This window comes from Lytechinus variegatus, chromosome 9 (assembly GCF_018143015.1).
Source record: "Lytechinus variegatus isolate NC3 chromosome 9, Lvar_3.0, whole genome shotgun sequence".
In the NCBI taxonomy this organism is placed as follows: domain Eukaryota; kingdom Metazoa; phylum Echinodermata; class Echinoidea; order Temnopleuroida; family Toxopneustidae; genus Lytechinus; species Lytechinus variegatus.
The window spans coordinates 13,754,266-13,815,213 of record NC_054748.1 but is presented as its reverse complement, the minus strand read 5'-3'; the positions used below and the strand labels follow the sequence as shown (position 1 = coordinate 13,815,213).

At 35.7% G+C, this 60,948-nt stretch overlaps 2 protein-coding genes across 2 annotated transcripts; both read right to left on the bottom strand.

The window, feature by feature from the left end:
• Nucleotides 1-18,766: 18,766 nt before the first annotated feature.
• LOC121421124 lies at nt 18,767-20,798 on the bottom strand. The gene is made up of 2 exons (XM_041615768.1): nt 19,994-20,798; nt 18,767-19,097 (listed from the first exon to the last, which is right to left on the bottom strand). The coding sequence occupies exons 1-2, from the start codon at nt 20,640-20,642 to the stop codon at nt 18,883-18,885; spliced, it is 864 nt and encodes a 287-aa protein (XP_041471702.1). The 5' UTR covers nt 20,643-20,798; the 3' UTR covers nt 18,767-18,882.
• Nucleotides 20,799-21,903: 1,105 nt separating this feature from the next.
• On the bottom strand, nt 21,904-33,761 carry LOC121422146. The gene is made up of 8 exons (XM_041617043.1): nt 33,318-33,761; nt 30,655-30,823; nt 29,649-29,832; nt 28,113-28,245; nt 26,727-26,814; nt 25,982-26,209; nt 24,055-24,182; nt 21,904-23,303 (listed from the first exon to the last, which is right to left on the bottom strand). The coding sequence occupies exons 2-8, from the start codon at nt 30,794-30,796 to the stop codon at nt 23,133-23,135; spliced, it is 1,074 nt and encodes a 357-aa protein (XP_041472977.1). The 5' UTR covers nt 30,797-30,823; nt 33,318-33,761; the 3' UTR covers nt 21,904-23,132.
• Between the last annotated feature and the right edge of the window lie 27,187 nt (nt 33,762-60,948).

Here is a 60,948-nt window from a genome sequence, read left to right as displayed (position 1 = left end):
AAGATGATGGTGAAATGGTGAAGATGAAGGCGATGGAGAGGATGATGGTGATGATGCTTTAATGACACATCGACACAGAAATTTTACTTCAAATATTCTGATATCAACATAGATTTAACGTTTGCCTTAAATGAGTAAAGAGACGTGGATCTTTTTATAGATTCAGGTAGAGAGTTCCACAAATCAGGACCATGGTGTCTTATGGATCTCTGCGCAATAAGCAATTTGGGGTTGATTAAATGGAAATTAGAAGAGTTCCGCGTAGGGTATGAATGGATAGATGTGTTCATAGTATAAAAATTGTGAAATGAAGGTGGGGGCATGTTATTTACGTATTTGAACATAAGCAGTAAGCTTTGAAATGAGTTTATGTCAAAAATAGTTAGAGTCTTTAGTTTATGGAATAATGGATTTGTGTGTGATAAATATTGCGAATTAGTACAAATTCGAATTGCTTTTTTCTGTAATAAGTATATTATATTAATTTTAGTTTTTGCACACGTTGCCCAAACTATATTGCAGTACGATATATACGGCAATATTAATGAATTGTATAGTAGAACGAGTGTAGTATGAGGAATTATGTTTTTCATTTTGTAAAGTACACCTACGTTTCTGGAGATGTTAGTAGTTATACAACGTATATGTTCATTCCAATTTAAATGTTCATCTATTGTGACACCTAAAAACTTTGTTTCTTTTTTCCTTTTGAGTGGAATATTATCTATGCTTATGTCGTATGGAAACTCAGTAATATGTGAACTTGTATGCGTAAAATACATAAAGTTTGTTTTGTCTATATTAAGTGAGAGCCTATTACATTTAAACCATAAAGATAGTTTAGGTAATTCACGATTAAATGTATCTACTAAAGTTTCTAAACTAGTGTTTGAACAAAAAATGTTTGTGTCATCGGCAAATAATACAAATGATAATAAAGGCGTTACAGTAGTCAAATCATTAATATATATAAGGAAAAGTAAGGGGCCAAGGATCGATCCTTGTGGAACTCCGCATTTTATTGACTGAAAGTTAGAAGAAATATTGTTGTGAGTGACATATTGTTTCCTATCAGACAAATAACTCTCAAACCATGATAGTGCGATTCCCCGAATTCCATAATTTTCAAGTTTTTTAAGTAAAATCTGGTGGTCAAGAGTGTCGAATGCTTTGCTTAGGTCCATGAATACTCCTATTATGTGTTCTTTATTTGTCATTGCATTTGTAATTTATCGTATATTTGTATTAAAGCCTGATCAGTTGAATGCCCTTTCCTGAATCCATATTGGTTTGAATTTAGAAACTGAAAAGTATCTAGGAACTTATAAAGTCTTTTGTAAATAATCTTCTCTAATATTTTGGATATGCTGGGGAGAATAGAAATAGGCCTATAATTTGTTATTTCGTGTGGATTGTCTTTTTTTAAAACAGGATTTACCTTTGCAATTTTTAGGGAATCTGGACATTTACCGGTGCTGATCGACAGATTAAAAATATGACACAATGGAGAGACAATATAATGTATGATCTGCTTAAGAAGGAAAGTACTAATTCTATCATATCCCTGTGATTTGCTGGATTTGAGATTTTTAGTTATTTCAATTATTTCCTGAACATTTGTGGGGTTAAAGAATAGGGAAGAATTGATGGGTGTGGGAAGAAATTTTGCAAAACTTTGGTTTGGTCTGGCAAGGTTGTTAGCCAAAGAGGGTCCTATGTTAACGAAAAAGGAATTAAAGGTATCAGCTACATCATCTAAATTTATTGCAGCAGCATGAACTGTGAAATTGTCTTTAGGTAATACTTTGGGTTTCTTGCCAATCAAATCATTGATTATCTCCCATGTGGCTTTCATGTTTGATTTAACTTTGTTAAGTTTCTGGGAATAAAACAATTTGCGAGAAGCCCGAATTATATTGGTTAGTCTATTTCTATAAGTTTTATATTTATTTTTGTTTTGAATAGAAGGGTTCTTTAAAAATGTCTTGTATAGTTTATTTCGGGTGTGTATGGATCGTAGAATAGCTTTAGTGATCCATGGCATTTTTGCTTTTCTTTTTTTGATAGGTGATAGAGGAAAATTTTTATCGTAATATTTCTGCAATTTTTTGTTAAAATTTGTGTAAGCAATATCTGAATTTGACTCATTAAATACATCTAACCATTCCTCAATTGCAAGATCACTTTTAAACGATTCAATATTGATTGGTGTTTCTTTACTATACATTGTAGATTTAGGTGAATTTTCTTTTGAAATATCATTATCACATAATAAAAAAAACCGGTAAATGATCAGCTATATCAGATATTATTAATCCGCTGGAAGTATCTCTGTTTAGTATGTTTGAAAATATGTTGTCGATAAGTGTTGATGAATGGCTATCAATTCTGGTCGGTTGATCTATGTGGGGATAATAACCAAATGAATGCATAGTGTGTAGGAATAAATCGTTTTCATTATTTTGGGATAACAGGTCAATGTTAAAATCACCCATTAAATATAATGGCGACAATGCATTGTTCTTGTTCCATATTCCTATTCCGTAATCTTCTTCTTCTTCTTCTTCCACCAAAATCCCATTTGTTTAACACATGGTTTTGTTAGCTCTACCCTGACTCCGTCCCTGATCCAAATTCATCCAAATTTGGTAGACATGTTGTCCAGCATCCCTAGTTGTGCCTCTCGTCTTCCATTTTCCAAAATCACTCATGCATGACCATCCAGGCGCCATTTTGTCAATTTCAAGTCCATTTGCATACCATTCTTCATTCTTTCATATCTCAGTTATCCTGCATGCTACAGACTTCTAACAAATTGCTATAGATAGTCCAAGAGTTGCTCCATCATCTGCGACGTATAACTTGACCTTCAAAATGCCATCTTCATGCCTTAAATTCAAATCCGAAATAGCCTTCCTTCAAAAACTTCATATTTATTGAAATGTAATGTCTAAAAGTCGTAAAATGGCCGTAACTTTTTTGTGTTTTTATTCATTTTGCGCTCATTCTTTAAGAAATTGATCACGGTATCATAACATACATGCTACTAAGTTTTCACGCATCATTGATCTTCTGTCATTGAAATAGCGCCCTCTAAAGTTTCAAAAACGCTTACCTTTGAATGCCCCTCATTGCGTCATGCATGGCCAAACCCGTACCCTTTCTTGGATTTAGGGTCTTCAAGATATGCCCTTTCATGCCATTTAAAAAAATATATACCTTACAACTGACGAAATATCTCAAAAATGCTCCCGAAAATCAGCAAAATACCCAAAAATGCACTTTACTGCCAGCACAACTTCAACTTGCTCTTATTTCCTTATTATTGAAGCTTATTCTTTTTAACTTGGCAGATATGAGTATTGATATATACTTAAACAGTTCGTTAATGTTTTGTAACAGAAACTAACAAATTACTGACGGTAGCTTAAAATTATTGTGCAAAACCTTCATTTTTAATGTCTTTCTTTATATGGCATTTACTTCCGGTCTATTGCCTCCACACAAATAAAAGTGGTATCAATGTCACCGCATTGGAATACTCTTTCTAGTGATACCAAATACGACATAGGTTACAACAGAAAATTTCAAGATAAGTCAATCTGAACACAAGGTATCCTGCTCACAATGCACACATTTTCAACAACCACGTATGGGCCGCCAATATGGTCTAAAAAATTTTACTCGAGAATGTAACTTCCTATGGACAGCAAAAAGTGCTAATATCAAATTTGATTAACATGTAATATTTGTTAGTCCTCCCTGCCACCGTTCCTCATCAAAATTCATTCTAATTTGGTAGACATGTTATCCATAATTAGTGACCATAACTTTAGAAATAGCGCCCTCTATTGCAAAGTCTTAAAATAGTTGAATTGCCATAACTTCCTTTGAATTTATTTTTGTCTCATATTTTGAGGGTTTGCCAATTGTATCATTTCACATAATCTAACTGTGTTTTACGCATCAGTGACCATTCCTTTAAGAAATAGCGCCCTCTAATATTTTGAGAATGTATATCATCTACAGTTTTCTTTCTATCTCTTTCTGTTTCTTGCCCTCTATTAAATCAGAGGCGTCAATGCATGCACATCGTTCTGAAACGATTGCAGTTCTAGTTGTTTATCTTCTTTTGTTATGGTATGAAGGCATGTTTCAAGCTCTTCGCAAAATAAATTTGCATTGCCATGAGGGGGTCTGTAAACTAACCCAATAATTATATTTTTGCCTTTCGGCTTCATGATTTCTAAGAATAAAGTTTCACTTTGTTTTAATGATATTTCTTTTCTTATTTTAAACTGCAAATGTTCATTGATGTAAAATGCTACACCACCTCCTCTTTGATCTTCACGATCTCGCCTAATAAGATTATAGTTTTGCAAGTTGAATATGTTAGGTGAATTATTATGAAGCCATGTTTCCGTGACACCAATAATGGAGAATTTGAAATTATTTAGAGTAAAGAGTAATGATTCCAATGATTCAAAGTTTTTGTTCAAACTTCGGGCATTAACGTGAAGCAAACTGAATTTGTGTTCTGTGTCTCTAAATTTAGAAGTAAAATCTTCAGTTGAGTAATATTTATTACATGATGCATTGTTTGTATTGAAAATAGAAAAAATGTCTATGTCATTACTCGTGAAGAAAAAATGATATTACCAAGATTTTAAGATCGAAGATATGATAACTGGTTTGTATGTAAATTTTCTGTGCCGTAACAGTATGATGACGGTGATAATGGTGATGATGATGGTGGTGGTGATGATGATGATGATGATGATGGTGGTGGTGATGATGATGATGATGATGATGATGATGGTGGTGGTGATGATGATGACAATGATAGCAAATCATACGGGAGGTCAATGAAGTCATAACCTGCGAGCATCTGGCCACCTTTACGTTAACAGAAAGTAGAACCAGAATTGTTGTAATCACAAAAGTGAATAAAGAAATGAAACCTGTCTAAATAATTCTATAAAAATTTCTCGACAAACCTTGGTCAAAGAACCAAACATAAATTAAAAAGAATAGTAAAAATCGGAATACATGCAGTGTAAAATTGCGGGTAACAGATCGATTAAATTCAATACAGGTATTAAAGAGCATTTCTTGTTGGATTACAATTAACGAAATTAAGCAAACATGTGGTGAGAATCAAGGCTAGTACAATGCCTTTGAGAAAAATGGATACAGAGACAGTTATATACTAAAATGATTTAAAATAAATACCACTGAGCATGTACTTGCAAGATATTGACAGCAAAAAGTATTTAAAGGCTCCTTCGTATATTGAAAATAAATTAGACAAACTGTTTTTTCCTACATTACAATACCTGTAAACGGTTCGATTGACTTTACCTGTGTTGTAATGTTAAATTTTGTTATGTATTAATTTAATAGATTGCAATATCACCAAAGGTAAAAATAAAGCAGGCATCAAGCCGTCCAGAATGCAAAGAGTGTTAGTAATGGTGAACTTGGCAGCAATCGATTGCTGGTAATCAAATAGTAAGCCATTAATCTTTAAAGGTATTTTCTCAGGTGTGAATTCCAGCAATCGATTGTAAGTATTTCTTTAGCCATTACATATTTTGAATCATTATGTACTTTAATGAATGAAAAAATGTTGTCCATTCAATACAAAATGGTTGAGAAATTCACCATGAGTCGAAACCCATACATGGCAACATTACAAACATAAGTTGGTACTTTTTATCACTATATCGATGTAAATTTCGTTGGTAAATTTATAAGTGCTAGTAATCGATTGGAAGTATTCAACTCACTTCAGCATACAGGCTAAAACCAAAACAGTCCAAAACATGTACAGGCACCCAATTTTCCTTTACAGATATATATTTAATAAGGTATGTTTTCAACGGAATTGATGAGCATTATAACCAATACACTAAATGCTGAAATTTTAGTCAGTCTCGATTATACTTGTCTGATGGTGCTTCGCGATGGTAGTTTGGTAAGATATATATTTTTAGAACAATCCGTTCTGGATTAACATGATTATATAATAAAGCAGATGCATTGATATAACACAACTCACTAGAAAATGTCGTCACTTATATTTAGTATCCATTATTAGAAACAAAACAAAGTAACGACCTGTAATCGATTGTACAAGTTCAATTGAGTTTACCGGTTTACCTGTAATGTAATGTTAGATTTTGCTACGCATTAACGTCTAAGATTGCAATATCGCCAAAGGCGAAAATAAAGAAGGCATCAAGCCATCTAGAATGCAAAAAGTGTATGTAATGGTGAACTTGGCAGCAATCGATTGCCGGTAATCGAATAGCAAGACATTAATCTTGAAGTGTCCTGGCCTGATCTTGAAGATTTTTTTTTTTTTTAAGTGGAAGTTACAGCAATCGATTGTAAGTATTCGAATTTGTTTAGCCTTTACATATCTTGACAAACCAAAGTAACTACCTGTAATCGATTGTACAAGTTCAATTGACTTTACCTGCATTGTAATACTAAACTTTGCTAGGAATTGACTTCGAAAATTGCAATATCACCAAAGGCGAAAATAAAGCAGGCATCAAGCCATCTGGAATGCAAAAAGTATATGGAATGGTGAACTTGGCAGCAATCGATTGCCGGTAATCGAATAGCAAGTCATTAATCTTGAAGGTTATTTTTCAAGTAGAAGTTCCAGTAATCGATTGTAAGTATTCGATTTGTTTAGCTTTTACATATCTTGACAAAATAAAGTAACTACCTGTAATCGATTGTACAAGCTCAATTGACTTTACCAGCATTGTAATACTAAATTTTGCTACGCATTGACTTCAAAGGTTGCAATATCACCAAAGGAGAAAGTAAAGCAGGCACCAAGCCATCCAGAATGCAAAGAGTGTAGGGAATGGTGAACTTGGCAGCAATCGACTGCTGGTAATCGAATAGCAAGCCATTAATCTTGAAAGTTATTTTCTCAAGTAGGAGTTCCAGCAATCGATTGTAAATATTCGATTTGTTTAGCCTTTGCCTGTTTTGAATCATTAAGTAGTTTAATAAATGAAAAGAAAAAAAAATGTTGTCCATTCAATACAAAAGGGTTGAGAAATTCACCATAAGTCGAAACTCACACATGGCAACATTACAAAAAGTAAGTTGGTACTTTTTTATCACTATATTGATGTAAATTTAAAAGTGCTAGTAATCGATTGGAAGTATTCAACTTACTTCAGCATACAGGCTAAAACCAAAACAATCTAAAACATGTACAGGCACACATTCTGGATCATTTCTTTTTCTTTTGGTGTATGAAAACATATAGACCATTTCGTAAAAAAGATTGAGAAATTCACCATCATTCAAAAAGCACACATGGCAACATCACAACAGGTAAGTTGGTTCTTTTACCTCAACACATATTCAATATTGATATAAATTTATAATAGATTTGAATCACAATAAGTCGAATGGCATACAGAGAATGATCAATTTTCCTTTACATATATAAATCCATTGAGATAAGTTTTTAACGGAATTGATGAGCATTGTAACCAATACACTAATTGCTGAAATTTTAGTCAATCTTAATTATTCTTTTCTGATGGTGCTTCATGAGTGTAACTTGGTAAGATATATAACAAAAGGACCTGTAATCGATTGTAGAAGTCCAATTGACTTAACCTGCATTGTAATATTAAATTTTGCTAAGAATTGACTTCAAAGATTGCAATATCACCAAAGGCGAAAATAAAGAAAGCATCAAGCCATTCAGAATGCAAAGAGTGTATGAAATGGTGAACTTGGCAGCAATCGACTGCTGGTATTCGAATAGCAAGCCATTAATCATGAAAGTTACATTCTCAAGGGGGATTTCCAGCAATCGATTGTAAGTATTCGATTTGTTTAGCCTTTACATATTTTGAATTACTTTATAGTATAATAAATGAAACATGTTGTCCTTTCAATACATAAGGGTTGAGAAATTCACCATATGGCAACATTACAAAAAGTAAATTGGTACTTTTTTACATATCACTATAATGATGTAAATTGGGAGTAATCGATTGGAAGTATTCAACTTACTTTAGCCTACAGGCAAAAACAAAAATAATCCACATTATGTACAGGTACACATTTGGATTTTTCCTGTTATTTATTTTTTGGTGTATGAAAATACATAGACTATTCCATAAAAAAGAATAAGAACTTCACCATCAATCGAAAAGTACACATGGCAATATCACAAAAGGTAGGATACTTTTCCCTAAACACATATTTTATATCGATATAAATTTATATTTCTTTCTTCTGAGGCGGCAATTTTACCGGCTATTCAGCTTATGTTGAATGAACAGTCAACTAAATTTGAAAATCGTTTTTCGGTTTTGGAAAACAAAATTTTGAAAGAAATTAAGCTGATACGTGAACAATGCGCTGAGGTGGTTGCCACCGTTGAACATCATTCCATAGAGCTGAAGGAAATGAAACAGGAAATGGAAAAGCTAAAAGAAGAAATGGCTATCGCCGAAAAAGAAAATAAGGAGGAGCTCGACAAAATGGAAACCTATGTAGCAAGAGAGAACTTGGTATTCCTTAATGTACCGGTGCCTGAAAAGGTAACAAGAGAAGGAGGAAAGGAAAATGTGGAAGAAACAATGAAAGAGTTTATGATAAATAAACTACAGTTCACAGAGCAGGAGGTGGAAGGTATCGAGTACCAACGTATACACCGTGTCCAAGCCGGAACGTCACCAAGGCCAATCAAAGTAAGATATCTACGTTATGCGGATAAGGTGTCTATTCAGCAGAGGGCGAATCTCTTGAAAAATACGAGGATGTATATAACGGATGATCTATCTCGGAGGGTGAGAATGGAAAGGAGGAGCCAGGTCGAGGCGCTAAAGGCAGCGAGAGGAGCGGGGAAACTCGCCTATTTTTCGAGGGCTGAGCCGACGAAGTTGATAGTTGACCACGTTTGGATTCCGAAGAAAGACCAACCGAGATTCATCGAAAAGCTAGGAAGGAGGGTGGAGATAAGGAAGGATCAGGTAGTCCAACGGAGAGGAATACCCATGGTGGTTGATCAAGGAGCACGCGGAAATGTTGTGATTGAAGCAGCAAACCAGTAATTATTTTGTAGTTGGCCTTGCTGTAATAACGAGGGGAGCGTGAAAGGAAAATTAGATTATGCAGAAAAAAAAGCGATTAAAAATATTCAAATTCAAGAGGAAAATCCTGTGAAATTATCTTCAACTCCATCAGATTATTTGGTCTCCTGCAGCACTTGGGAAATACATCGTTGGAAATAAACTGTGAAGACGGAGATGCTGAAACATTGTAAGTGAAGTTTGTTTATTTCGACACACAGTATCAAAAGGAAACTTGCTTCAAGATGCGAGATATAAATTTTATTTGAGAGTATAATAGACATTTATTCATATCTGTTTGAGTATTGGTCAGGATGGTTAGTATGGAGTTAGATAACATGGATAATGAGACCAAATGTTTAAAACTTTTTGGGGGGTCAGTATGGTGGACACAGAAAAGAAACTTATTTAATAAGAAAGTTAAAAGAGTTTCTGGGAAATTGCCAGAGAAAGAAAGTGCTTGGAAACGTAGATAGAAAGAACGATTTATTTGCAGTCTATATAGGTAAATCTAGGAAAAAGGGAGATTTGATTTTAGATATGATATCCTTTATTAATGAAACTGATGTGTATAGGCAATGGAGGTCCTGGTAAACTGTAGCAACATCCCAAAAAAAAGAGTAAAAAGGATTGTACAGAAAGGGAAGTGCTGTTTGATAGTTGTACAATATTATTTTTTTTTCATTTGCTTGCTAAGTATACAGTACTTAAGTCATTTGTTTTTATTGTGAGATACATGTTTTTCATATCGTTGGGCAATTTGTTTTAAAATCCCAAAGAGAAATTTAGGGCGCCCCTTTGCGCCCCTCAGGCAAGGATTACTGAAATGGATAATTTTAGTGTTTTAGTAGAAATTATACTTTTCAGAGAAAAATTGCACATTTTGGAGAGTAACTAGTATCAGAAGATATTACTTTGTCTCTTTAGAAATGGATGTGTTCATTGCAATATTGGGTATCATTTTGAATATATATACATATAACCTCCGCTTGTATGTTGTTGTTCATCCTTGCTTGAACAAATAAAAACCAAAATGAAGAATAAAACTGTCAATAGGCCTATTTCGCTATCGGGTTAGAGGTCTGTTGTATGCAACGAAGTTTTGTTTAAAGGGCGAAATGGCGAATGTTCAGGTATTGAATGAACATCGCATGCATTATAGTGACTTGCGGTAGGGAGTGGCCCATGATTGCACATCCTTTTCATCCTTGTATTATCTGAGTAGACTATAGTGAATTGATACGAATGAGAAACTCTTATGACATTTTTATGCTTATTTTCAAAGCCAGTAGAATAGAAGGGCATATATTTTGAGAGTATTTGTAAAAAGAAATCACACAGTCCGGCCATTTTTTGTATCAGGCATATAGTGGCAGTTAAAAATAAGAGAGAGAAGTTTGAAAAATGTTGCAAATCCTCAAGAATAGCAAATTTTCTTGTTGTAAATGTAAACCTATTATGTTTGTTGAATAGTTGCAAGTGCCTATTTGGTTAGATTTCAAAATCAAAAGGAATAACAGTGTATCCTTTTCCCCAATTAATGCAATGATGAATTTGGAACATCTGAATGGGGGATATCCTGAAATATCTTTCTCAAGAAATGCAAAGTTTATTCTTTTGAAGAACGGATTATTTTGAACGTAAAGCATCGTATTGATTGTTAGAAGTATTTAATGTTAGATAAGCATTTCTTTCTTCATAAGGCCTATAGAATTGGAGTGCCTATTTATACAGGATCAACACTATTAATATTGTTTGTCCCGGGGAATGTTGCTCATATTCAAGGAGGGATAATACTAAGTTTTTGTTTATAAGTAGAACCATAAGATGGAATTTTGAGAGTTCGAGGCATTGATTGGGTACAAAACATTGCATTAACTTGACTAAAATTATTGTATGGTGAGTTGCGCATGATCGCTTCTCGTTTCATCCTCTATGAATTACCAAAGTGACACTATATAGAAACAAATAACACCTTGAATTTTCAATGAGTTATTACATCCAGTAGGTGAAAAGAAATAACTCTTGAGAGTATCTTACAAAAAATAAGCAGTCCAGTCATTCTTGTACTATGGTACAGCAGAATTTAAAAAAAGAGAATTTTGAAAAGGACTGCAAATTCTTAAGATGGAAAGCTTTCATGTTGTAATGTGTTTAATAGATACTTGAATAGCAGGAGTATGTATGCTTAAGTGTCTGTATGTTTGGTTATTAAAAAGGAACAACAAAGTGTTTCCTTTTCTTCTTCCCCAATTGATGCAAGGATGAATTTGAAATAAAAGAGTAGCCTGAAATGTATTAAGAAATGCACGTTTATTGTCTTGAAGCATTGATTAGGAACACAAAGTATTGTATTGCTTGCTATAAGCAAGCAATTTTTGTTCTTCATTACACAAATTAGGCCAATAGAATTAGAGAAATGGCGATCAGCATGCTCACATGCTTTAGGAATGTTGCACAAATACCAAAGGAGAGACACTGAAGTTTTTTTTTTTTTATTAGGAACATGAGGCATTGATTGAGGTATGGTGACTTGCGGAGTTGCGCTTGGTCGCATCTCTTGTTCATGCTTGCATCAGTTGGGTAAACCAAAGTGAATTCAAACAAATAAGTAACAGTTTGGATCTCTATTTTTTCAGCAATATGAAAAAAAATCACAATTCTTGAGAGTTTCTTAGAAACAACAACATTTGCAACATTACTGCAACTTTGCAATGATATATATATTGAGCATAATGGAAGTAGAAATGTTATTTCTGACCATGGTCCAACAACCATAGGTTTGAAATTTGTCTTGTGATAATGTTACTTGAATACTTTCTGTATATTACAAGGGCTTACTTGTTTAGATTTCAAAAGGGAACAATAAAGATTTTCTTATTAATGCAGGTTTGAATCTGAAACAATCAAAGGGCAATGCCATGATATATCCTCACCAACGAGAGGCTTGTTGTGTAATATTGAAAAGAGGGACACGATGATTGCTTTTGTGTTCATGATGGAAATGGAGTGATTGATTAGTAGGGGTATAAACAACAATATATGAAAGCATTATTGGTGAGTGGAGCAAGATTGTATCTCATTTTCACCCTTGCATTAAGTAAACTAAAATGAGTATACAACTTGGTGAAATTATATCAACGAGCAATACTGACTTTGTTTCTCACATTCACAAGAAGAAAGGGACGTAAGTCTTGAGTTTCTTACAAAAGAACAGCATGTTGAATACCGCAATTCAGACATTTTGTATAGAGCATTCATACATTTAAAAAGGAAAAGTTTAGAGAATGTATAACAATTTCAAGATGTGGAACGGGCCTATTATTGAAAAAGTTTGCTTTTTCATATTTGTTGGCTCGTGTATGCTCCAAGTGTTTGTTTGCTTAGTTTTTAAGAAAGAAAGGAATACCAGGTGTTCCTTTATGTAAGATGGAACTAAATAGTCAAAAGGAGGATATCCTCGATACAATGTCCAAAACTGCATGGTTTGTTGATTTTAACCAATGATTAGGTACATTACCAGCAGTGGAATTTATTGCCACATAAGTATTTTGTCCTTTATTCATGACATTAATATGGAAACCAGTGTGTTTTTTTTTCTTTTAAGTATAACATTACGAAAATGTCCCGTTTGATTCTCGACCTCACTTCGCACTGCAAACTGCGGTTTTATACCCCGATTCGTGTTTGGAATATCTCAAACAACTTTTCCAACCCCAATAAACTCGTCTTGGCCAGGTAATCCCCTTGTCTCGATTTCACCACCGGGCCAGCTAAATGAGCGTTGAGCCAAGGACGAAATGATAATCAACGCTGTGCTATTACGTAAGACTTGTCTGCCTGTAGAAGGATCTTCGGAATGAAATTATTGTATTCGATATTAAACACGTTTTCAAAGGCATATTAAATTCAGACATCCAATGCTAGTCCATTTTCAATTTCGAACGAAGAAAATCGACCTTGAAATAAGGAAAGTAAGCGAATAAAAATTTAGAGGTGTAGAAAGGGGTGGATGAAGAAAATAAGTCTAGAAAGAAAAGAATTAGACAGTCAGACAGAGAGAAAGAAGGAAAGAAAAAGAAGAAGAAGAAAGAAAGAAAGAAAGAAAGGAAGAGGAAGGAAGAGAGAGAGAGAGAGAAGAGAAAGAAAGAAAGAAAGAAAGGAGGAAGGAAGAGAGAGAGAGAGAGAGAGAGAGAGAGAGAAGAGAAAGAGAAGAAAGAAAGAAAGAAAGAAAGAAAGAAAGAAGAAAGAAAGAAAGAAAGAAAGAAAGGAAGAAAAAACTTTCTATCAACGCGTGTATACATCCATGCTCTCGCCGGAACTACACACATTGCAATCCATCGTGTGTGGCCCCCTGCTGTGACCGTAGACGCTGGGGTGAATTATCTTCGGACCGAGGTCAAGAAACAGGTGTTTCTATACTTAAATTTCATGCCTGAGGGCAATAGGATTTGTATTACTGGGAGAAGATATTTGATGATAAGGGAAAATCGGGGTATACAGTCCTCAAACGCGAGATTTTCGTCATGAACACCTTTAATGTGCTAATATGGAATCCAATATCAGGACTAGCTTTTGTACATTGTTATATAGGGATTGGGTATTTAGTTACAGCATGGACCCTACCACAAAGGGTCCATGGTTACAGAAAGGTGAATCTCAGGACTGTTTGATTTTTTTTTCTATAGAGACAGGGGGTTGGGAGTGCCTTGGGGCCTTGTTTGGCTATGTTTCAACGGAGCACGTGTCATTGTTTACTTGTGTTGTTTTTGTCGGGGATATAGCCTGTGTATCCCCGGCGGAGGCAATGCGGGTGGGGTAGTTGTGCGTACGTGTTTGAGTTGGTGCGGCCGGGCAGGGTCCCGGGGCGTTCCTAGTCCCCTTGTTTCTATCATATAAGTTCTTATTAACAGGAAAAAAAATCTGGCTTAGTAGATATAAGTTTAAAATTTAACTTATTAATGTGGTATATGCTGATTGAATGCCAGTTGTTTTTTTTTTCATTATTAATTTCATTTACAGCTATTTCTTTATATTTAATAAGACAAAGAAAAAAGTCAAGAAGGGGTAGATTTTTACTATTGGAAATACTACAGCAACCTGTAAAGTAGGGTGAGCTGTGAGGGAGTGCTGCTTTGGAGAGGGTCGTGTAGATGGGATTGCTTCCCTTCTTTTTTTACCTGCAGGAATTACGAGCAACTTATTTAGGATTTTTAGAGATAATGTTCTACATGGAAGGGATAGCAATACTCGAATTGATCGACATTCATTTTTGTTTTAAACAATGGCGCAATAAATTAGATTTTATTATTCAATTATGTACTGCAGTTACACTAGGAAATCCAATCCTCACTCTCCTATAAATAGCATAGTGAAAATCTTAGTTTTTATACAAAAAAATGGTGGAATGATCTTTTTAGATTCTTTTAATGAATAGAGGTTTAAATTGTAATTTTGTTTCCTTAAATGTTAGAGGAATAAGAGAATGCGCGAAAAGGGGACGAATATTTTCATGGTGCAAAGAAAAAGGGGATGTAATTTTTTTACAGGAGACGTATAGTACAAAAGAAGTAGAGGATAGATGGAGTTCTGGGTGGGATGGGTCATGTTATTATAGTCATGGAACAAATCACAGCAAAGGAGTACTCATTCTCATCATAATTTCGCTAGACTTTAAACTTATAAATATAAAACAAGATGACGAAGGGCGATACATACTCATTGATTGTGAAATCCAAGGACATAGAATGGTCCTTTGTAATGTATACTTACCGACGAGGGATAAAGAAAATCATCAAATAAAATTTTTAAAGGATATGATTATAGAGTTAAAAAAAATTAATAATTGTAACAAACCTGTTTTAATGGGAGGAGATTTTAATATTATAATGAATTCTGATTTAGATTATAATGGAACAGTAAAACAAAAATTACATGATAAGGTTAGTAAAGAAGTAGAAAATTTTATGGAGGAACTACAATTGATAGACATATGGAGGGAGAGAAATCCATTGAAAAGACAATTTACCTTCACTAAGAATAATCCATTTATGCAAAGTAGATTAGATCATTGGCTAATATCAGATGATTTAGTAAATGTTGTTATTAGGTGCAAAATTTTACCATCTATAGCTCCTGACCATTCAGCTATATTTATGTTTTTGTATGATAAAACTGAGAAGGAAATGCGTAAAAAGAATAGTTCTTATTGGAAATTTAATAATAGCCTTTGTGGTAATGTAGAATATGTGAAAAAAATGAAAATAGAAATACTTACATTAAAGGAGAAAATAAAAACAGAAGTTAAAGATAGAAGAGTTGTATGGGATTATTTGAAAATGAAAATAATGTCTTTCACAAGAACTTTTTCGAAAAAACTGGCCAAAGAAAAAAAGAATAAAAAAGAATCTCTCGAAAAGGAATTGGAATGTTTAGAAAGTAGTTGCGTAAATTCAGTAGATGAAGAATTAATTAAAAAGATAGAAAAGAAAAGGAAAGAACTTGCAGACAGTTACGATTACATTAATGAAGGTATTAAAATTCGGTCTCGTGCGACATGGTACGAAAGTGGAGAAAGGGATACAAGGTACTTTAGTCAACTATTACAATCTAACAAAAAGAAAAGTACTATAACAAAATTAGTTAAGGTTAACGGAGAAATTACTGAAAATGAGAAGGAAGTTTTGAATGAAATTAAATCATTCTATACCCACCTTTATGCAAGGGAATACACGGAAGATTTTAGGGATTTCTTTAAAAATGTACCAACGTTATCATCTGAAGATTCTGAAAGCTGTGAAGGGGATATACTAGAAGAGGAGTGTATTTCGGTACTGAAAGAAATGAAGCAAAATAAATCCCCTGGTAACGATGGGTTAACAGTTGAATTTTATTGTACATTTTGGGCTGAAATAAAGGATGTATTGATTGGGGCATTCAATGAAGCTTTTGTTCTTGGAGAACTTTCGGCATCACAAAAACAAGCAATTATTATTTTATTAGCTAAAGAAGGGAAAGACCCACATTACGTAAAGAATTATAGACCCATTTCGTTATTGAATACAGATTATAAGATCATATCCAAAGTTTTAGCAAAACGAATTAAAGAGGTTTTGGAGAGCGTGGTGTTAGCAGATCAAATAGGATTTATTAAAAACAGGAATATAGGAGAAGCTATTAGATTAATTGATGATATGCTTTTTCATACGTTATATAATAATATCCCTGGGTATATGATAGCAATTGATTTAGAAAAAGCCTTTGATTCGATATCCCACAAATTTTTACATCAAACATTAGGTTCATTCGGTCTTGGCCAGCAATTTCGCAAATGGGTCAAAATATTATATACAAATAGCCAAAGTTGTATTTTTAATGGGGGGGATTCTACAAGCTATTTTCATGTTGAAAGAGGGGTAAGGCAGGGAGATCCGCTTTCACCATATCTTTTCATTTTATGTATTGAAGTATTAGCGCATAATATAAGATTTAATAATGATGTTAAAGGAATTTCCTTTGGAAAGGAAGAAGTAAAACAGGTTATGTATGCAGATGATATGTCTATATTTGTCCGAGATCTAGATTCAGTAAGAAAAGTAATAGAAATTTTAGAAAAATTCAGAAAAGTGTCAGGACTCAAAGTTAATAACGATAAGACGAAGGTTCTATTATTAGGTTCCTCCCAAGGAAAATCATATGATTTATCTTTTGGCCAAAAGGTGGATTTTATAAAGATTCTCGGTGTATTTTTTTCTTTAGATGTAGAAGTAAAAGAAAGATTGAATTATAAAGAAATATTAAGTAAAATAAAGAAGTTGTTAAACTGGTGGAAGCAAAGAGATTTAACTTTGATGGGCAAAATACAACTATTAAAGCAGTTTATCTTTTCAAAATTCATATATGTGGCATCTCTTACACCAATTCCAGAATGGGTTTATGTCGAGCTTGATCAGTTGACTTTGACTTTTTTGTGGGGTGGCAGAAATAAGATTAACAAAAAAACGATGTACTTAGATTACCATCAAGGTGGCTTGAAAATGATGAATTTTCAATGGTTAATAAAGGCACAGAGAGTTATGTGGATAAAAAGACTAAAAGAAAATAATACAATGAAATGGAAACAATATTTCAATTATGCCACAAAACATCTGGGAGGAAATTTTATATTTTCATGTGATTACTTGCTTGGATTGTTGGAGATAGCATTGCCGCAGTTTTATATAGATTTGTTAGAAGTATGGATAGAGACGAAGGATTTCGTTTAAAATCTGAAACATTTAAAGGAAATGAGATATTTTTTAACAATAAATTTGTACGAATTGAAGGGAAATGCATATTTAACCAAAAAATATATGAAAAAAATATTTACAGATTGAAACATATTATGGATTATGATGGAAACTTAAGGCCATTTTCGTACTTCCAAAGACAGGGTTTAAACATAAATGATTTTCATCTGATAGAGTCAATTTATAAAACTTTTCCAGTCAGCTGGAAACGAAATATGAAAATAGATAGCAAAGAGGCTTCTCTTAGGGAAGAAATATCATTTATATCTGGAAAAAGAATTTTGTCAATGGAGGAGTTAGTATCTAAAAACGTTTATGCAAATTTTATGAAATGCAACTTCTCAATACCTGATGTTTTCGAAAGGTTAAAAAACAAATATAGTTTCTCTTATGAAAAGATTGAACACATTTTTACGAGACCAAGACAATGTACTCTGAACAGTAGATTAAGAGAATTTCAGTTTAAAATGTTACACGGCATTGCTTACACAAATCATCACTTGTTCCGTTTTAAAATCTCACAAAATAACCTTTGTTGTTATTGTAAAAAAGAGGAGGAAACATACCGCCATCTTTTTTTGGAATGTGAATATGCTTGTCTGGTTTGGGATAATTGTAAGGAGATGTTTGGTTTTATTTCTACGGGTAATTTAAGCTGGGAGGAAATTCTTGTAGGGGTAGAATTAAAGGACGAAGGAAAAGAACGCTTAATCAATCACTTTTTAATCTTTGTTAAATTTTTAATCTTCAAAGGGAGGGAAAAGGGTGCACATATAACCATGGATGAAATTAAAAGGAAATTTAAAGAAGAAGAATGGGAAGAAAGAAGGCTGGCGCTAGGTAGAGGCAAGATGTCTCTTCATTTAAGGAAATGGGAAAATCTTAATTAAAAGAATAAATAGGGAGAGTGAGGCAAAGGTATATATACGAGAGACAAAGCCACAAAACAAAATAAATAAAAACACAGAAAAAAACCAATACGGAGAATTGCATTCCCTTCCATGTAGAGTATAGGCATAAAGGGGAGAATGCTCCTAACCTGGGGACGGAGGGGAGGGAGGGGGGGGGGGGTGGGAGGTGGAACAACATTTTTTATCTTTTTTTCTCTCTGATCATGTCATATATTTTGTTAATATTTCATTTTGTAATTGCTGAAACGCATTAGTATATTAATTTCTAGTATTTTTTAAGTTTGATGTATAAGTTGTATAATTATATTGTAATGGATTTATTGTATAATTTATAATTATGTTTCAAATAGTTTGTACAAATTGTTTATAGAATCTGATTATGTACATGTATGTTGATTTGAGAGAATATAATAAAACATCCTTAAAAAAAAAAAAAAAAATAGCATTGATGAGCGATTATAAACAATATAATGGAGCTGATGTAAGAAGCCACGGAAGGCAAAATAGTGATGAGTCAATACGTCGAGATGGTTAGTTAATGATGATTTTAAACTCACCAAGTTATTCTTTGTAGGCCTTCCATTCAGCTGTGGAGTTTTTTTCTTTCGTGAAGAGTGTGACTTTGGTGCCAGTAACCACTATCTTAGTAGATAAGTTGTTCTCTTTCCGCAGGTTGTATGCTTTGGTCGCTAGGATGCTTCGTTGTGCTTTGAGTGCCGGTGGTAGGTCTGTGCGTACGGTGATCCGTGGATTAGGCCTGGCGACTTCCTGATCATTTCTAGTCTTGAGGACGCAATGATGATGATTTTTTTAGATATGTCTTACATTCTTTCATCATTGACGTCTTGACACTCTCTCCATAACGGCTTCAGCGAACGACCAAAACAAAGATGGATTTCCCCCCAAAATCCATCTTTTTAAACCGAACTAACTACAAATTTGTTAATTTTATTGATTCTTACACCTTCCTACGCCTAATGCGTAGGAAGGTTTTAAATACTACTTTAAAAAATGTAAAAAAATGAAGATTTCTTACCTAACTGATGCCGCGTAGACCTCTCGTTCCACATGTAAACAACGGAAATACAATAGCGTCGACCCTTGAACCGCTTATGCATGACGTACTTCCGGAAAGCAATGCCGTCTTAACGAACAATTTAGAGATAAAAAATCTTATTTAACAAATATTAAAATTTATTTTGTGATCATAAATATTTCATATCAATATATATAAATTATTTATGATCACAAAATAATTTTAATATTTGTTAAATAAGATTTTTTATCTCTTAATTGTTCGTTAAGACGGCATTGCTTTCCGGAAGTACGTCATGCATAAGCGGTTCAAGGGTCGACGCTATTGTATTTCCGTTGTTTACATATGGAACGAGAGGTCTACGCGGCATCAGTTAGGTAAGAAATCTTCATTTTTTTACATTTTTTAAAGTAGTATTTAAAACCTTCCTACGCATTAGGCGTAGGAAGGTGTAAGAATTAATAAAATTAACAAATTTGTAGTTAGTTCGGTTTAAAAAGATGGATTTTTGGGGAAATCCATCTTTGTTTTGGTCGTTCGCTGAAGCCGTTATGGAGAGTGTCAAGACGTCAATGATGAAAGAATGTAAGACATATCTAAAAAAATCATCATCATTGCGTCCTCAAGACTAATCATTTCCTCGGCGGTTGACGGTTCTTCCCTCGAAAGCAGACAACAATCGATTTCTCTGAGCCATGTAGATGAATTTAGCAATTATTGGCTGGGGAGCATTATTGGTTACATTCCCGTTGGGTAGGCGATGAGCATTGATGAGAGCAATTGATTCAGCTTCTTCTTCACTCAAGCCAATGGCTTTAAAAGCTTCACGTAGAACCCTTTCTACATTTTCATTAGGCTTTTTTTCTATGCCATAAAAAAGAAGGTTTGCTTTCCTGTGGTAGATTTCCGAAAGCAATAACTTCTCGTTCAGTAGATCGATCTCTTTCTGCAGCTTTGATCCCATTTCAGGAAGCTTACCCTTTTCGATGTCTAAGACTCGAGCCGCGTTGTCAGCCACTGTTGCCTCCAAATCTGCCATCTTCTTTTTCATGCACGTAATATCTGTATGAATCTCATCCAATTTGGTGCAAACCTTGCCAGAAAAATCACTCAGTGATTTTTGCACGTCTGCAAGTGTAGGTTGAACCGATGACGGGTCTTCAGACTGCATACGTGGCACTGTAACACTCGTAACTGGCGATTTAGGGCGTTGGCTTTGTGTAGCGTTCGCATTTCGTTGAGCTGGTCCTGGCATTTTTCTTCTCAAATCATAGGTTTTCTTCATGAGGTAGAAAATGTTTTCTCAGGTCAATGATTCCCAAGCACAGTCAGTTTCAAGTAGAAGAAGTTTATTCACGGCATTTACTGGTTCCAAGTAGAAAATAATGATGAAACATAACAAGGTGGCGAGAGCTCAAAAATGGCGCGTTCACTCCATTCCGCTGCGCATGCGTAAATACTACCATGACATACATATTTACATGCTCTGTCAACCCAATGTTATACCCTAATGCACATGCTCTGTATATACTTTATTCTGTCTCAAAAAATTGTGTTCTTCATACTAATCAGTCGCTGATTGGCGTTAAGGGTAAAAATGAACAAAATTTCTTGATTTTGTTTTATATCTTTAAATTCGGAAGATGATTACAATTAAAGGGGAAGTTCACCCTGAAGAAAACTTTGTTGCAAAAATAGCAGAAAAAATAGTAAAAAATATTGGTGAAGGTTTGAGGAAAATCCGTTAAAGAGTAAGAAAGTTATTAGAGCTCAAAGTTTTGGATTTGTGACGTCATAAACGAGCAGCTGCCCCATGTGTTATGTAATATAAAATGCATGAATTTCACATTTTGCATGGTTCCTGATGACTTAATTTTGTTTTCTATTCATGATTGGATGTGAAATGATTTGTCTATTGATATACAAAAGGTACAGTGAAAACCATTTTCAATTTTCTTAGAAAATGGCATTTCATTGATTTTTTACCATTCGCTATGTAGGAATGCTGCTCGCATATGACGTCACAAATCAAATAATTGAAATTCTAATAACTTTTTAATTGCTTGATGAATTTTTCTCAAACCTTCGGCAATATTTTTTATTATTTTTTCTGCTATTTTTACAATAAAGTTTTTGTCAGGGTGAACTTCCCCTTTAAAATCTAGTCATTCTTGAAATAATCATTATGTATATAGGCATATATACAAGAGTGTCGATCACGAGGAGAGGGGTGGGGGGATATACCCCCCCAATATTTCAAGTGGGGGGTTGCCTGTATTATCACCCCCCCCCAAATAATTTAGGGTAGAAAATTATAATAATGATGATGTAAAATGAAAAGTAAAATGAAAACTGATGATTACAGCGATATTTATAGTGTGCCCATGTTTTCCGATGTATGTCATGGTAGTATTGTTATATAATAAGTTCGGCATTCAGTAAACCTTTGAACAAGAACATATACCAAAAGAAAGATGTGCACAATACGAAAGTCACCCCTACTTGTATATCCAAATACCTTGACTTGAACGATAAGTAATAATAATATTTTGCAGGATAGCATTGATGTCCTCATTACCTATGTGGAAATGAGGTGCCTATAGTCATGATAGAGTGAACCCGTATTAAATGCAAAAAAAACAATTATTTTTCAAAAGTCATAATGGTCGTTTGGTGATCTGTAGCTCATATGTATGGTGCTTTTGTTGTATGCGGTTGGATGTAATTAATATTTAACATTTTATCACGTGATCCCATCAGATACCTCTCATGAAAATATTGAGGTTCAGTGAGCCCAATATAATGTGATCATAAACTCCTCAAAAAAGTTTGGAAATCTGACTTTGACCGATAATCCCTCCTTTGTGTTAGTACAAATAAATTTGTAATTAATCGCACTGAATAGAACATTTAATTTTCTTTAAAATGATACCCTACAGGATATGAGTATGGTTTACATGGAGGTGCAGTGCCTTGAAATAAGGGGCAAGGTCAAAATTCAAAAGCTGCAAAATGACACGATATTGAAAAGTCACTGTTATTTTTTTCGTGGTGATGAGTGAATTCCTCAGCGTTTTTCTTTTAATTTGATCGATAATTCCTCATCGGTTTTAGTAAATATCAATGTGTAACTAATATCAATAAATATATCATCTAATTCTCTTTACAATGATACCTTACATGATATGATTATGGTTTACACGGAGGTGCAGTTCCTTGAAATGTGGGCCAATGTCAAAATTCAAAAGTTGCAAAATGACACAATATTGAAAGTTACTGTTCTTTTTTCAGTGCTGATGAGGGGGTTTCTCAGCGGTTTCTGTTAAATGTTTTCATGCACCTTAACATCATCATTAACATGGAATCAAACACACTTCTGCACAAGCATAGTTTAGCTTTGTTGACGCCACAGACGAGCTGCTCCTCGATGTGTCGTTTGTCTTAAATTGTAAAAAATTGATTTTATGAAAGAAAAAAAAAGATACACGCAATTTCATTATAGGACGGTTATATGCAGACACATTTTCGTACCCCTCCAGGAACTTCGTAGGCCTACTCCGTGACACAAATAACACTATATGGGACCATACCACCACGTAAGAAAAAAAAACCGGGCAAACGCAAGAGAAAAATGAGTGGAATTTTGTGCGCGTTTTAGAGTAGTTTTAAGTGAGTATATTTTAGTGTATCTGTGGCCTCAAAAAAGCGCGTTGTTGCTCTATATCCAGTTTTTCATTTCGATGATACAATGCCATAGGCTCAGCTGATCCCATTCCTATCGTAGAGGGCGCTGGAACACGATGAGTAAGGTCTGCTTTGATCCCAGACGACCTTCCCTTGTTGCTTCGGCAGTGTCCAGGATACAGGCGAGCTCCCAGCCATGGTGACCCATCTCAACGACCAAAGGCTGCCAGGTGGTGGTTGCCTTCATCCGGTTGCATGCAAACTTATGAGAGAGTGGTAAATAAAAGTATGAATGATTGGCATTTGCTATTAAACATCGTCATCTCTATCTCTCTTTGAGACATCGTTATTTTGAATTGAGTAACAAGAGATAGACTTGTTTTTTCCCATATAGGACATACTGGCCAGGTTTAAGAAAAGCCATTTTAAAGATAGATCATAAAGATATCTGTCCATGGCGTTTGAACTTTTTTTGTCACTATACATTACATAAGCCTATGATGAACATTACCCATTCTACCAGAAAGTGACGGGTCTGCCTCAATATTGATATGATATGGCTCGAAAATTTAAACCCGTAGTTTAAAACCACGGTTCAATACAAAAACAACTCCATGCACTGATGATGTTTGAATCAGTGTGCACGTAAACATGGTAATGTAATCTAAGTAGAAATCGGCTTCCCTAATTGATTATTCTGGTGCTACGTATGTTAAAGTCCTACGCCATACAGGCGACACCCGCTTGAAATCAGGTTGGTATGCTAAAAATGTATAAATCTTATCAAAATCACCATTTTGCACAGAACCCCCATCCCCCATTTTTTTTTGGCTTGCTTGCTTGTCGAATTTCTGATCAAAATCACATTCAATTTTGAGCGAAAACTTGCCCCTTCCCCGAAATTCCCGAATAATACTCACTAAAACCCACGTGACTGTATCACACCTAGGAGGAATGTTTCGTGTTCTTGCAAAGTAAATGATAATAGTAAAAGGGATACAAACTGTTCGAACCTTCACCACATGTTTATACTTGATAACGGTACATTCCCAGCGAGGGTGAAGATCATTCACTGCTGTAGAGGGCTTTTCAAAGACCCACATCGTGTTGAAGATCAAGGTCCGGGCAGTCGGCCGAAATTCTGAAAATATAATTTACGCAGGGTGATACATTAATCATGTTAAAGGTATTGTTTAACTTTGTGAGCAGCCGATTAAAAAAATTCTCAAACCAAGATGAAACATGTGTACCAGTGCATGTATTAGAACTAATAAACCCTGAAAACAACCATTATTGAGAATGAAAAGCTAAAACTACAAGGCAAACCCCGATTTTGTAAATAGGCGTCTTATAGACGCCTAAATAGTACACATAAGTGTATGGGATGAAATTAAGATGGTGTTTCCGGTCACTTTATATTTCAATTTTTGAAGCACTAAATAATTATTTTCGAACGCAATTTTTTCTGGGCTTCATTTTTGTAACATATCCTAGACACAGGTGACAAGTGTGACCTTCTAGCTCAGATTTTTTAAAAGTCAAACCAATGTTAAACAATCACTTTAATAGACCAAAAGTTGCGTGCGCGTTCAACGCAAATCACTGAACTAGAACAATAATTAATTTCAATGGAGCGAATTATGTATTCATGAGGTCATAACCTGGTGGGTGTTTCATTAAGCTGTTCATAAGTTAAGAGCGACTTTAAGAACCACTGCAGGGGCCCGTTGCAGAAAGAGCTGCGTTTAAACGCAACCAAGAAAAATCAATCGCAAGTCCCAAATGCGCGCTTTTGATTGGTTGAAAAACAAGTTACGCCTGATTTTTAGAGTTGCGATTGATTGCAACTCTTTCTGCAACTAATCACCAATTTTTAGAGTAAAGGCCACCGCAACACCTTACGACCCGACTGGTCGGCGACTGGCTTGCGACTGAGTGAGGGGAGATGAATCGCAAGGCAGTCATAAGCCTCGACACCGCACACCTTGCGGTCCGATCTGCGACTCACGCATGCGCTTTTTGGCATAGCATCTCAGAAATTGCGCTTACTACGTACTGCGTATGCGCGTTGTTTATCATAATACGTATTATGCAACTCTGCTGTCTGATTGGCTGGAGGTTGGATTGAGCTTGCGATCCAGCCATAAGGATTCGATATGTCAAATCCTTCCGATTTTCCTTGCGACTTGTCTCTGACTGGTCTGCGACTCTCAAGCTGACAAGAGCTGTGACGTCACATCTCCCCTCACCCAGTCGCAAGCCAGTCGGCGACCGGTCGGGTCGTAAGGTGTGCGGTGGCCTTTACGTTTGATTGTAACTCTTTCTGCAACGGGCCCCCAGGTCATATTTATCTTACAGTAACATTCTGAGACTTTTCAACAGTAGATTTGTTTCCTCCCGTACAATTTCGCCTTGAAAACTGTCCATTTTGATGAAAATGTGTTTCGTGAAATTTGAAAACAAAGCTCTGAAGCACATTCGAAACAAACACTTTTAAAACTAAATGCATTCGACAAGGTCTGGTAAATGGGCGATTATTAACTACGTACACAATGTGCATGCACATGATGGGTTCACATCAAAGTTAGATCGAAACCATCATACAATGTGCATGCATATTGCAACATGCATAACACCTTAGAAGCGTGCTTTATCTTTGTTTGACCAACGTAAATTAGACCAATAGAACATAACATTTTCGGACATTTCTGTGAAATATACTATATTTTCCCCCTATTTTATTTCTTCCTCTGGAGCTTATCGCGGCCCACCGGCTGAGAAGCGCTATCATAGAGTGATATCGCAGTCATACCAACGAACCGGACTACAAATCGACCGATGCTATGTATTAGATGATAATAACCTAATAACCTGGGTCGATCCAGAGTCAGTTTCGCTAGTGTGACTGTGACGTAGTGTGTGTATCCTACATCTACTTACGTCCTTGGAGATGCGAACTCAGGTAGTTAGTATCTACGATCTTCCATCCCTGCTGGAGAATATCAACTAGTCGTGACGTCACATCGGTGGATAGTTCGTAGATCTGACGGCGAGACACCGGCGATGAGCCGACAGCAGTGTATGAGACAGGTATGATGACCGATTGATATATGAATGAACCGGAAGTTGATTGATTTGACCGATGAAATAGCAAATCCATTTGCAAAACTGTATTTTATACGAGAAAAATAACAAAAATCAATGATTTCACGCAAGTATCAGATTAAGGATTACACGTGGCAGTAAATTTCGATTTAGCACAGTTATATGGGAAACGCCTACTTTTACAGAGCGACACTGAAAAAATTATAATTTAAAGAAATAGGGTATACTGGTAGAACTGTGATAATAGGTAAAGACTTAGTGTGGCTTTATTATTTTGATACCCGAGCAAAATTGCATTGTATAATAATTAATATGTGGATCATTGTTATTACATAGGCCTAATTATCTTAATGTCAGTACCTTGACCATGTTGTATATGATCTGTAGAACTTGACATTATCAGCAGTCATTAGCAAATTTAACTGTTAGTTAGCTAGTTATTAGTAAGTTAGTTTAGTTAGTTAGTTAGTTAGTTATAGATAGTTGGTTACGTGGTGGATTTCAGCCATCGTGATCCGTACCCAAACTTTATGAAAATCAAATAACAGAATTGATCGCAATATCGGATTGGTGGCCTTACCTGTTTCTTTAACATTGGTTGTTTTCTTGGTATAACCACTGGGTTCAAATGAGACGAGTTGATAACCCTCGCGGCCGTTCTCTTCAATCTAGAATAACGATAAAACGTTTTAGGCTAAACTATAAACCTTATAAATATGGGATCAAGGCTGATTATAGGGACGTTGCGTTTTACCCTCATTATTAAACATACATTACAAATCATTCAAAAATGTTAACGTGAAATGCCTCAATTACAGTGTTATAGTGCTCCGTTTCATGGTTAATGATGATTCAGGGATATCATATCCTGCTAATCGTATGATCTCCATATGGTGGAGTACGACGACCTTACGTATGTCCCGGGAGGGGGGCACTTCCATTCGCGAGTGGATACCATGCGCGACCACCATGGGGTCTCGAAAAGCACCCTAAACACGTAATTTCCATACTCTGATATGCACCTCTTAACAAGTATTGGCGTGTGAAACCCTACCACTACCAAGTATTGGAAACTAGACGATACCCTTGGCAAGTATTCCCTGAATCGAACCCCTAAACAAGTACAGCAATATTTTAATTGTTATATGTCACGGAAATCGGTTTTACCTTTACCTACAACCTTTAATTGGGTTTAGTACGGCCCCACTTCCCACACCTCGCGCACATGACTGTTGGGGCAAAAAGTACATCCTTTATAAAACAATTTAGTCTTATTTTATACCCTTCCAAATTTGAACCTAGACACGTAGCTTTCCTAACGAAATATATACCTTTTTTTATTATTTTAGTGTTTTTTACATCCTTATCACGTTAGGTAAACCATGGACCTACTAGTAGGTCCATGCGTACACGTAACGTGCCCTATCTTGAAAAAGACATCCTTTTTACGTTTTTTGGTCGCGCATGACATCCACTCGTCAATGTAAGTGCCCCCCCCCCCCCGGGACGTATGTGTGTATTTCCAAAAACGTAGAATTAGCACAGGGGAACTTTAAGATCTCCTTAGTGCATTTGTGTAGTTTTGTCTTTTCCTCTCTACGATGTATAATTTAAGAAATCGTAGGATGGTCGTAAGAAAAGGTAAACGCAAAAATCTTAATCCGTATCCACCTACCAGGCCACCCCAAACTCGGAGAAATAATCCCATCCATGACGTAATTTCCTTCGGCAAGAAATTTATCCACATTGTGCTACACTCGACCCAGGTGAGGTAAATGGGTACCCGGTAGGATCTACTCCTAGAAGGCTTTAGCGCCTATTAATATTGCGGCTTAAATACAGCCAGGGTAATAATATGATACAAAGTATCAAGGCGCAGTAGTATATGTACATAGTCACTGCGCTCTATAAATGGACATATAATTATTTATCATTAATAATGAAAAAATGTATATTTATATTATACCACAGTGTCGAATTCCCTGAGACGAGCCACCTCACTGGCAGCTTGGACATTTTCCTGGTCTGTTGGCAGCACCGACTCGTTGAACTCAATGGCCGTTTGAACAATCTTCACCTGACCAATCGGGGTTGCAGGGCTGGATTAGCAAAAGATTAAAGTTTGAAAGGAATGAAAAGAATCAGAAAAACAAGAACATGAGGATGTGTGATTGGTTCCAGACCCCATCCATCCCGCCCACTACCTACTAGTTCCGAGCGCGTGATATATTGAAAATAAATCTAACTTAGTTGTACAAAATTAAAATTTATTTTGAACCAATGATATTATAGCATCCTTACAGCAGCGAGTTTCCTGCTAAGGAACGCAGTATACAGACTTTCGATAAGTTGCCTTAAACAATGCTTTGATTGATTGGTGGTGATTTTTTTACCTGGCTGTTAAGAAAGCATGAATGCTTGTAAACAAGTAACCAGAGGACCGACGGCTTAAGGTCCTCTCCGAACGACCTGATACTGAGGATTAATGCCTTGCCAAAGGGCACAAGCGCATCAAGTGGGAATCGAACCCGGGTCACCAGAATACGAATCCCCCGCTCTACCGACTGAGCTATAGCCGTTCGGGTCTGGCTCTCATCTAACACATGGAGTAAACATTTAATGTTGGCCAGGCGGTCATAATAACTGCAATGAATGATTATTGGGTGGCTGATCAATGAGATTGGGTGTTGATCAATGAGGTTGGGTGTTGATCAATGAGAATGGGTGTTGATCAATGAGATTGGGTGCTGATCAATGAGATTGGGTGTTGATCAATGAGGTTGGGTGCTGATCAATGAGATTGGGTGTTGATCAATGAGATTGGGTGTTTATCAATGAGATTTGGTACTGATCAATGAGGTTCGGTGTTGATCAATGAGATTGGGTGTTGATCAATGAGATTGGGTGTTGATCAATGAGATTGGGTGTTGATCAATGAGATTGGGTGCTGATCAATGAGGTTGGGTGTTGATCAATGAGATTGCGTGCTGACCAATGAGATTGAGTACTGATTAATGAGGTTGGGTGTTGATCAATGAGATTGGGAGTTGATCAATGAGATTGGGTGCTGATCAATGAGGTTGGGTGTGAATTGCCCCCATGAAATTTGATTTTTAAAGGAGATTATAGTCCCCACTCCTAATGTAGCGAGATGATGTTTGCCGAGCTTCGGGCGTTTCTCAAAGTTCACTGCGATGACTTCTTCAAGTTAGCCATGTCTTTGGGGGCACGACCCTTTATGGCCTTAGAACGACTTTTTTTTTTATTTTACTAGGGGTGCTTGTGTGAATTTGAGAAGCAAAAAGAAGCAGATTTTTCACTGCAGAATGAAAGTGATTTTGGTTACATTTCTCCATTATGTCACACCTGCAGAATTCTATGGGGTGCTGCCAATGGAGAAAAATACACGCAGCACCCCCCCCCCCGGAAATTCTTGGGGGTGCCGAAGAGGGCCATGAGAACCCCCCCCCCCCCGGCTCGAATGCTTCACGACCATACATACCTGCCCACTGGTCGTACAAACGATGCTTGTAGAGGGATGTAATAGCGTCTTTCCATGCCGTACTGGACCCGTAGCTTCTCAAAGACACCGGGTACGGTCTTCAGCAAGACGAGCCGGAACCCCTGAGTATAGGGCTCCTGGAAGGCTGTGTAATGAGGTACTAGGTCTGTTTTCAAGTTGCGTCCTACCACAGTGAATTCAGACAACCAATAATGTTTGTCATTAAACCGGGGATATATATGGATCCAAACGATTTGCTTAAACTTATCACGTGATCAAGTCACTGATTTTTTTTTACGCAACAACAAAAAAAATGACAAAATTGGATAAAGAAACGAAACATACAAAATAAATTCAAATGTATAAATGTGGTGTATTCAATATTGACCGGTCAGGGTTTTGAGATAAAAATGGTAAATAACAAGGAAACACATATCACTATATCGTGATGTTATAAATCTTATAATACACATCATTTTTAGAATAATTGCTTTCGGAAAATTCCAATGCCCTCGGCTATACCTCGGACGTGTTAGAACTGTTCTAAAGGGTCCTTGTGGGGTGATTTTTTTTCTTCTCTATTTTTCCAAATTTCGGGGAAGGGGGCATTGTGCTCTATCCCGATGTGTTGTAATAGTAGCTCGGATTGATTTATTGTACAGTAAGGTAGGTGGGGTGTCATTGTATCTTGAAGTGGGTAAATAATTTGGGGGGTTGAAAGATTGGGGTTGGGTCTGGAGGGGGTGTTTAATATATTTAAGTAGCTAACTGTGCACTGCAAAAACTCCGGTGTTGATTTACCACCAGCCCGGAATCTTTATATATTATGTCCACACCAGAGAAGTATTGAAACAACAGTTTGGAATCAAACCGATGCTGTTGTAACATCTATCTGACTAATAACACAGCTAATGTTGTGTAACACTTCTCTGGTGTGGACATATATAGATTCCAGAGTTTTTGCATGCAGTGTAAAGGTTCTATCGGAATGGGGCGTGGTGCTTACCCATATAAGTCGTCCCTATCACTCTCATATCAACAAAAGCATACTGTATGATGGGTCCTTTATACGGGATGACATCGATAGGTAGAGTCGAATGTTCTCCCAAAACAGGCTCTTCGTCGTTTGCCGAACAGCAACAACCCATGATTTTTTTTAATTTCAACTTTAGATTCTGTGAAGAGGGAAAAATTTTCGAAAACAAAATGAAGTTACACGTTTGGATCTACCATAATAGTGAAGTATGTTCAAAACCCGGGGGGGGGGGCACTTACATTGACGAGTGGATACCATGCGCGACCAAAAAACACGTAAAAAGGATGTCTTTTTCAATCCCAGGACCAAAAGCCAATTGAAACCAGTTGGATTTCCAACTGATTTCAATTGGTTTTAACTGGAATTTAACAATTTCCATTTGAAACCAATTGGAACCAGTTGGGTAACTGGAAATCCTAACTTGAACCATGCAGTGGGGTAACTGGATATCCTTACTGGAACCAATTGGGTAACTCTTCTAACTGGAAAGATGGGTAACTGGATCGAAATGAATTCTAATTGGAACCAGTTGGGTAACTGGAAATAAAACTGGAACCAGTTGGGTAACTGGAAATCCCAATTGGATCCAGTTGGGTAACTGGAAATGATTTCCAATTTTTTTCCAATTGGAAATTTTCCAGTTACCCAACTGGATCCAATTGAAACCAGGTAACTTGCATATTCTCTGCGCGTGTGCACAGATTAATGTTTTATGAGATTCATCACAATTTACAATGGATCTATTTATTTTCTTTTCAATTTAAAGGGCCACACTTTTTTCAGATAAGTGTTTAGAATACTTCGCAGTGAAAACCATGTTCATAAATGCTATAGATTATAATTAGAACGGATTCAAATAAAATTAGTACACCGCTTACTATTACCAATTACATCAAATAAGAATACATATATTTGAAGATCTTCCATATAAATATATACATGTGATAACATTGCTTCTGTGTTGGCACGAGCAATAGTTAGTGCATATGCTAATTAATTAGTAACTAATTAAGTTCATTCCAACTGGAAGTTCCAATTGGATCCAGTTGGAAACCGGTTCCAGTGGAAACCAGTTGCCTCCAATTGGTTTCAACTGGAACCAATTGAAACCAGTTGCCTCCAATTGGGTTCAACTGGTTTTAATAGGGAAATTGGAACAATTGGAACCAGTTGAATCCAGTTGCCAACTGGTTCCAGTTGCCCAATTGGTTTCAACTGGAACGGCTTGGCAACGGGTTTTCAAATGGAACCAGTTGTTCCAACTTCCCTATTGAAACCAGTTGGCCAACTGGTTTCAATATTATTTCAATATTATGGCACGTTGTGTACGTAAGGTAGTAAGAGTGTCAAAAACACTAAAATAATGAAAAAAGGGTAATACCCTAAACACGTAGCTTTCCTTGCGATATAGATACTATCTATAGATACTATCTATATCGCTAAGAAAGTTACGTGCTTAGTGTAAAATTTGCGAGGGTATAAAAAATCAAGACTAAATGTTTTATAAAGGATGTACTTTTTGCCCCAGGCGTCAACTCTACGTGTTTAGAGTGCGATTTGCGCGAGGTGTGGGAGGTGGGGCTGTACGTAAACCAAACCGACTTTCGCGACACAACGTTGAAATATCGCTGTACTTATTCAGGGGTTCAATTCTTGGAATACTTGCCAATAGTATCGTTTTGTTTCCAGTACTTGTTAAGGGTAGGGTTTCACACGCAAATACTTGTTAAGGGGTGCATTTTTTAGAATATGGAAAATACGTGTTTAGGGTGCTTTTTGAGATGTCATGGTCGCGCATGGTATCCACTCGTGAATGGGTGTGCCCCCCCCAAGGGGTTCAAAATTACTTACTGAACTAGCATATTATATTGTTATCGAGGAAGTACTATAGGGTACATGTTAATTGATGTGGAAGATGTTCATCGTGGTGAAGGATTGAGTAGAAGAAAAAAAAAATTAATTTTGTCTCACGATGTATCAAAATGTAATACATCTTTGTTATTTCTAATTGATATATTTCAACCTTTCATCAAACAAATTGAAGTAAGAAATGAAAGTCACCACGATACTGGTGTATAGAGCCTGTACAGTGATTGTAATAATTATTGGTGTTTTATTGCTAAGACGTTGAAATAATATTTGATAAGGAAATAAGCCGAATCAAAATCATGCGTTGGGCAGTTGGGAGGGAATGACATTTACATTTTAATTTTATTTGTTCAAGCATTATAGTCTTTACATTAATTGGCCCTGAATGGACCAAGGAAGTGTTAACCATGTCCAATATCGTTATCATTACTGACTGCACGGATTTCCTGTCGAAAATTACAAAACAACATTGGTGTCAATAGTACGACATCACTCGATCAAATCCTTAGTGTTAATTTACCACATAATATGTTACGCTATTAATACGGACAATTTGTAAGGTTAAATCGTGGGTATGATATGCCTATACGGAGATGGCGCCCGGGGATGGCGTAGAACGGCTAGCCATTGGGTAGTTCATTAGTGTACACAACAGTGGTTTTCTTTTATCTTATGCATATGCATTATTGTATCTATGAAATTTCACACGCATATCACGTTCCTTGCATTGAGTTGAATGCAAATATGAGTTGCACTATACTTACAATATGTCTGTTTCACGAGTGGGTGTCCATATTCCTGGTTTACTGTATAGCCTATACATCACAAGTTGGCGGGAAAGACCGGGTATACACACTCAACTGAAAATACTAGATTCTTTACTGCGGCGCCGTTTTGTGTTCCATGGAATACAGAGAGTGACCCGGTGATAGCAGTAAAGCTGAACATGCAGCTCGATCGTCTTAATTATAACATTGATAATTCCCGATCAAAACGTGGCTCCCCACGATAAAGAATAAGATAGAATCAAAATTCTTTGATCCTATATCTTGTGGCATTCGTCTGCATGTACACACATCTCTATCCACACAGAAATGGACAGGTGGTATATTGGTAGGAACAATATTGTGCATATAAATCTACCTCCACCGTTCGCTTTTGTAAACATTGGTAGAAGTAGGCCTAATGCAATCATGGCAAACACAGTATATATTGAAATATGACGGTTTTGGAGTCCCCTTTGTTCATCTTTACACGCCCTATTGGTTTTGGGTGAGTTTCGTCTGAATATGACCTCGTTTATAGTATAGAGCGTAGTAGAGAGAAATAGAAATAGAAGATATGAGAGAGGGGGGGGGGGGGCGAGGACACTATAAAATGTCATGAACGCAAACAATGGAGGGAAAGAGAAGAACAAAGATTTGTTGATGGATTGCTCTTTTCGTTAAGTTACATTTTGAATGACTGAGTTTCAGAGCAGTTTCAAATTCAGCTAATGTATCAATCTCTTTTAAGTGAGTTGTGAATGTATACGATAACTTGGGTGGCATATGCATACATCCCAGTTTTCCTCAGCCAAGATAAATGTTTCTGTCATGCTTAGGTGAAAGCTCATTGATCATAAAATAGCATGTTTATTGTGTTAGGTCTTCGCGTGATTGAACTTGATTTTTTTTTCAACCATGGTTGAATTACGAAATGATACCATCGACACATGCAGTCAAGCAGTATCAAAAGACTTTATAAACGGGCAACAGGCACCGACTCTTGCCCCAATATTGGTGGGTGAATCGTGTAAATCTTAATAGATATTTATGACGGACTCTCATGTCGCGTAGGCAATAGCCTATTTTTAAGAACGAAAGGAAAGAAATTCAGGGTCCCTGCAGCGTATGTTCATGTTTATCAAATTTATAATTAATAATTCACTGTTAAAATTCCTAATTTTACAGAAAAAGGGAAATTTTGCAGAAAGCAATAACAGAATCATTCTGTGAATTCATAAAGCAGGATTTTTTCTGCAATTTAAAAGAACGGGTCTTTTTAAAAAGGGGGAAAAGGGTGATTTATTAATGGAAATTTGTAAAATTCCATACACCACATACCAATTTCCTGTAATTTTACATGATCCTGTAAGATTACAGGTGTTCTCGAGAGGCGAGACTCTGCTGCAGGAACTTATGTTAAAGATCCCAATGGTTCTCTACATATTTTTCTTATCATCAAATTGATTTTTTTTTTCTAAATTCTTTTACAAGCATTTTTTTTTCCATTTTACACCACATGCATTTATTAATCATTTGTTAAGCATTGCTGATATCTGTAAATATTTACATTCTTTAATATGTGACTGAAATCAATAAAATATAATTCTTTAAAGAAATCGATTTTTATTTGAAGAAGCGTGAGTTTAGAAAGTTTTCCGTTTGTGCCATGTCGGGATGCCAGGCTCTGCTCCTTGAATTTTTTTTTAATTCATGACGCCGCTGACAGCAAACAAAATTCGATATTGTTTTGAAGAACATATGTACAGGTGAGATGAGTGCAAATGCGTGGAATATTTACCTTGGATCGTAGGAGGTAATGGACCGTAGTGTAGTGCAAACCCCGAGTGGATATTCTTGTCTGAAACGCCGTACCTATGGCTACATGGGTATGGACGGTCTCAAAAATTTGAGGAGTGTGTTTGCTCTTGAGTTCCCATTCGAATGATTCGATCGAGCAGCAACGAAAATCCTGCGAAAAATCTACCAATTTTTCCACTTCTACACGTTCTTATCTATGTGGTTTTGATAAGATTAAACGAAAAAAAAATGAAAGGGGACCTTGAAGTGAATTAAAATTAAATTTTTTACGAAACATGATATTTTTCCATTCTGGCTGCTACTAAGCATTTATTTTGCTTATATAAGTCTGCCACTGAATTTGTTTTCACTACTTTGTCTTATCCTTAAATTTTTATGACACTAAAAATTTGCACATTGCAATGTACTTTAATGTCGTACTACGATTATTTTTGTGTATTGTAAATTTATTTTGACTTTACATTAAATGAAGAAACTCCTGCAATAAAAAAAACGAACTAAAAGGAAAATACAGAAAAAGAAACATATATGAATCAGATGGAATGATGAGACAACAATGGATAAAAGGAACAAATAGGTGGAAATTGAAAATATAATAAGTAAAAGAAGAAGACGATGAAGAAGAAGAAGAAATAGTGGTAGTAGTAGTAGTAGTAGTAGTATTAATAGTAGTAGTATAGTAGTAGTAGTAGTAGTAGTAGTAGTAGTAGTAGAAGAGTATTAGTAGTAGAGTAGTAGTAGTAGTAGTAGTAGTAGTAGTAGTAGTAGTAGTAGTAGTAGTAGTGGCAGTTGTAGTATAGTAGTAGTAGTAGTAGTAGTAGTAGTAGTAGTAGTAGTAGTAGTAGTAGTAGTAGTAGTAGTAGTAGTAGTAGTAGTAGATGTAGTACAAGTAGTACAAGAAGGTTAAGGAGAAAAGGGGAAAAAAAGAGGAGGAGGAGGGATAACAAGTAAAAGAAAGGGGAAAAAGGTTGACAAATACAATAATAACATCAAGCATGTTTTAAAGATTTTAGTTAAAGGACAAGTCCACCCCAGTGAAAAGTTTATGTGAATAAAAAGAGAAAAATCCAACAAGCACACCACTGAAAATTTCATCAAAATCGGATATAAAATAAGAAAGTTATTACATTTTAAAATTTTGCATAATTTCGCAAAACAGGTATAAATTATGCACATCCTGGTCTTTATGCAAATATGGAGACTGATGACGTCATCCACTCATTATTTCTTTTGTATTTTATTATATGAAATCTGAAAAATTATAATTTTCTCCTCATTGTGAAATGAATCAATGATTAATTCATCCTTGAACAGAGGAATTAGCATTGTTTTGATATTATATGGTTTAGTCAAGTTGGTCATTAATCAAATCTGTAACTGAAACATTGTATAATTCAGACAATAAAGATCAAAAGAAATAGTGAGGAACATCATCGACTGTCTCATTTGCATTTCACTGAGATGTGCATCACTGTTTTGTGAAAAATAAGCGAAACATTAAAGATGTCATAACTTTCTTATCTTACATCCGATTTTGATGAAATTTTCAGCGTCATTCTAGTTTGATTTTCCCTATTTATTCAAATCAACATTTTTTTTCAGGGGTGGACTTGACCTTTAAGTGATTAAAGTGAAAACGTTTTAAAATACATATTTATCTTACTACAGCAAGCCTTATTTAAGGCGAAACTATTTCGCTCCGCATGAATTATTGAATAGTCTACAAAATGCTGCTTGGTACGATAGAACCTCAAAATGGCGCTAGATAAAGATATAAATATATATATAAAGTATTGTTATATATAACTTCTCAAGAGCAAACGTTATAATGATCGGTGGACGAAATAATACAAATGACATGAGATACATGATATTAAATTTTTACTTCACGTTTTGCCAAGTCCACATTTAAGCCTATGACATACTTCAAATGAATTAAGAGTTGAATGCAAGATCCACAAAGGTTTCTATAAGATATAGTTATTCCCACTTGGAAAATAATTTACACAACGATACAGTATTGGCAAATATAAAAGTGGAAATCCGAGTCCAGTGTAAATAAACGATTTCGTGATTTCTCGACGAAATTTTTCCTTTTTGTATGTTTTGGTCGATGGGTAAACTTTTCACCTTGCCGACTTCAACCAAATACAAAATGACTTTTGAATGGGTGACATTTCTCACAGCATATCATTATCAGCCGATAAGTCTTGTGTGTATTTTGAAATGATCACCTCAGCAAATACATACAGAATCGCTAGCTTTTTGCGAGCTATCACGGGAACTTCAACTGTTCAAGAGTAACGAGCAATAACTCGTACAGCGCGCCATTATTGGTCGTACTAACCAAAGGTACTAACTTTCCTTTCATCTTAATGGTACAAAGCTACACCCCCCCCCCCCTCACACACCCCACACACCCTCACACACACACACACACACACACACACATATATATATATATATATAGCGGAAGAAATTTTCCAAAAGCCTCGTAACACTGGCGGTCATTCATAGTGGTGAGGGTCAATATAGAGGAAAAAATGACTACGAAGTGGTCGTTGCTCCTTGCTTCTCCATTTAATCAAGCTTTCGATCAATGCATGATCTTCCTCAGGACTATAAATATATAAACAAAGTACAAATACAATACAATAATATAATATACAATATGATGGCCTCTAAAATAAGTAACCGTGAAGCATGTTTAGATTATTTTAGAGGCCATCATATTGTATATTATATTATTGTATTGTATTTGTACTTTGTTTATATATTTATAGTCCTGAGGAAGATCATGCATTGATCGAAAGCTTGATTAAATGGAGAAGGAGCAACGACCACTTCGTAGTCATTTTTTCCTCTCTCTCTCTCTCTCCCTCTCTCTCTCTCTCTCTCTTTATATATATATATATATATATAAACGGATTTTGAATTCTTTTTTGTCACATCATGGGCACTGACGAAGAGTGTGACTTTACCTTTCAATTTTGAGAGCTATGCTCCTTTTAAATCTATGATTTTATTTTTACGGCATTTACTATACCTTTTATGATTATTTTATTCCATATGCCGAAGCAGACTATTTCTATTTTACTCAGGTACTTTTTACTGCTAAACTTCGACTGTTGGCGGTGAGGCCCTTTTCAGATTTTCCTGTTTTGGAGCCGGAGATTCGCCATTGTCATCTTGCAGTCATGGCAACGCGTCTTTAGATGCGTCTTTTACAGTGCGCTTCCTCCATCTCCAGCGCATTGATTTCTTTGAAAGGTGAGTTTCACAATCCGTATGCCCATGAACAGACGTGTTTTCACGACTGTTTCAGAAACGGATTTTGAATTCTCTTTTTTGTCACATCATGGGCACTGACGAAGAGTGTGACTTTACCTTTCATTTTTTAGAGCTATGCTCCTTTTAAAATCTATGATTTTATTTCTACGGCATTTACTATACCTTTTATGATTATTTTATTCCATATGCCGAAGCAGACTATTTCTCTTATATATATATATATATATATATATATATATATATATATATATATATATATATATATATATATATATATATATATATTGTAGATACATTTACAAAAAGTTTGTTAGTCCACGCAGGATAAATGCTTAAAAATACATCATTTTGTGATTGGGCAAATCCACGTGACTTTTCAGATAGTTTTAAAACATCGGTCTTTAGAATTCACATTTTTCAAACAACTCATGTTGAGTTAAATCAGACGCAATTACGTACACACAATGCCTTAAAATATTATCTAAACTTGAGCAGCTCTTGAGAAATTTTTGTCTTGTTGTTGTTTTGAGCGTATAAACTTACATGTTTATTCCATATTGTGTGTTATCCTTTTCTTTTTTTTCCAACTTTTTAAGAATGTATCAAAATCACTATTTTTAAATCTAAGTTACAGGGGACTGCAATCAATAACCTATTAAGAACTTAATGTTTAATTAATTTGAACGCTTTACATGATTTGACAATGCATACTGTGTGACTTGAATTATATTTCTTTGTTGGATTTTAAATGAAATGAATGAAAACTGACATTCATGTCATGTCATACAAAATGTCATGTTTGAATACTGTCAACCATGCAAACGTAAGTGTGGCGATTTAAACAAAAATGAGAATGTCTATGTAATGCCGGTTTCATGTTCTTTCATTTTGTCGTATTAATCTTTTAAATGGTTATTTCAAAGCAGTTAATTTGTGTTCATTATCAGCAGAGAACTTTAAATTAAAATATAAACAAAAAGTAAGTTAATCAGCAATAAATGCAACATTGTGGCGTTCGAGGACGAAGTGAATTTTGTAATAATCGGCGGTTCTTTTTAACCATCAAATTCATGACATTCAAGTGCTCATGGAAATCAATCTATTTTAGATTATCACGCGGCCTTCAGTTTCCATCAACGAGGCTCTAAGTCTGATTATCAAAGAAAAATGATGCGCTAGCTGGTGGATGCATATATCCACTGACGTTAAATCCGGTCCGAGCAGAGTGGGGGGGGGGGGGTGATATCAATATAATACTGACATGAACGTCACAAAATTTTGGGACACCAAAAGGGGCTATGTATACGGGGGTATATAAGCATTCGTTTACATAATACCGCCATCTTTCAGTTAAAGACATACGATTTTTTATGACTATGAAGTAATGATTGGCAGTTCATATCAATATGCGAGCGAGCGAAGCGAGTCGGCAAATCGTCAGTAGTGGTGTCCAAAACCTCATTAAAGTAGTGTGTAATTAGCATAGGCGGCGGAAGCGGGGGTGGACGTGTCCCCCCCCCCCCTAAATTTGAGGAAGGGGGGACGGTCCCCCCCCCCTTTTTTTTTTTTTTGCTTGTCAATTTATTTTCCTACGTCCCCCCTAAAATTTTTGGGTTGAGAACCTTTACTTTCTTTTTTTTTGCTTGTCAAAAAATTGTTGGTTGTTCCCTCCTAAAATTTTTGGCTTCCGCCGCCAATGGTAATTACTACATCACGGACATTGTATACGTAGGCATATACTGCAAATGTGTATCTGCCGAGCAAAGGCCTTTAACACCTTTTTTTAATGACTACTTTGTAATGGATCTGTCGATATATAAAGTAATGACATGCAGTTAATGTGCGAGGGAGCATATTTTCAGTGGTTGGAAGACAAAATGACTGAGGTCCACCTCTTTCAGGTGGTGTGCAATTATCGCACCATGGGCATATATTACAGTAAATGTGGATATTACACTACCATCTATCAGTTAAAGGCCTATCAATCGTGATTTTTTTTTCGATGGCTTTATTGTAATGGATTTGTTGGGATACAAAGAAAATTTAATGAATTACAGTATAAATAAATTATCAATATGCGAGTGAGCGAGCAAATTTTTAGTAATTTCAAGGCAGAATTCGTCTTTCATGCATGAAACATTGCTCATTCCATAACAATCTATAATAAATATTTCAAATATGAATTTTGTTCCAACTTTTGAATTTTGCCTCATCGCCCAATTTGATATTATTTAAATCTTTCCTTTCTTTCCCTTTTGTTAAAAATTTGCATCACTGTGCTATTTTCATCTTTTTGGAAGTTTATATCATGGCCTGCGATGCCTATAATCATTTCATAAAACACCCTTATTCCCAATTCATGATCCGTTCTTTTCATTCTCATCTCATTTTTAACCTGTGAGCAAATGAGTTTTCATTGAACAAAATATTGACTGCTAAGTACTTATTCGCTCTTTATATTTCTTTCTCCTTTTCTTCTAAAGTTTAATTTATTGATAATGTTATGATATGCGTATAATTGTTTTACTGTAGCGGACCGTGACCCGGAGGAGACAAAGCATTGGGGGGCACTGCATTGTCTGTGAACAATGCTGTGCCCCCCCCCATGTTTTGTCTCCTCCGGGTCACGGTCCGCCACTGAGGATGCCTATTTTTTGGTAGAAATTTCCCCCACTTCAAAAGAGATGCTAGGATAGTATAACCCCCCCCCCCCCGTTGATTCACGCCAGTGTATTCAATGGATGTTTCAATTGATTTTTGATCAAAATTATAACCATATTTAAAAGTCATTTATATCACACAATTCATAAAGGGACGTATTATAACCAAACTCTCATACAGTGGATATAATATTTGCAATATGTTTGTCATGGCCAAAATCTTGTAAGACTAGATTGAACGCGTGAGAAATTTTAAGAATGTAAATTTTGGCAAATTCAAGCACTTGATCGCATTTAAAGATGAATCCACGCATTAACAGTAGTATTGAGAATTTGATGATTAAAAGAAAATATATATCGTTTCTGTCTTGATAAGTGAGGGGATGCTTGTACATGCCATCGCCCCTCTCCAAATAATGATAATAATGATAGTAATAATAGCCAATTTTTATAAAGTGCTTTTCCCAGAATGGCCCAAAGCGCGTTACAGCATATTATTACCCCGGTCATTGGATTCATTTCAATCAAGCACGAAAAGTGCACAATTTCCACTCCCTGGGGAGTATTCCTTGCATTCGTCGCAGTCAAATTACTGGCGCTGGTAAATTCAAACATACAATATCTTTCGCATCCTACCGGGTACCCATTTAGCACCTGGGTCGAGAGTGGCAAAGTGTGGATTAACGCCTTGCCAAAGGACGCCATACCGCGGTAGGATTCGAACACACGACCCTCTGTTTACAAGGCGAGAGTCAGATCCACTACACCACGGCTCTTCCACTAAAAAAAGTGGGAGGATATATTCCCCTCCCCCTCCGGATTTACGCCCCAGCATTTATATAATATTATTTATAACATTATTATTGTCTCCTTATTTTTATAGTTTCCCTTTAGTTCATTTTTCACTGATCTGAAAATGGCGCATGCCTGTATTTAGATCAAAAGCAATGTCACGAATGGTAATGGTTTCCCGTATCATTTAGCCCCCTTACTTGAAAAGACTGCGAAAAATTAACCCATATCAATTTCATCGTCCTTGCTTTCCTTCTTGACCATCACTGCTAAATGTAGAAATAGGGTTTTCGCGGAGACTGCCATGATAGTAGAATGCTATGAAAGTACAAATTATAGAGGACATCATATATTGGACATTTTGGATTTTATTGCAATAAAAAAAATCAAAATATAATAACAAGCAGTCAAAGACTAAAATGTATGAATGTTTAAATGTACAAATAGAAACATAACAAAATATAAAGTAAACATTATGAATGAATTTTAACCCTATCTAGGCCGGGGTATTTTGGGAGTTCCTATGGCCGGGGGGGGGGGCCTGGGAGGCCCCCCCTAAGATCTCGGCCGTCGACCGCGCCGAAAATTGGCACGCGGGTTGTCTGGGACTTAATCTTCCAGATTGTATAGTAATTTATTTCATGCGAATCGCTATTAAGTGATTATGCTAATTTATGCGTAATTAGTATGCGAAATCATACTTTTTCCTCTAACTCCCTAAATAAAGCTCCAAATGTACTAATTTTTGGTATAGAAACTCTTTGTGGTGTCCTTAGCAAGAGTACATGAAAAAATGTTTGATATCAAATCATTTTCTTATGTATTATATTGTTTTTTGCAATTTCTTATGAATTTCTTTGTTTTTTTTACCTTTTTTTCAATGTTTTTTCAATGAAATTTGTTGAGGACTCTTCTGTGATCATAAAATCATAAAATGAATACATTTAGACTAGCAAAACTAAAAACAATCATACATTTATGAATTTTGGTTGAAAACACAATTTGCATTGACTTTGTACACGAAATCACGTTTTTGAGCAATTTCGGTCTGACATGCACTTACATAATGTTGCGTAATTACGGAACCACGTACCCGGGTGACGCAAAATTGGTCTAAAAAGTTGCGCAAGACTTAAAAGTAAAAACTCAGAGAGCGGCGTGGTCAAAAAATTTCGCATGGCGAATATATCGTGCGATTTGTTGAGGGGGGGGGGCCTCCGAGGCCCCCGGGCCTAGATAGGGTTAAATACAGTACAGATTCATACAGATGGAAAAGAAATGTATCATAAGTAAATACCAAAGGCCCATAACATAATTACTACAAAGTGTCACCAATGAAGAATAGGAGGAGTGAAAGATTAGGAAGAAAGAGGAGAGAGGAGAGGAAAAGGATGACAAAAGAGAAAGAAATGTGGATAAGACAAAAAAAGGGAAAACAAGTGGTGGAAATTGGAAAGAGAATAAGAGGCAATCTTATACAATGGTCGCTAAAATGAAAGCAAAGTAGTAATTGAATCTAGCACAAAAAAAGAAAAGTAGAGCTGAGGATATAGACTCCCAGGAAGAAGTTCAAGTACTATGTCATATTGCACATGAGGAGATTAATTGCAAATATTAAACGTGTGCAAACCATATAAATTCAAAACCTGAAACGGTACAACAACAGATAATTCCTAAAGAAAAATAGGAAAGTGACTGATATCTGTGTTTGTGTCCCGAACAAAACAAATGGTACACACATGGACAAGATAGTTTTGCTGGTTGTCATTTATATAACACAATTAAGACTATCCATTGCTTCTGTGTTGGTTCTGTGGAGCGTTGTGGCCCAGTGGATTAGTCTTCGGACTTTCAAACAGAGGGTCGTGGGTTCGAATCCCAGCCATGGCGTAATTTCCTTCAGCAAGAAATTTATCCACATTGTGCTTCACTCGACCCAGGTGTGGTGAATGGGTACCGGTAGGAAGTAATTCCTTAAAAAGCTGTGTGCGCTAGCTAGCTTAGCCGGGTAATATAGGAGCGCCTTGAGCACCTAACAAGGTGGATATGTTCGCAATATAAATATCCTATATTATTATTATCTTATTCTCACAAAAGAAAAGTGAAGTTCCTCGCTTTTATTTGGACAGCAGGTTGAAAGAAGTAATGAAAATGGCTGATTTCCTAGCACGGGATCGCCCTCAAAGGTATTCGCTGATACATACCATCAATGATTATGCATGGTTGGTTTTAACTTTCACGCATGCGTATAAGTATCATCACGACTTGCCTATTTGATTTAGCGATTCGAGCAATTGATCTCCTGGGGACAGACAGTACATCTCGTCATGCTCGTCGTGCATTCAAACGTGATTCACTTTCTCGCATCGTCGCACTTCCGATTCGAGATAAATTTGCTCTTCACTCGACGTTCCGACCTGTATTTTCAATTTCTTAAACAGAATACATAAATATAGAAACTTTCTCAAAGAGAATCGAATCCGGTGCTTAAACTTAATTGGATTTACCTTGCATCTGCTTTTTCTGTGATAAAGAATCTGGAACTGTATGATAATCGATATGAGGATGGTGACAGCATTTGTCCACTAAAGTCTCATCGATGAGGTATATCTGCACCTCGTTATATTTGATGTCATAAGACTGTTCCTTCCTATTCCAGAATTTATTTTCGTTTATTTGTCGTTTGCAAATTTTTCATCATGGAAAATACATCATTACTCTTCACTCTACAAACGGATCTGTCGCCAGTGAACTCACAAAGTGGATATGATGTCGCATTAGTATCTGCATTCATTCTCAATATTGTTTTATCATTATTGTTCAACCCGATTGTTTTGGCGATTCTTAAAAGTCAGCGAGATATCAACGATACTTCTCGATTGCTTCATTCTGTTTTAACTTGGCTTGATATTGCGATGGGACTGTGCTGGAATAGTTGGTCGATCATGTGGTTTATGTTCAATGACCCACAGACTTGTAACATCATTAACAAATTCTTACCGTACCTCCACCGCGTCATCGCGCTTTGCATTCTCGCTAACGTGGCATTCATCAGCGGTGACCGCTACGTGTTGATCACGCGACCGCTTCGTTACCCGACGGTGGTCACGCGTTACCGCGTTATTACCGCTCTCGTGGTTTCCTCCTGCGTTTTCTCAACCGCGTGTATCTTCTACATCCCTTTTCCGGGATTGGAGCGTTTTGCCAACATCCTCATCTCGAACTGCGTGCACCACACCTGGCCCTTCACAACGCGGTCATGGGAAGACATATTCCTGTCTCTCTTCCTGGTCATACCAATATGTATCACACTGGTTATTATAACGTTTACGAACCTTGCTCTACTCCGTGTTGCTTACCGCCAGTCACGCGCGATCGCTGCGGTTGCGAAGTCGTCAAACCCAGGAAACAATGACCAGTTGCCAACCGCTCGTCGGTCATACAATAAAGGCGTATCAACCGTCGTTCTTTTGACGCTACCGTTCTACGTCTGCTGGTTACCGTGGATTCTATTCCTTACATTTCAAGACGTTTTTGGTTCGCTCGATTTTCTTGACGCTTTTGGTCCCGCAGCAAGTTGGATTCGTCCGGTCATTTACATTGTCACAACGAAGGAGGCTAGAATGATAATTCACAGGAAGTTAAATAAGCGTGCAAATTCTCGCGAGCAGTTTACCTTATAATAATGCACTTGAATTTATAAACAAATGAACGAACAACAATCGAGATGCAATATGCCTATATTTTGCAAATTGTTTTAGTTCGCATGAATTGCCTGCGCAATATTAGAGCGTATTTCACGCCCAAATCCTATGAGTTTCCTATTGGCATATGTAGAAAATCGATGTCGATTATAAAGTAATGCACGGTCTAATAAATAATGAGCATTAAAGATATAGGTGATTATATTGGATAGATTTCAAAAATTTATTCCAGGAATATTCAACTCAAAAGGACCGAAATTTCACTCATATTCGATTTGTGACTAAATAATGCTCCAAACTCATATGGAATATTTATTTTACTAGTATCGCATTCCGAACCATGCAGTATATATATATATATATATACATATATATATATATATATATATATTTATGATGTAAAATATGTTTCAGAAAGTGCAATGTGTAATGTTTACCATGTTAACTGTAAGATCTGAATGTAATCCGAGGTGTTTTCCGCATGTAGGAATATATCAGAACTTCAAGGCCTATACGTGTATTATGATATTTCTGTTCATAAACCATAAACTTTCGAAACGAATATTCAAGTTTATATCGCTCGCATTTATCTTAGTTTCGAAATCGGGGAATGTCTGCAAGTAAGTTGGAAAAATACAATATTACATTTTGTACAGTTTGAGAAAACCCGTTATAGCAACGTAAAATCGGACATCATGATTTTATTAATCTACCCGGTGCATGAAATTAACCAAAAGGTTGATAAAAAAGCTTAGACAAGTCCACACCTTAAAAGGCACCCCAACATAATGTTGATTCGAATTAAGACAGGAACTTCCAACAAGCATAACACTGAAAATTTCATCTAAATTGGTTGTAAAATAAGAAAGTCAGGACATTTTTAAATTTCACTTCATTAAAAAAAGTTAATATGCATACTTTGGTCGGTATGCAAATTAGGGGACTGATGATGTCACCCACTCACTATTTCTTTTGTATTTTATTGTATTAAAAAACTAGAATATGATAATTGTCTCTTCATTGTTCCCCCTGAATATGTGTTATTACCTTTCTTTTGACTTTATGGTTAAGTAATGTTAAATCTGTAAGAATTGAAATGTTATATAATTCAAACGACAAAACCGAAAGAAATAGTGAGTGGGGGCATAAATTTCATTTGAATGTCACTGGGTTGTGCATATAACTGTTTTTTGCCATAAGCGAAATTTTGAAATGTCACAACTTTGTTATTTTAAATCCGATTTAAATGAAATTTTCAGCTAAATGCTTGATTGATTTTTCTCTATTGATTCTAAATGAACATTTTTCTGGTGCGGACTTGACTTTTAATGTCTGCCCTGCATAATTTAACAAATTATTATCATTGTTTCAGTTTGACGAAATTTTTGCGTTACGATACCAGCATTTGAGTTGGATCAGGTTCACAAATACTGTTTAAAACAAGTTGAGTCTCGGAAAAGTTATGATCCAATTAATGTAACTTTGTTGAATTCTATACACTCTAAAAACACTAAGTAAAATTTCACACAATGTTGGGTAAAAAGGGAACATTCATGTTTGCTGTGTATTCATTAACCCCATATTGGGATATTTCAACGAAACATTGCGTAATTTTTTAAAAATATTTTACCCAAACCAAGGTAAACTTTTTTAGAGTATATAGCAACTGGTATGTCGTGAAATTTGCAGTGTGTGTAAAATATGCATCACGTCACGAAAAGAAAATTGAACACAAGCTGATTCGAAGAAATAAAGAATTCACAAGACAGTAATGTCGAAGAAGGTTCAATTATTCCACTATTATGACGAGGTTTACTCTTCCGATTGTGAATAAAATGATGCACAAGAAAATCATATAATACTTGCAGCCTGGCGTGATGCCACATGTGCTGCTCACTGGATTCAATTTTTATTTGATTGTTATCAATATATTTACACTTCCTTAAGAAGAAAAGAATGATTTTCAATTCACTTTGTAATGACATAGAGAAATCATGTTAAGGTCTAATTCAAATGTGGCAGAAATATGTCAAAGTAATTTTTTTCTATTCTAAGTTTCATTTTCTGATTTTTTTTTAATTTACAGGAAATTCTTGACATTCCTTTCATACCCATTTATATTTCGCACGTTTTTTTAAATATAGGACTACATCCTTACGTACACATCAGAGTTCTAACCGTGTAAATGGTTACTTTTACCATAAACATGAGTTAGCTGCCTTTTCATCGAATCAAAAGAATCGGTATATACATATAAGCCCGTACACTATAATATGACGAAATGCATGCGTGTAAAATACACTCTAAAAACACTGAGTAGAATTTTACCCAAAAATTAGATAACATGCATGTTTGCTGGTTATTTTTTTTAACCCCATATTGGCCTATTCCAGGGCAACAATGCGTAAAATTTACACTATTCTTTTTACCCAACCAACTTGCATGTTCCCATTTTACCCAATATTGGGTAAACTTTGTTTAGAGTGTACGGATGAAACCTGAGCGAAAAAAATTCAGAGTGTTTACCTCAGTTTGTCATGCAGGGTCCTGGAACGATTTATTTCAGTGGGATGCTGAAATCTCTGCTCAAAGGTGGGGGACATAATTGAGTTTTCCAATGTTTATGTGTATATATACATATATATATACGACGGTCACTTTATTCTTCAAAGAACATAGATATATTATTATATAATGCGAGCGCGAAGCGCGATGAAATTTCGTGCATTTTGCCCTGAAAATTGAGCATTTTGAGCAATGTTTGTGGTTCTGAACAATATGCGTATGGAGAAAATAATTACTGCGTCGCATTATTTCGCTGAAACAGTTTTAGGCATGTATTTAATGAGCAAACTTATGATGTCATATTCCCACTTTTTTTGTATTTTAATATATCAAATAAGGTTCATTCAATATTTTCCCTTCAAGAAACAAAAGCATTAAATCGACGACGTATTTAGTGCATTAGGTATTCTTTGCTGCAACTTATTTCATTACAAGGGAGACATATTCACACTTGTATGAAAAAAATTAAACTATTTTGATTGCATGTAATAACACAATTAAAGGGAGAGTGAGGATGTGACATCATTAACCCACCTATCAATATTCATGACGACGGGCATATCACTGTTTTCACAAAATATTGCTAAACTTTAAAATGAAATAACTCCACTATTTGTCATGTTTGTTGTCAGATATCATGATAAAAAATTTGTTTATTGTGATAAAATTTATTCAGATATAGATATTTTCAGCCAGAGTGCCCATATGAATAAAAAAAAACAAGCTGCACGCGTATCGGTATAAACATGCGTATGCGTGTTTAAATTTAGACCTAGAATCTAGGCTATCAAAATACTTCTTTATTATGAAAATAAATAATGCGAGCGCGAAGCGCGGGCAGAAAATATTCGATATTCCGATCTGAAAAAAGGGTGAACTTAAACACTATATCAAGCACTACGTAGGAAACTCTTAATGGGGAGGGTCTATAAAACACCATATTTCCAGGGGGAAAATAGCACACGCAGCAACATTTTGGGGGTGGGTGCTGAAGCTCCCCCAGCTCCCCCGCTTCCCAGGGCTATGCTTGATTGAATGTATGATATCATAGAAAAATCGTCGCTTCAGCCCATCGCTAATTCTCCATCAAATACCAACCATATTCAAGCGGAAACGGAAAGCCGACACACCATTGACTTAACACGACTAACAAGAAAAATAAATATGGCCATCGATCTTACTGGCATTACGCAGTCTGCACCCGTCAGAGACTTTACAAACACACCTAGGCTATATGTTTTATGAACACATAGTTTAGGTACGGAGAGTGTGATATCTTAGTATGTAAGGCTTCAGATCGAAGCAAGGCAGATTGAATCCATTTTTGTTGATCTTAGATATCTGCGCATGATTTTCTTTTTGTTGTTGTTCTTGCATTTTTGCAATAATAAACATTAAAATAAATAAATTTAATCATGTATGTTATATTAGACAGTGTAAAAATGTATATTATTTGATACATTGTTTGTTCGAATGTATACGACGCTCCCAACATTTTCTTACCCTAGCTTCAACCGGACTTGTTGTATTTACTACGGGTAAACTCTCTACAACGCGCCAATTCCTTTAAAAATGTTAAATAAAAAAAATGAAGAGCTGAGAGGCCTTTGTTGAAATTTGGTGGACCGGGACAGCATCGGAATCTCCTGACTCTGGACAACGATATAATAATAATAATAATGTTAATAATAATAAAACACGAGATTTGTATAGCGCACTTTACATCTAGATTAGATGCTCAATGCGCTTCAGAGCAGAACAACAAAAACAATTTACATAATACATGTCTGAACAATAAGTATATTATTTGCATTTGTCTAGATGAACTGCTGTCCCGGTCCACCAGCTTTCGACAAAAGCCTTTCAGCTCACCTTTGTAATTTCAATTGTATTTTCAAAGGAATTGATGCATTGAAAATAGTTTCCCCGTAGTAAATGCGAAAACTACCTATCAATATTTGAGCCTAGGCGGAATGTCTCCCCAAAGGTAGGAGGGACCAGGGGCAGGACAATTTTACAAGCAAAAAAAAATGTTATCATCCAAAATGTCAGGTCATTTCGACCAAAATAATTTTGACATGAAAAAAAAGTAATCACCAAAAATGTAAGGTCAATTCGTCCAAAATGCATGCTTTATTTCGATTCTTTCTATCATAAAATACAAAAAATAGTAGGGGGACACTTGATATTGTGCCCCCCCCCCTACAATTTTGGGTAGGGGGACACGTCCCCCTGGGATTTCCGGCAATGTATTTGAGGACAGGACGGCGCCACGGAGGAGGGGGGGGGGCACCCCTATGATATCCCGGCTTCCTCACTCTCGCCTTTATTTCCCTCTCCATGCTCGGAGCAACGCATTACCACGGTTAACTATGGCGTCTTTCGGGTAGTAACGACATATAGGTCGATCTCGGACATAAATAGCCAAGATAGAGTGATTGATACGTGTCTTTAAAATCACAAACACACTCTACAGTTAATACTTTCTCTATTTTTATTTATATTTTGACAATTGACATCGCCGCTTTAGGAATGTGAAGACATCATCAGTTATGAACATTGATCCGTTCTGTGACTCGAAATGGCATTATTATGGCCATCATGTGGCATTTTCAGTATAGCCATCTAGTATATAAATTTATACGTTTTTTATAAGAAAAAATAGACGAAATAATGCATTTTAGCTTAAATGAAATAGTTTAATTTTGTTTAATTTTCGTTGGAGCTAAAATACAACACTTCGTCTACTTTGTTTTACATTTAAATAGTATGTTTACTATGTATGTTCTCTGTATTGTAAAATCGATAAACAATATAATTTAAGAAGGGCTTTGGCATATTAAATGAAAAATAAATCATTATTTGAAATGTTTTCAAAAATTCTGAGCTATTTTGTGAGTGAACTGTTTCAAATATTGACAGTTGTCTCAGATCTATGGAACATTTCATGACGATTTTTTTTTTCAGTGAGTTCTTTCAGACAATCAGATTCAAGGATTTCTCAGTAGCTTGTAACAACTATCGGTGATCACTGACAAAGCTATCCATGAAACGCAGCTCCCATGATAATATAGCTCCAACTATGCTTGTACATGTATATACTTCCTCATTCGTCACGGTGTAACGTGAATATAAAATCGAGAGCTGTAAAAATGCCATCATTTGTCACATTTACTCCCTTTAACGATGTTTGCAGCAGCTATTAAAAATGGTTGGAAAAACGGGACTTATCATTTTTTTGTCTTGTTCAGTATTCTAATCTGTTATGTTGGAAATAGCTTAGCGACCCGGCCGGCTCAGGATCTAGGGCACTACCTGGGGAGCGTTTCATGAGCGTTTTATCCGACAGTTACTATAGTAACAGTGCTTCTCAACCAATCAGAATCAAGGAAAGTTGTCAGATCTGACAACTTGTCGGGCGAAAATATTGATGAAACTCCCCCTGTTCATCTTAAGGACTATAAACCCCCTCCACACACACACACACACCCTGCCAGGGGCCCGTCTTACAAAGAGTTGCGATTGATCCAATCAATTGCAACTATGGACGGCCAGCAACGTCAACATCTATTATGCATGTTTGTTCAAAATATGGTGTATATTCATGCATTCATTGTTTTCTTGAAAATTCACTGTGCTTCTTTTTGTTTACCAAGAACATTGTGCAAATATCCTGTAGAAAAAATTATGACACTGATGGATTACCATACAGTTAAGATTGATTGGATCAATCGTAACTCTTTGTAAGACGGGGCCCTGAAGTTATGAAAACTAAAAACAATGTATAATGAATAGTTCAATTTTCATATTATATTCTGGACTCATATACCATGTATACCGCAAAAAAATACAAAATGCTTAAAGGTATGTTTGGTGGACTATAATGTACGCATGTCCAATATCAACTAAATTTGCAAAAAATCTCTAGAAATAAAAGATTTCAACCACGTTTTTTTCCACGTTTAAAGAGTTCTACCTAAACCATTCTATTTCTATATGTATCGGAAAGGTTTTTGAGAATAAAGGCATTCATTAAAGTGTCTAGTGTCCATTAGGCCGTCTGCATATTTGACGAGTTCTCATGATTGCTGGTTCATAAAATGGGGTACTTTAGCAATCACTTCGTATACGCTTTTTATAACGCTGATAACGCTTTTATCAAAAACCATTCATAACAAAGCACCCTTTGTCGAAAATCGATTAAAAAAAATAGCAGTGTCGTCCTTGACTCTGGACAACGACATATTTGCAATATTTTGTCCGGTCCGGATCTTAACCCTAAACAGACTGGGCTCTTTCGACTCCTAAGAAGACTGGGGGGCTGATTCACCCCCCCCCCCCCCCCCCCTATGATCTCGGCCGTCGATCTCGCGATCGCGATGAAAATTGGCACACACGTTACCCATGGCATTATCTAAAAAACTGTAATATCAAATTCTGCAAAAAAATAACATGTCTCATTAATTATGCTAATTTATGCGTAAAATTATAAGTTTGCTCTAATTGATAAAATAATGCCCCTGAAATGCTAATTTTTGTTTCATATACTCTAGATAGGCATCTGATCAAATTTATTTTTTAAAATTTCAACATTTCATTTATTTTTCTTATGTATTCTATTGTTTTCTAAATTTCTTATGTATTTCCTTGTTTTTTCGACTTTTGGTTTTTTATTGTTTTTTCAATGGAAATTGTCGGGGACTTTATTGTGACCATAAAAAAAGATAAAATTAATTGATTTGAAGCAGTAAAAGGAAAAATAATGATACTTTTATGAAGTTTGGCTAAAAACACTATTTGCATTGGATTTGTACACAAATTCACGTTTTTGAGTAATTTTGGGTCTGCATGCACTTACGAAATATTGCGTAATTTCGGAACCGCGTACCCGGGGGTCACCCCCAGTCTTTTTAGGGTTAAGACGACGTGCTGTCCCGGTCCACCAGTTTTTCGACAATGACCTCTAATCTGTCCATTGTAATTTAAAGGTCATTTTCAATATATTTTTAACGTTCCAAAAAGCGTCTGTGTTGTTGTTCATGCTAAAATTCGAGTAAATGCTATTAATTTGATGAAGAAAAATCAATTCAAACTAAACAAAAAAGTGCAAATCTTTCACTACAGAGGTTTTTTTTTCTGCAAAGATGAACTGTAGACCTAATCTTTCATTAATTTGTGCTTGTTTATATACAGTTGTACCTAAATATGTGATTTAGTATGGATACTGATCAATTAACAAAAATAAACTATGATTTTTATATCTGATAAATTGTGTATTTTTCTGCTGCTGTTGTACAATATTGGCTTTCACTCATAGTTAATTTATAAAACTTTGAATTTTTAGATAATATAGACATTATAGAGTGTGTAACATCAGCATTTTAATCTGGGAAAACCTTTACATGACAAAGCATATAAGCAATATACATTCGAGTTTATATGCATACAAGGATATGGACCTTCATTAAGGGTTGGACTAGTTTCAGTCCAATTTAACACTCAAAAAAATTAAATTTATCATTTATACAGGTGTCTTAAATAAATTCGTTGTGGAGTGATCGATGCGGGGATTTACATCATTATAGTGTATGTATGCCACAGTCACAAGGCGAAACCAACTCCAAAACGACCAAATTTTATTTATTATTTCCAATGACTACACATCGATCGATTTTGAATCGTTTTAGTTGGTGTAACTATAGCCATAAACCTGTTCAATTCTTTTCAAATGATATTATGATCGGATTATGTGGAGAGGTGTGACCTTTTCAAATATTGCACAAAGCACCTGAATAAATAATGGATGGGTTTATATATATGTCTTTTTTTTAAGTGAAACCGAGTGTCCATAAATCCCATGCATTTGTAGTCTATTATTGTCCGAGTTAGACGTTTTCGATCGAAAGCGAATTGTTACATTATAGTTCTTAAATAAAAATGGCTAAACATGAAAAAAGTTGGTCAAGTTTGATCAGCTTGGCGTTGTGATGTGCGCCTGTAAGCCAAGCTACATGCGGAGGATACGAATTGATGGAGAGGTTCGAGTCCCGGGCGTGTCTTTCGGATGGTGACAGATTGGTCCCAGCCGTAGGCTAGCTAATAGATAACCGGCTCCCTGCCGTAGGCTAGCTAATAGATAACCGGTCCCAGCCGTAGGCTAGCTAATAGATAACCGTCTGTTAAAACCTAATTAAACACACACACTCCGATCACCTCCACGCACCCACCACTAACTTCTTCTGTGTTAAATTCCTCCGTTCACCGGAGAACTGCAAGCCTTTAGTTGCAGTACAGCATGGTAAAATAATGAATGAGCTACAGGTATTAGTCACTGTTTGCAGCAGCTTGATCAACAAGGCGCTGTCTTGAGAAATGTAAATCAATCACAAATTGAAGAGCAACAGGATGAAAGTCAGGAAACTGATACGAGACATTGCCAACGACACCAAGGAGGATAAGTCTGGTTCTTGCAACATGAAGATAGGAGTCGGTATTTGAAAAGCTTGAGAGCACTTTTAATGGCATTCTCTGGAGCTAACATAGCTCACACACCCACACTCGCACACACATAATTTCTTTATGCTGTTTGCCATTACCAATTTGCAAGTGTAAGTGCTTTTTTATGATTGATTTGTATTGATTTTGTATTCGTGTTTTTTTTTACTTGAAATGAAATGAACAAAAAAAAAATCAAATTCAATTCTTCTATTATAAGTTCTCCTATTTATTAAAAGTTAACGTCGAAAGATTGAATTTTGATGGTTTTACTGAATGATGCAGTGGCAGAACCACCCTGGAATAAATTCAATTCAATTCAATTCAGCTTTATTCAATTCCAATATTAAAAACATTTAACAACACATAATAAAAAATGCAATTCAAGATAAGATAAAGTAATTCAATGGTATATACAGAAAAAAAATATTGAAATTAGGTATAGCTGTAAAAGACCAAAGAGGTCTTGTCATGACAGTTCCCTTAATAACATAAGATTTGATCAATTAATAAAAGCGGAGAACAAATTCAGTGAATACTCAGTAAATAAAAATGAATCGCGTCTTGTACCAAAACAAACCCAGAACAAACATACATGAAAAGGGAAGGAGAGAAAGAAAAGCAGAGGGGGGAGGGGTGAAAGTAAAAAGGAGACAAAAAATCCTTTAGAATTCAACGAGAGTCACGTTTGATCAAATATAGCTATAGATTGTGTTTAAATCTGTTATAAAATAAAATTGAGGTTATGATAGTATATTGAATAAACTCATCGATAAATATAAAGATGAATAAAAATATAGGTGTTATATGATTTGGACACAGATTCTAACATAGGGACTGAAAATGATTTTTAACAGTCAAAGTAGTAAAATATTGACATTGGCGAATCTACTGAAATCATGTTCATTCACTCTAAGTTGTAACAGCTGTATTAAAATCAATATGCTCCATCCACAGATAATATTTGATTATCCGTATGCACTTTGTATTACACAACAGTCATATCGGTGAAACCGAATCCGAACCGATCAAATCTATTACGATATTACCAATTACATATCATCGATCGGTTTGGAGACGCTTTCGTTGGTGTGACTGTAACAATATTTGGTCTAGGTTGCGGTGGTGTATAGGTGATTCATCAACAGTTTTGCCATTGATTCACCCCCCCCCCAAAAAAAAAAAATAAATAAATAAATGAATGAATGAATAAATAGAATAATAATAATAATAATAAATACATAAATAAATGAATAAATAAATAATTAAATGAATAAATGAAATAAAATAAAATGAAATAAAATGAGATAAAATAAAATAAATGAATAAATAAGTAAAAAGAATAAAAAATTACAAATTAAAAAAAGCTCAAAAAATAAAGAAAATTATGCAAGTTGATCGATTTTTTTTTTCAAAAGAAATTAATTACCATTATTGACTGGCTATTCTGAGATGCCAATACAATCATATAACCCCTTTTTCGCTCTTTTTCTATCTAGCTCTCTTATATGCCTCCATCTAACAGTGCTCACCCTTTCCCTCTTATTTGCTGCTTCGCCTTCTTCTTCCGCTTTCTCTTCTTCGTCTTCTTCCAACACTGTAAAAACTGTGGTGTTAAAACTGACACTAGTTGGTGTTAATAGAGGACCACACCCTGAGGTGTCAAAATTACACCCTAGAGATTGAACACAACACCAAAAAGTGTACATGTAACATCCAAAGGTGTTTTAATAAAACCTATATGTGTTAAACTAACACTGTAAATCTTTCACCAGTGTAAAATAAGAGGTGTGGTCGTCTGTGTACACCGGTTAACACCACATTTTTGCTGTGTATTCTCCTTCTTTCTCTTCGTCATCATAACCTCCCTCTATATTTCGTTTTTCTTGTTTCTTCTTCATCTTCTTTTTTTTCTTTCTCTCTTTCTCTCTCCCTCACACTTCTTCTATAGTCCACTCATTCTCTATATTTCATAACTGTAAGAAGTATGGTTGGTGTTTGATGTGGGGGATAGAGGCGTACTCATCACAATTATAGCTAGTTTCTGAGGCAGTTGTGAATGGTCTCCATTCAAATATTCCTCTTTAGAAGAAGGGTAATATTATCTATAAGTAATGAAATACATTAGTACACTAGGGGGACGGTTGAGTGTTCATCCTATAGCATATCGCTTTCTGAAAGCGTACATATTTTCCCCAACTTGTTGTTTTAAAATATCCATACACGTAACATCTCAACAATGGACGAAAATAAGGTTCACTTTACTTTATTCATATTGAACAAATCATACAAATTCATTTCACAACAATTCACTCCATCTTGAACAAATACTATACGCCAATATAGAATGTGAAATTTGAAAAAGTGAATTTAAGATGTTTTCATTTTCTATTTAGGATGAACGGATAATTGATATTACTTTATGAAATGTGTATGGATTAATGACGTCATCACATTCCGGACATAAGAGGAACAATCAAATGTAACAGTATACCTAACTTCACAATAGTTGCGGGCAAATTTCAGTTTATAACAATATTATATATGATTCATTTTTATCCTTTTAACGACTTGACAAGATATATAATTAAGCGACATCCGAAATTATGTACGGCGTAAGTAGTATAAGGTTGTCTCCAGCGTCATGACGTAATGTTACGTAACCCTCATGAATATTAATGAGGGTCATGAATATTAATGAGGGTCGTGAATACATAATGAGGGTGTCTTGGGCGTCATGACGTCACACGAGCCCTAGGCTCAACCCTAGCCGTAACCCTAACCGTAAGAGTACCAGCAACTGCAACCCTACCCGAAACCCTAACCCTTAATGTACCAGCAACCCTAACCATACCCCAAACCCTAATCTATCGATGTCACTGACGTCAGGCAATGACATGGACGACATCGATAATGACATCGTTGGATTGGAACAGGGGTAACATGATGAGGAAAAACGATAATTAAAAGGCGACAGTTTCGTCATTTGGTTATTTTCATCATTTTGATAATTCTGTCATTTCGTCATTATTTGCTATTCTGCCATTTGTCAATCGGTCAGTTATTCATTTTCTCGTGCTGCCATTTCGTCATTCTATCCTTTACAGGGAATAGGGTGGAAAAAGGGAGGATCGATCGGCAAGGGAGGAGCCCTGGGGGACAAGTATCTGTCTTTACATTATTGTACAATTCGTCATTTTCATACCATCGTTTATTTTTTCTCTCGTTTTGTCAAGTTGATAATTCTGTCATTCGGCCATTTGGTAATTATTCTAGCATTCGTCGATCGGTCACTAATTTATTTCTCGTTCAACCATTCGGTCATTTCGCCGATTTATCATTTTCTTCGTTCCATTATACGCTGTTGTTCCGTTTTTAACAGTTTCCTAAAGAAATTGTTTCTTTGAAAATCAAGAAACATATGCATCATTTTGTTTTACTTTGTTTAATTTGTCTATTTATCATTGTGGAGCGTTGTGGCCCAGTGGATTAGTCTTCGGACTTTGAAACAGAGGGTCGTGGGTTCGAATCCGAGCCATGGCGTAATTTCCTTCAGCAAGAAACTGATCCACAATGTGCTGCACTCAGCCCAGGTGAGGTAAATGGGTACCGGTAGGAAGTAATTCCTTAAAAAGCTGTGTGCGCTATGAACGCCTAGCTTAGCCGGGCAATCATAGGAGCGCCTTGAGCACCTAACAAGGTGGATATGTGCGCAATATAAATACCCTATATTATTATTATTATTGTACAATTTGTCACTTTAATGTCATATGTTTGTGTTAATTCCATGACATCGTTTTTATTTTTATTCTCGTTACGTCATTTTGATAATTGTCGATCAGTCAATTGTTCATTTTCTCCTGTCATTCGGCCATTTCGTCGTTTTGTCATTTTCTTCCTTACGTTACGACTTCGTTTCATTACTAAAAACAGTTTCCAAAAGAAATGGTATCTTTGAAAATAAAAAGATATAAGAAAACAAACTAGATGGTCATCATGCGTATATACAATGATTGTTCATCTTCTACTCCCTCCTTATAATCATGTTCATACTTGTCAGATGATTCATAACAGTTATTATAATGTTATAATATACTGGGAGAAATATATCTCCCACCCCACGTTTCACATCCATGTCAACGATTCAAGGAAAACAATATTGCTGCCTCGTATTTTCACGCATTTTCATACACGCGAAGTCTTCATTAATTATGGTCATGACACCATTTCCTCATTATTACATTTTATCATTTAGTCATTTGGGCATTGTTATTTAATTCAATTTTATTCCGTCCTTCAATCCTCTCATCATTTTACCATTTTCACCATTTTTGTTTTCATTTTCTCATATCACCAGTCATCATTCGCAAGATCGTATTTCCTTCCAGTCTATCTAGACATAGTTCAAAATTGAGTTGGTACTGTTCTCGTCATTTTGATAATCCTGTCGTTCAAATCGGTGTCAACGGCGTTCAGTAATTGCCGCTCCTTGCGCCGGCAACGGCGTTATGCACTTCCGTATTGCAACGTTGTAACGTTACTTGCATGCGACATCATGGGCAAATTTGCAAACACTACAAAAAGTACAGATTCAGCCATTTCTTTTCATTTTGCGAGTTAGGAGCCATCAAGTCAACAGGATGAATAACCTCGATATATCAAAACGATACGGCTGTTCACTGTGCCATAGAACGTATAGTCGTAAATATGACATGAAAAGGCATCAACAAAATGCACACCCTGAAATGGAAAATGCTCATGATTATGCTGAAAATGAATACGAGGATGAAGATTCCAAAAACGAGGACAGTCATAGTGATGACGAGGGAGTAGAAACGAGTCATTCAGAAAGAGATGATGATACAGAGGACGACGAATCTTCTAACCCAGAGACACCTGACATGGACGACCCAGCAGACAACCTAGCTTATCAAGAATGGTACGCAGAGGCGATGGCAGCTACCGAGCAATTGAGGAATGAAAAGTACGACAAATACATCTCCAATGGAATGAGTGATGAAGAAGCCAAAGAAAAGGCTCATGTGAAAGTTCTTTGGGCCGTCAAACGGATCTTTTTCGACCGCTACTCTAATTTTTTGAGACAAAGTTTGTACCTCGAAGAGGACGACACGAATCAGGAAATAATTTCTGATCTCTCGGAAAAAGTAGAAAGTGGCATGAACGTTCGGAAAGCAGTACAACGAGTCTTAGCAAGACAAGGAACCAAGTTCGATGGATTATTCCAATATCAAGCTGAAGAGGATGATGGTGATAATGATGATGATGAGATGGAAGAAACCGAAGAAATTCATTACTAAAATACTGCATTGATTGAATTAGTACGATATATCGAGTCCGTTCTTAGGGAGGAAAGAAATAATGCATATTCATTAAATTAACTGATACGAGTTTAATACCCTCTAAAAATACCATTCTATATGTGATTACCCGGTGTTCTGTGTAATAAACATAAATTAAAATAAGTTTATCCAAGATTTCTGTTTCTTAGTGTGTTTGCGTTGTATGTGTTTCATATTTTTTTCATTATATTTGGCCAGCTTTACACATGGTGCTTTACCATAATAAATAAACTTAATTGGATATCCTAGAGAGACAAATAATATACGTAGCAATTCAATTTTGAACTATGTCTAGATAGAGTGGAAGGAAATACGATCTTGCGAATGATGACTGGTGATATGAGAAAATGAAAACAAAAATGGTGAAAATGGTAAAATGATGAGAGGATTGAAGGACGGAATAAAAATTGAATTAAATAACAATGCCCAAATGACTAAATGATAAAATGTAATAATGAGGAAATGGTGTCATGACCATAATTAATGAAGACTTCGCGTGTATGAAAATGCGTGAAAATACGAGGCAGCAATATTGTTTTCCTTGAATCGTTGACATGGATGTCGAACGTGGGGTGGGAGATATATTTCTCCCAATATATTATAACATTATAATAATTGTTATGAATCATCTGACAAGTATGAACATGATTATAAGGAGGGAGTAGAAGATGAACAATCATTGTATATACGCATGATGACCATCTAGTTTGTTTTCTTATATCTTTTTATTTTCAATGATACCATTTCTTTTGGAAACTGTTTTTAGTAATGAAACAAAGTCGTAACGTAAGGAAGAAAATGACAAAACGACGAAATGGCCGAATGACAGGAGAAAATGAACAATTGACTGATCGACAATTATCAAAATGACGTAACGAGAATAAAAATAAAAACGATGTCATGGAATTAACACAAACATATGACATTAAAGTGACAAATTGTA

Bases quoted from the DNA above. Each gene is read 5' to 3' on its own strand.
- LOC121422146 (XM_041617043.1), bottom strand. From the start codon at position 30,796: ATGGGTTGTTGCTGTTCGGCAAACGACGAAGAGCCTGTTTTGGGAGAA. The intron at 28,246-29,648 runs GTATGTATGGTC...TTGCTAATCCAG, and splicing joins TTTGTACGACCAGTGGGCAG to CCCTGCAACCCCGATTGGTC. The intron at 26,815-28,112 runs GTATAATATAAA...TCGTTATTCTAG, and splicing joins TCAGGGAATTCGACACTGTG to ATTGAAGAGAACGGCCGCGA.
- LOC121421124 (XM_041615768.1), bottom strand. From the start codon at position 20,642: ATGAAGAAAACCTATGATTTGAGAAGAAAAATGCCAGGACCAGCTCAA. The intron at 19,098-19,993 runs ATGATTAGTCTT...TCAAGACTAGAA, and splicing joins AACCGTCAACCGCCGAGGAA to ATGATCAGGAAGTCGCCAGG.